Source organism: Budorcas taxicolor, chromosome 13 (genome assembly GCF_023091745.1).
Source record: "Budorcas taxicolor isolate Tak-1 chromosome 13, Takin1.1, whole genome shotgun sequence".
NCBI classification, from domain to species: Eukaryota; Metazoa; Chordata; class Mammalia; order Artiodactyla; family Bovidae; genus Budorcas; species Budorcas taxicolor.
The window spans coordinates 68,726,131-68,798,219 of record NC_068922.1 but is presented as its reverse complement, the minus strand read 5'-3'; positions in this window follow the sequence as shown (position 1 = coordinate 68,798,219).

Here is a 72,089-nt window from a genome sequence, read left to right as displayed (position 1 = left end):
GTAGAGTAGCCTTTGAAATGTGATTATGACTATTTCTGTGCCTCTCTCTCCTGCTAAAGTGCATGCTCTTACAGTACAGAGACCATATTTTTTTCATCTCTGTTTCCTCAGTGCCTGGGGTAGGGCCTGGTTCATATTAGATGCTCAGTTAGCATTTGCTAAAAGAACAAATGAATCTTTATTAGGAAATTCATAAGTATTTCACAACCAACTTATAAGGAATCCAAAACCATTAATCCCTCCCCCTGCAAAGTATGTGAAATGCCTAGAATACTGCCTCCCATATAACAGTTGGTAAAATAACAAATAAGCTACATTATAGTTTAAATTAATTCAGCCAAACACATTGATGAATCACTCTCTTGACCAGGTGGAAGGATTATAAATATGAATTTCTGTGGGAGTCAAGACACTTGACTAAACTTTTTAAGTCAGAGATGCCCTAAATAGCCATAAAAGGTCAAATGAACCACATGTATTTCAAGTTTTGTCTCCAGGAAACTAGACTATAGGCCACTCATATTTCTTAAATTTTGCTCTTGGCACCCAACGGCTGGCAGATAGGAGGAGCCTAAAGAGGCCATAGGTTCCACCTTAATCAAGAAAGCCCTATGGTTGATTTATGTGTGTGCTTTGAGATCTACAGTAAAATATAATTCCCACATTCCATAAAACACGGCTGCAATCATATGCTTTATGTTCCCTTGATCTTGCCTCATCAAAGGTTAGCCCCAAACTCTGCATTCCTAATCACAGGCTGGTGATACACCCAAGCACCTCTTCATTTCTCTGAGTGGTCTGCACATGGCATGCTATTATTTTCAGGGTCCTGCATATAGTAATTATGCTTTCTTATGCTACACTGCTGTAGGCATGCCTTCTCTTCCACAGATTGGATGGGCTTGGGACTTGACCTCTTCTTGATGCATTCTCCCAATGTTTTAGAAAGAAGCTCTTCAATGTTATGTTAAGAAACTAGAATAATGGGTTTTGTCAGAATCAAGGAAAGAAGAAAGATAGGCCCATTGGATCCCTGATATATACAAGGAAGACAAAACTACTAGTTTCTCCCAAAGGATGTAAAGTCCCTAGAAGAGTATCCAACAGGTAGAAGTGAGTGGAACGAGCCTGCCTTTGGATTGCGACACAGTATAAATGGAATCACAGTCTTGTTCACCTCAAGAGCTCCACAGAGGCTGCCTTTGTACCAGGTGTCAGCAGACAGCTGACTTAGAATTGTGTCCCGACTGCCCAGAATATATGTGGTTTTGGTTGAGAGTTTCAACCTCTACAAACTTCAATTTTCTAGATAGAGATACCAGCACTTAACGCTTTCTAGCCTTAAGTGGGAGACTGAACAAAATGTTTGTGTGGAGATAGCCTGGGCAGGGTACTCTTTTGTCCATTATTCAAAAAATAGCTTTTCACTCTTCTGTAGATCAAGCCTTCTCTTAGGCACCAGAGACAAAAATGGTGGGCGAAAGCAGTCACAGACATGGTTCTTTTTATTATATTCTTGTCTAGTGGTTGGCAAGCTTCTTCTGCAAAGGACAAGATAGCAAGTACTTTAGGCTTTGCAGGTCATGTAGTGTTTGTGACAACTCTGCTGTTGTAGCTTCAAATCGGCCACAGCCAACATGTAAATAAATGAAACTGGCTGTGTGCCAATAAAACTTTATTTACAAAACAGGTGGAGGGCTAGAATTGGTCTGTGGACCTTAGTTTGCAACGCTAGTCTAGCAGGACAGACAGAAGGCAACAAAGCAATTATACTAATAAAGGAAAGTGAATCCAAGAATAACTAAGGATGCACACACAGACTGAGAACTTAAAGACTTGAAGGGACAGAAAGAAAAAAGACAAAGGAAATATGATAGAACATGGAGGCAGAGACAGAATACGCAGGATTTTGTGGGCTCTATCCAGGGCCTTATTTTTATCTTCATTGACACAGAGAACCCCTGATAACTGTTCATGCCTTCCCTTTCCCCTCTCCCTCCATGTAGCTGGTCCTCTGCAGGAGGACTGCTCACCATGGGTGTAGACCTCCTCTCAGGGACTCACAGAAGGGAAACATTCAGAATCACTTTACCAAGGTCTTGTACTAGTGCTGAGAGCAGTTGAATGGGGAGGGCCCCTTCTCCCACCCCCTCATCATGAATACTGAGAGGAAAATCAAATCCTAGAGAAAATCAAGTTTGGTTTTGGTGTTTCGCTCCAGAGTCTTGGGTCTCAGGAACCTCACCGCCGTTCCCTAGGGTCCCTTCATGCCTTCTCTTGGCGATAATCTTAAGGCATCTAGAGGCACAGCAGATTTGAACTGCACCATACTCCTCCTTGCTGTATGCCCTGGCGAGATCGCACTTCTCTTTGAGCTTCAATTTACATGGCTATGGAATGATAGTTATCCTCCCTACCTCCAAGTGGTACATTGGGATGCAAATATGAACTTTTCTTTTATATCTATAAGATACAAAATATGAGATGCAAGGCTGATGATGACAATGGTGGTGCTCATGATGACAGATGGAATGGGATACCGTCTCTGAGGCATTTATGGAACATGCATTTGTTGGGCACCTGTGTGCCAGGTTCCCAGTGACAGGGACACGGGAGAGAGGAAAAGGCAGGTGTAGCCCTTGCCCTCAAAGATCTTACAGTAGAGGGAGGATGGTATTAAAAGAATAGTCACATAGGTCATGATATGCATGTATAATTATGAAATATTAGCTTCATAAGCATAATTAAACAAAGGGTGCTATCAGAGATGTGTGTGCACTCGTGAATGTCTGTGTGTGTGCATTCGTGAACGTCTGTGTGTGTGTATGTGTGCATGTGGTGACAGCAGCGACCTCGCTAGGGACATGGCATTTAAACAGAGACTTGAGGACTTCCTGGTGGTCCAGTGGTTAAGACTCCATACTTCCACTGCAGGGACTACGGGTTCAATCCCTAGTCGAGGAACTAAGATTCCACATGACACGTGGTATGGCCAAAACATAAAAATAAAATCAGAAAAATAAATGAATAGAGACTTGAAGTGTATGGAAAGTTGAGTTAGGCAGGTGAAGAGTGTAGATAAGCATGTTCCAGGTAGGGAAGGCAGCGTACAAGTAGGACTGGAGGTGGACATGACTGCAGTGGTCAGAACTGAGAAAAGGCAGGGAGCGTTGAGAAGAGTGAGCAAAGAGGAGCGCAATTCAGAGCGAAGGGGGAGGAGCTGGCGCCGTCCAGGTCCTTCAGGTTTATTAGTCATGTTTCAAATAGTGGTCTTTGTCCTGAAAAGCTTGGGGAGCTGGTGAAAGTTTTCAAGCAGTATTGTGTAATCAATTCTACTGTTGTTAAATAAAAATCAAGAGATGTGCTACGTGGGAAGTGGAGAACAGAAAGGGGAGGGTGAAAAGGCAGATGAGACGGGGGTGTGCCCATGAGAGATGATGCTGGCTGGGTCACAGGGGCATGGTGGAGGGAGACAAGCGGGCAGGGATCTATTTTAGAAGTAAGGCTGAGGGTACTGGTAAAGAATTAGATGTGTGGGTAATCAATGGGTGAGGGGAGTGGAGAATCGAGGAGGGCTCCTAAGTCATCTATTGTGAGAAACTGGCGGGGAGGAATCTTATTACCTGAAACGTGGGGAGAGACTAGAGGTGGACCTGTGTGTGTATACATTGGAGTGACTGATTTGTGTGCCTGTGTGTGTGTTGGGGGTGAGAAAGATAGGGAGACAGAGAGACTCATTAGGGTAGAAAGAAATGGGGAGGGGGCATCAGAGTCTAAAATAGCTTCCAGTCTAAATGACGTTGGTTGGTATGGCAAGGCTACCTCCATGGGACTGACAAGGAACACACTGGGAGAAGGAAGCAGGGTTAATATGTCTGCCCAGTGGTTACTTTTCACTTAGCTGTGTCTTGCACAACTGCATGGGTTTGTGTGGATGCTGTGTAAATGGTCACGTGTCCTAAGCAGTTGCTACTGTTTCCTAATTAAGAGCATGGATTCTGGAGCCAGATTTTTTCTGGGTTCAGTTCCTTACCTGTCCCCTTGTGTTAGGAAGAATAATGGCCTTGCAAAGATGCCCACATCTAAATTTCTGGAACCTATCTCTATCTTAGCTCTCAGGACAAAGGGGGATTAAGGTTGCAGATGGAATTAAGTTTGCTAAACAACTGATCTTAAGATGTGGAGACTGCCTTGGATTATCTGGGAGGATCCAGTGAGATCACAAAGATTCTTAAAATTGGAAGAAGGGAGCAGAAGAGAACAGAGTTGGAGAAAGAAATGTGATGATGGAAATGGGTCAGAGAGATGTTATATTTCTGGTTTTGAAGATGGAGAAAGGAAGCCAGGAGCCAAGGAATGTGGCCTCTAGAAGCTGAAAAGGCAAGCAAACGGATTCTCCCTGAGCCTCCAGAGAGGAACATATTTGTGCTGACACCTTGACTTCAGTCCTGTGAGACCTGCATTATACTTCTGTCCTACAGAATTGTAAAACCATAAATCTGTGCCATTTTTTAAGCCAAAAAGTTTGTAATCATTTGTTATAGCAGCAAGAAGAAACTAATCCACCCACTCACTAGTGTTCCTTGGAAAGCCATTTAAGTTCTCTGTATCTCAGTTTCCTTATGTGTTAATCGGGACAATTAAAATACTACCTGATAGAGATGAGATTTAAGTGGAGCAGTTGATGTAAAACCCTTAGCACAGAGCCTGTGGTCAATGGTAGAGCTGCCGCTTTGTCATGTGCCCTTGCCTCAATATGGAAAAAGACACTGCTTGACTTAAAGGGAGGCCACAGATGTGCAGCAGTGACTTGTCAAAGCCAGTTGGCTATGGTTTACCCAAGCCACCTGGAGAACTGTGTAAGTGTCAACCTTGTGGTCTTAGTGGCCCCATAGGACCTGGCAGAAATTACATCTGTCTCTTATTATTGAAAGTGAAAGTGTTAGTCCCTCAGTAATGTCTGACTCTTTGCAACCCCATGGACTGCAGCCCACCAGGCTTCTCTGTCCATTGAATTCTCCAGGCAAGAACACTGGAGTGGGTTGCCATGCCCTTTTCCAGGGGATCTTCCTGACCCACTGATTGAACCTGGGTCTCCCGCTTTGTAGGCAGATTCTTTACAGTCTGAGCCACTACATCTAATTATTGACCTAGACTAAACTAGACTCGCTCCTACTGTAGTGAAAAAATAGAAGCCCTAGCAGCCTGTTTTATCATCCTTTAATAGGCTATTCCTTTTCTGAGAAGTAAAATAAAACTCCAAGATGAATATGGCTACCCCTCAGAGTATCAGTATGCTTTCCCATGTACCGCAGTTCATAATATTCAAAGTTTTGGCAAATAGAGATTGTTATAAATTATTCACTGTTTGTGAGTGGAACAATTTGCATATTTTAAAACATTCTCTTCCTATTCAGTCTTTAGCACACCTTCTCTCCTTTGCGAATCATGAAGGATTACTGGGATGGCAGGCTTTCTCCTGGCTTCACGATGCTTCTTGGGAAGTTAGGGAGTGGTTGCTGCCTGAGCTTGTGTTGGGAGCCTGGCTTCCTGCCCTGGAGTCCTCTCTTCCATGCCCATGGGCCTGCATGCTCGGACCTGTGGTCTCAGACCTGCCCAGGCGCACATCCCTGCTCCGGCCCTGAGCTGGGAGTTTGGAAGAAGTTGACATTCACAACCTCAAGAGCCGTGGATCTCTCTGGTCGGCTATGGTGCACCTCTTTCCTGAGACCAGTTGGTTTTGTCCCAGTTATGGTCTCACTCTGCTCCCTCCAACTTCAGTTCTGTGCCACGCTCTCAAGTTCCACTGTGTCCCATCTTCTAAACTGAATTTCATTCTCTGTTTTTCGGTTAAATGCCCCGGAGATCATTTCTCATATCCTTAACCCAGTGTCTGGGCGACACAGTCCTTATATTCCCAACCCCTGACTCTTCACAGTCCCTGAAACCTGATCTCCCAAAGTCTTTTTCCTGCCTGAACTTTCCAATAAGGTCAAATGAGAGAAGAGTGGAATTGGTTTGCCACACAGTGACCTGCACACATAGTTATTTGGGTAGAGGGGAAGAAATCAACAGGCCAGGCAGTGGCCTGATTGCACAGCAACCTTTCTTTAAAACGATGGATGTTTGGGTTGATACTTGACCGACAACATAGAGAAAAAGGTCACAGCTCATATTTTTTACCCCTAAAAAAGGAATTGCTCTTCCAAAACCCCAGAGGAAAGTGGAGTCTGGCTTTTTGATTATACGTTTCATTGCAATGAAGTGATGTAATGTCATACATGATAAAACTAGGGAGCTGGACTTGAATTGAAGTCAATTGAAGCTTACAGGCTTAATCCAGGTTTGGGTATTTCGAATTTGTCCAGCCATGATTTCTGGGGCGAGTATTTGAGGTTAGAATAGCTTATGAGTGACATGGACCATTGGTTGGTTTCGTTTGCAATTCAATGGGCCGCTGCAAAGGAAACTTTGCTTGTATGGTTTGGAAAATGTCATTTTGAAGGGAAAACTGAGCTAAACTCTGCATCCTGAGAATCTTGGAAAGGAGGCTCTTTCACTGCCATTTTATCAGAGGCTAAATGAATGTGAACAGGTAGAGACTGTCTCAGGGATTATGAAGGGCCTGGCAGGTTTGGTTCTATGTGAGTTTATGGGTAATCCCGGGTTTGTTTAACTGGGTGATTCTGGGTCAGGGAGCAGTTGACACAAGTTCACAGAGACAAGCTTACAAAAGAAGGCCCTGAGCTTTGGCAGTGTTTTCACTACTGTCTGTCACATGTTGGCTCCTTCCTGAAGAGGTGGCTCCCAAAGGCATAGGCCCCTTTGCAGTGACGGTCCAACTGCTTATGTGAAGAATGAATGGTTCCCACTGTACTCTCCTGAGAGTGATGGAATTTACTGAAAACGAGAAGAGTATCCGGGGATAAGAAAACCTCTCTGGGTAAAGTAAGAATGGAGTTTTACTCTCTGACACAAACCAAAATCTTTGTTGGCTCTCACCCACGTATGTGAGAATCTTTTTCAGTGTATGTATTTTTTAATTTTATTTTTTAATTGAAGTATATTTAATTCACAATGTTGTGTTAGTTTCAGGTGTACAGCAAAAGTCATTCAGCTAAACTGAGATGTGTCTTTATATGTTGGTGAGTTTAGCATTCACCAAATGGGAAGGCAGCTTCCATTCATACAATCCATAAATAATAGCGCTGTACCAAGAATACTGGAGTGGGTAGCCTTTCCCTCCACCAGGGGATCTTCTCAACCCAGGGATTGAACTCGAGTCTCCTGGATTCCAGGAGGATTCTTTACCATCTGAGCCACCAGGGAAGGCAAAGGAGGTGGAGACAATGTTAAATAAAACCTAAGGATTCAGGTCCTGCCCTTATCATGCTTGTAGTCCATTCAGTCTGGTGGGGGAGCTAGCTCGTTATCAAGTCATCACAGACGTGAAAGCCAGGCTCATCTATATTTAGTGCCATGAAGGAAACTATAACCAGTGCAATGAAGACACTGGAAAAGGAGGAGTTGATCAGGCTTGGATTCAGGCTCAGCTTCCCTAGGAAAGTGGTACATGTCCAGTGGGAAGGCACAGAGGGCAAAATCATTTCTGCTGAAGAACAGTACACACAGAGTCCAGTGCTATAGGGAGCGAGGGATGGTCAGGACCTTTTGGGAAGCATGGCTATAGCAGAAAGCCAATAGGCAGTTGGAACAGGGCAGGGCTCAGATGGTAGAAAGAATTTAGCTTTGCTAAGGACTTTCCAAGACTTCTTCCTTTTCAATTCTCCTTCTATCCCTATCTTCCCATCTTTGATGAGTTAACACTATTTTTGTTTGTTTGTTTTAGATTTTTTGATGCGGACTATCTTTAAAGTGTTCACTGAATTGGTTACAATATTGTTTCTGTTTTATGTTTTATTTTGGAGGCCATGGGCATGCAGGATCTTAGCTCCTCAGCTAGGGACTGAACCTGTACCCTCTGCATTGGAAGGCAAAGTCCTAGCCACTGGACCACCAGCAAAGTCCCTGATGAGTTAATACTATTTAAGGTGAGCTGTTTTAGGAATTAGAGTCTGCTCATTTCTTGGCTCCATAATTCTTCCTGCTCTATATGGCTTCTTATCCTAGGGCTACTCCTAACTCCAAAAGTAATTCATCTTTCCTGAATCTTCTTAAACACTAGAAAACCTGGGTCTACCACTTCTTTGAATGCTATCCACAGAATAATTGTTGAGTATCTGGCCTTAGTCTATACCATGATATCCAAATCTGTTTCTCTTTCCCCTTCTAAGTCTCTGGCATTTCTGGACACTTAAGGACCCAGTCAATGGACTTACAAAAGATATCAGAGGATGGCGTGGAGACTGACCAGGGCCGAACCCTGAGAAGAGCCAGCTGTCTGTCCTTCTGGGGGAAGATCTGGAACATTCTCCCTTGCAGCTTGCTGCCCTGCCCTAATCCCCACCAGTCTCCCTCTGGCTTTTTCTTCCCCTAATTATAACCTGAGTTGAGTCATCTGGTATAGCTAGTGGTGGTTAGGGCTTAATGTCTGCTCTAATAGTTACTTAGTCTTCAGGATAAGTAAGGAAAGTGATGGGTTTGAAGCAGCCTAATTCTCCTCAGGACTGAGGTCATTCATAGAGCTTCATTAAGAAGACACAGAATATCTTTAAAAGCCACTAAAGAAACAGTGCTCAGAGTTTCCATTTAGCCATCCCCCAAATATCTGTCTAATTTTAATGCAGATAAGTAATCAAAGCATAATGCAACCACTGACTATGCTGCCTGCACTACTGGAAGGGGTTTATCTTTCATTCCTCCGTGTAATCTTCTATATCCTTCCAGGAAAAAAATAATTCTAAATCAGAGATTCTCAAATGTCTATGCATCCAAGATTTATTTGGGTTACTTATAAAAATGCAGATGCCTGGACCATACCCTTGGATGATTCTGGTTCATCTGGTTTGATGATTGAGCTTAAAAACTGTGTTTTAAAAAATCACCCTAAAATGATTCTTGTGCAAGTGGATCACGACCATACTGGGAGCAGGGTAGCAGCCCTCTTGCTCTTACTGTGGAATAGGAGCTGGAAAAGTGATGCAGGTGAGCACCAGTCTTGTGGGGAGCACGGAGGAGGTAAGGGCATTTGGAGTTTTCTTAGGGATTGAGGGTCTGGTGAACCTTACCATGACTACTCACGCCAGTATTATGTTGCTAATAAAGTCCCAAAGGGTCTTACTCTGAAGGTTCAGATTATCTTCCATGATACCAACCTTAAGAGATGGATATAGTCACAGGTTCTTGCAAACCTCTGAACCTAGTTGAGAAGCTAGGCCTATTTATAACCTACTGAAATAAACCAAATGTGATAAACGTGAAGGAGATGGAATGATCTGTAGAATTCCTAAAGACAGATAATAACATGGCTGAGGGTGTGGATTAAAAAATTACCAGGAACAACTAAGTAAAGTCCAGAATCTAAATAAAACCTGGTAGAAAGAAAGAAAGAAAAAAGAGAGGGAGAAGGTGAGAGAGAAAGGAGGGAGGAAGGAAGAAAACACTACTATTTGGAGAGTAAAAATCTATTTCTGTATGATTTCTTACAGAAAACATAAAAAAAGTGGCCTATAAAATATTTCACAAAATTCAAAGTTCCCCAAATTATTGTTCATGAGGAAACACAAGAGAAATGTCCACAGTTTTAAGGAGAAAGGCTTGTGATTGAGGAACCAGATCAGATGTTCCTTTGATTCTCGTTCATTTGCAGCAGTGGTTGAAAGACACGTGTCAGTATATAATCTCCAAAAAATAAACCATTCATATGCAAGTTCTTTAAAAGAGTATCTTAGTAATAGGTTCACACAGTTATAGATAAACAAAAAGATAAGTAAATAATGTAAACAAAAACGTAGCATAATTATCTGTTCCAAAATTCTATAATTTCCGGAACATCCTGGAAATTATTTGGGTGACAGTTCAGCGGCAATAAGGGAAGAGTAGTTGCTTCATCTTACTGGGAAAACTGAGAGTTACTTATTAGTTTATTATATCTAGAAAGTAGAAAACTAAAAATTAATTAAGTGTATAAATACTTGAATACATCTTCTGAATTACTAGATAATAAAAAGGCTTTGTGTTTAATTAATATTTTCCCTGGTGGCTCAGACGGTAGAGTCTGCCTGCAATGCAGGAGACCCAGGTTCGATCGCTGGGTCAGGAAGCTCTCCTAAAGAAGGAAATGGCAACTCATTCCAATATTCTGAAAAATCCCATAGACAGAAGAGCCTGGTGGGTTACACCTCACAAAGAGTCAGACACAACTGAGCAACTAACACACACATAGTGTTTAATTAGAAAATGATAGAGAACCCATGCACACACAAAGGAAATAAAGTGCAAAATTCTAGTTAGAACAATATATCATACAAAGCAAATCACTCCTTTTTAAAAAAATTTTTCATCTGGGGTCCAGATTAAACTGCTATTATTTGCTATGTAAAAGGAACATAGCTAAAATAAAGTTATTTCAACAGAGTAATTTATCAACATATTTCATATTCATTTACCCAGTAATTTTTGGTTTTAAATATTTCTTCCAAGAGAACAATCATGCATGTACACATGGATATCTAAAAATATTAATTGAGACATTATTTAAAATATAAAAAAATTAAAAACAATACCTAAGATATGTACGAAATTAAAGCGCAAACATTTCTAATGGGAAATGCTCTTGCATGTTTAGCAAGTTCCTGGGTCATACTGCTACTGCCAGTCAGGAAACACATTCGAAGGAGCAATGCATGGAATATTGGTTCTCAACCTTGGCTGCACAGTGACACCTGGGGAGCTTTCAAAAATATTGCTGAGTTCCAATACTAGAAATTATGATTTAATCACCTGAGGTATGATTAGGATATTAGGGGAGAGGATGGTTAAAATCTCCACGCACCCCACCCCCTGCGAACCAGGTAATTTTACTTTGCAGCCAAGGTTGAGATCCATTGCTCTAGGTGCATGCACGCTCAGTTGTGTCCAACTCTTTGCAACCTCATGGACTGTCAGGAGGAGCCTGTCAGGCTCCTCTATTCATGGGATTTCCCAAGCAAGAATACTGGAGTGGGTTGCCATTTCATCACCCAGGGGATCTTCTTGACCTAGGAATCGAACCCGTGTCTCCCACATTGCAGGTGGATTCTTTACTACTATGCCACCTGGGAATCCCTCCATTGCTGTATAAGACTGTCCAAACTGATGGTCCTGCATTATTTTCATTATAAACATTTACTGGTGATTAAGTGTGATGTTCCCATCTCTGACACAGTCCATCTTAAAAGATTTCATGGACATAATAATGATTACTCTTTATGAAGCAAGTAAACTATGCAAGGCATTTTACATATACTATCTTAAATCCTTGAAGAGAATCTTCAAGGTCAACTTGGTTTTCCTTACCTTTGGTTCAAAAACAGAGGAGTTTTGGGGGAGAATGGATACATGTGTATATACGGTTGAGTCCCTTTGCTGTTCGCCTGAAAGTATCACAATATTGTTAATGGGCTATACTCCAGCACACAATATGCAAAACCAATACAGTATTGTAAAGTAAAATAAAGTAAAAATAAAAATTAAAAAAAAAAAAACAAACAAACAGAGGAAGTATAGTGAGTATGACCAAGCCTGGTTTTCCCTGGACAAAAGGATATCCTAGGATGTGGAATGTTCAGTGCTAAAGCCAGTAAAGTCCTTGGAAAACATGAGAGGGTGGGATGATTTGAGAGAATAGCAAGGAAACATATATATTAACATATGTAAAATAGATAGCCAGTGGGAGTTTGATGAATGACACAGGGAACCCAAAGCTGGTGCTCTGGCAATCCAGAAGGATAAGGTGGGAAGGGAGGTGGGAGGGGGTTCAGGATGGAGGGGACCCATGTATGCCTATGGCCAATTCTTATTGATGTAGGCAGAGGCCATCACAATATTGTAAAGTAATTATCCTCCAATTAATATAAACAAATTTATTTTAAGAAAAGAAATACAAACTCACAGACCCTGAATCAGGTCTGTTGAATCAGCAATATTGCAAGTGGGACCAGCAATCTGTGTTTTAAGAAGTCCTCCAGGTGATTCTGACATATGCTACCTTTAAAGAATCACTGATTTAGATGGTTGTGGTGAAGACTGAGATGTTTTCAAAGTTCCCTGGATTCCAACATGCATGCAGGAATGAGAAGCACAACTATAGACCTCAAAGCAACAGTTCTCAGCCTTAGCTGTACATTAGAAACACCTGGAGAGCTTTGTAAAAGTCCAGATGCCCAGGCTCCTAGACCAATTACACAGGAATCTCCTCTCCAGGGTGGCATCAATATTTTCCAAGCCTCCCTAGATGACATCAATATTGATGTCATGCCAAGACTGAGAATCACTGCCCTTTAAGGCTGTAGAATTGCACAGTGACTGTAGCAGGTGTGTTTCCTCATTGTCAAACTGCAGAAATGTTTCCATGAATATGGACCCCTAGACTTGCAAATGGAAAAATGCTAACCTAACTCTGTGCCTGTCAGTTACCTGATCTGCATGGAGTATGTCTATCAAGAGTGAGTTATGGAACTTTCTGGAAAGTCAGGTGGGAATATAACCCTGGGGATCACCAGAGTCCTTTGGAAGATTTGAGCCTCTTTATGGAACAGGAAAAAGCCAATAGGTATGAGAGTGATTTTTCAATGGAAAGAGAAAGACTATTATGAGGTTATGACCGCATCTGCCCTTTGCTGAGAATATTTCAGGGCTTTGACTGTTGACTTGAATACAGACATGGGCCTCACCTGGAGTCAGTCCTTCTGGACAGTGGACATTGACTTTATGGCCCCAAACTTCTCATTTGGATTTCCAAAAATAATGTTTAGTATTTCCCAAAGACTAGTAAGCAGTGATAATAGGGAAAAATAACCTTCACAGATTGCCTTTTAGGTCAGAAAAACATTTGAAATAAAGAATGGTTTGAAATGAACCCTACATTCTGCAGTGTTGTGGTGGAGCATGGAAAGTACTGGAACTCAGACTCTTTCACTTCATTTACTATCCAGGCTGTGGATTTCAAACATAACAAGTCATTATAAAAGTGAAACATAAGATTCTTCACACCCACTGTCTTAATCATGTTAAAACCTTCCATAACTTGACTTATAACTAAAACATTTCTTTTTAGTAGTTAATGCTCACTGCATTTTCAGTGCTTTCTGCACATAAAAGAAGACCACACTGATATCATGTTCTAGGTGCCATGCAAAGCATTTTCCATTTATCCATTCAACACAGACTGTGCATTAGAAACTGGAGTGGTTGCTGAAGTTCTGGAGATTAATGACATATTATTCCTGCTTTCAAAGAGCTCACAGTCTAATGAGATAATTAAAGAGTGATGTAGTGTATACAGTGAGGAGAAAAGTACACCAGGAGAGCACCTTGCCCAGTTTGGCAGGGCCAGGGCGTGGACAGGAACTATGAGAAGCTTTTGGAAGAGGGGACAGATGATCTGAAGCATTAGGAATACGCAAGCAAAACTTAGATGAAATACACTGTGATTTGTAATCTTCACCACTCTAGGAAATAGGTATTATTAGTCATTTCTCCTGGAATTTTGTAAGCAAAGCAACCAGGCAACTGAGTTAGTGTCAAAGAAGGTTATGGGAGGGCATTACATTAGCTAACTTATATAAAGGTTAGTTATCATATGTATATAATAGATATACACATATAACAAGTTAAACTCTCTATATGCTAACTGCTAAGTGGTTCACATAACTAAGTAATAATACATATATGTATTTTATAATAAATATACATAATATGTCTGAGCAAACTCCAGGAGACAGTGAAGGATAAGGAAGCCTGGCATGTTGCAGTCCATGGGGTTGCAAAGAGTAGGACATGACTTAGCAAATGAACAACAATAAGGTGTAGGACAGTCTTCCCAGTGTCTGATTCTGGGATCTACATTTTCCTCTGCAGATGTACCCTCTCTGTTTTTATCAGCATGCATGAAGACAGACCCCAGCTCTGGACTGAAATAATCTTTCAGCTGATATTCTCACCATTCACTAAGTTGAGCATCATGTCACATGTACTCAATGAATTCGAACATTTTAGTCCGAATGCAGGAGATGGAGCATCTAAGAATAGTGGAGAAGCCATGGGTGTGTGTGCAAAGGCTACGTGAAATTTGAGGGTGAGAACAATTCAACTATCATCTGAACGCTGAGTCCTTGTAAATGTGACCTATGCTTCATCAAATATCAGGATCATTGTCCTCATGCCCAGCCTGGAAATGATTCTGATCTAAATGGACTATTTCAGTGCAGCAAATAAAAAAGCTTGATAAAAGCTCTGTGTACTTTCTTGCATTTTAACTGTACATCTCTTTTATTAGACTATGATAAACATATTCAGATTGGATACAGTGAAAGCACGTGGTGTGGCTTTGAAAAAGTCACTTAATCTTTCTGAACCTGTTTCTTTATTCGTTAAAAGGGTTACTATACTTGCCTTAAAGCATGATTATGAGGATGACATAAATGATACAGGCAATTAGAAGATACTTTTAAAAGTGTTAATTTCTCCCCCAACCTTTCCATGATAGGTTGAGATCATAATCCCCTCAGGCTTCATCTTTCAGATGCCCTCTTATGTTTATTCTAGACTATAGCAGTTTACACTCACACACACAAAAAATCCTCCTTTATTTCTGAGATTCGTATTTGACCCTTGGATCAGCTGAAGGTGCTGGTTAATACAGCAAATGGGCCAGGTGGTAATTAAGCTTTCAGCCTTATTATTGAAATCAGTGAATTATTGACTTATTTGTAACATCAGCAATAACTTTCAGAATCGAGATGCCTTTTTCACATGCTCAGACCTACATCTGGCATTGAAACAAAATGTAAAGCTTTTAAAGCAAAATAAGTCTTTATAAAATGTTGTCCATCTTGCCTCTTCCCAGAACCACATAGAAGACAGTATCGCATGACAGAAAAATGGGGGAGAAAGGCTGAAACTATTATTGGCCTCCCTCAGAATTCTAAATAAGTAATTTGAGCTACTCTAATAATTCAGAATTTCAAAGGTCCATTTTATTTGAAAGAAAACCTCTTAGGTTAATTTGGGATGGATAGAAAGGACCAGTCTCTGTGGCCAGCAGTCCCAAAGCATGATTTATTCTTGCAGCATTTCTATGAGATGTTTTTTCCTCTCCTCCCAATTCGGTGGAAATGCCAACTCTCTTTCTTCAAAAATTCAATACGATTTGGCTCAGAAATACAAGGCATGGGGAACAGGATACTAGGTATTTAATCCTACACTCCTTCTCTCACCCCTGACTAACCTTTTATTTAAAAGATTTGAAAATAATTTTTCCATATAGAAATGTTTTACCTCATGATTTTTTTGGATATTCCTTAAAACCTCCTCTAAAGCACTGAAATGTAATACAGTATTCACAGGTGAAAACTACTTACTCTTTGAAAACAGCATTTCTTTTGGCTCAGCCAAAAATACAGGAATGTTTTCACTTACTTCCCACTAAAGAGAAAAACGATTTCACGAAGTCAGTCTCACCTTTGAGGAATAACATCAAAAAAATGTCAGCCTTTAGCTTTGAGAGGTCACCAACTGTAAGTTAATACCAGTACACAGCCCCGACTTTGAATCATAAAACCTTGCTAAACACAACTGCCAATTGATGCCAATGGTACGGTGCTGTGGAGAGAGCTTGGATTTTTATCTCTTTGGGTTAACTGCGTGTTTTGGAAATATCTTGCAAACTCTCTGAGTCTCAGTCTTCATATCTTGAAAATGGGACACCTCCCCCTCTTTTCCCCTGGATTCTGTGATGCAAAGTAATAGGCCTGCCAAAAAGAAAGTGAGTGAAGTGAAGTTGCTCAGTTGTGTCTGACTCTTTGCGACCCCATGGACTGTAGCCTATTAGGCTCCTCCATCCATGGGATTTTCCAGGCAAGAGTGCTGGAGTGGACTGCCATTCCTTCTCCAGGGGATCTTCCCAACCCAGGAATCAAACCCTGGTCTCCCTCATTGCAGGCAGACACTTTAGCGTCTGACCCACCAGGCAAAAGGAGAGCTCCCCCTCAATGCTAAGGACCAACTGCTTCACTTTCATCCCCATTTCCTAGATTTACATCCAGATCATAACTTTGCCTTTGCATCTGTGGCAAAAAGAATAATTGCCCCTCTATGGTGTCTTTGCTACCAGGTGGCTCAGACAGTCAAGAATTCGCCTGCCATGCAGGAGACCCAGGTTCGATCCCAGGGTTGGGAAGATCCCCCGGAGAAGGAAATGGCAACCCACTCCAAAATTCTTGCCTGGAGAATTTTATGGACAGAGGAGCCTGATGGTCTCTAGTCCATGGGGTCACAAAGAGTCTGACACAACTGAATGACTAACACACTGATGATGTCTTAATCTCCGAAGCCTATGCATATATGACATGACATGGCAAGAGAGAATTTGAAAACATGATTAAATTAAGGATCTTTCAGTTCATTTCAGTTCAGTTCAGTCATGTTCAACTCTTTGCGATCCCATGAACTGCAGCACGTCAGGCCTCCCTGTCCATCACCAGCTCCTGGAGTCCACCCAAACCCATGTCCCTCGAGTCGGTGATGCCATCCAACCATCTCATCCTTTGTTGTCCCCTTCTCCTCCTGCCCGCAATCTTTCCCAGCATCACGGTCTTTTCAAACGACCAAAGTCTTGGTGGCCAAAGTATTGGAGTTTCAGCTTCAACATAGGTAGCAGATCTAAAGCTGCTTTAAGCCACTAAGCTTGCACTAATTTGTTGCAGAGTGAATAGAATATGAATACAGCTTCTTTGTGGGCTTCCCAGGAGGCACTAGTGGCAAAGAACCCACCTGCCAATACAGGAGACATAAGAGATGGGTTTGATCCCTGGGTCAGGAAGATCCCCTGGAGGAGGGCATAGCAACCCACTCCAGTATTCTTGCCTAGAGAATCTCTATGGACAGAGGGGCCTGGAGGGTTATAGTCCATGGTAAAGAGTCGAACATGACTGAAGTGACAGAGCACGTAAGCCTGCACACACGTATAGCCTCTTTGTAGAGTCCTGTCCTCGCTTCTGGGTGGGACATGCTCTCAGTAGCTGAGGTTAGTTCTAACAGTGGCTGCCTGTCTCCTGAAAGAGCTCAAAATTGACGGATGGAGCCATTGTAACAGATCATTTCTCTTTGGTAGGTGAGAAGGCTGAATCTTCCAAAGCAGAATAAATAGACTGATGTATATCAAACAATTAAGCACCTTGGTTTTCTTCACCAACTTCATAAAAACGTTTTTTTTGTGTTAGCTAAGTCAAGTAAGTATAACTTCTTTCTGGGAATATGAATTTACAGACTATAATGGTGTCCATTTTCCAGAAATCCTGAGACACTTTCTACCCCAAGTCTCTGAAAAACTTCAAACTCACACTTTTATGTCACCTTCTACAGCAAATCCTGATGGAACTTGCAGCAAAGCCACACACAAAATGATCTCTGAAATTTTGTACCTCTCAAGGGAGATGTACACTCCAAAACAAATGGAGGTAAAACCTTCTGGATTTGACCCTGACACCCTGAACCAGGGCTATTTAAAATGGTGACCTCAAGATTTGGAGATCTAGAAAAGCCTTCCTTGTTACCATCGAGAGAGAGACAGAGAGAGAGAATAACCAACCTGGGACTAGAGGAAAGAAAACCTTTTTGCTATTTTGTGGAGGTTTTCTCCCCAGAAGCATCCAGAGTGAACACCTATGATATGCTTGTTTGAACTCTCACTTGATCTTGAGACATTTTTATGCAACACTATAGGAAGTGTTAGTATATTCCAGTGAGTGACGATGTGGTGGAGTTGGGGAAATGCCATTTGTGTGGTCCCCAAACTTTTCTATCCTTTTAGTCAATCATATTTATTTTATAGTAGCTCTTATGATAATAGCTATTATATAGCTATTATATGACTATTAGATAGCATTTTTATGAGATCAAGGGGTCTCTCTTCTTTCCTCTTCAAGAACAAATCACGAGGAAGTTCCCTGTTTCCTACATCTCTGGAGTCCACCTGTGGTGACTGCAAAGGGGTACAGTTGACTCTTGAACAACACCAGAGGTTAGGGGCACTGATCTCTGTATAGCCAAAAATCCAAATACAGCTTTACAGTGTGTGTGCTCAGTCGCTTCAGTCGTGTTTGACTCTTTGCTCAAATGGCAAAGAAGAGGCAGGAGTCACATCTTTCATAATGCTGCAAATACACAGTATGGACCCCATGGACTGTAGCCCACCAGGCTCCTCTGTCCATGGAATTCTCAGGCAAGAATACTGGAGTGGGTTGCCATGCCCTCCCCAGGGGATCTTCCCGACCCAGGGACTGAACCTTCATCTCCTGCATTGGAAAGTGGATTCTTTACCTACTGAGCCACCTGGGAAGCCCAACTTTATAGTAGGCCCTCCATATAGGGGTTCCTTTATATCCCTGGCTTTGTATCCATGGATTAAACCAACTGCTGATTCTATAGTACTGTAATATTTACTACTGAAACAAAAAACCTGAGTGGTTCAAGGATCAACTGTATTTCCCACTGAGAGTGGGTTTGAAAAGCTGATGGCTGCTTGCAGATCTCTGAAGCCACTGCATACAGAAAAACAATTAGATTTTTAAAAATGTCTGGCTAATAGGACCACAAGCAATAAGGGAGAGAGAGAAGAGGAGAGAAGGGAAAGGAAAGGAAGGGAAGGGAAAAGAGAGAGATCAGTGATAGCTCAGTAGAAAGCAGACTTCTCTAAAGTTCAGAACTTGGTAGAGTATTCTGATTTGTTAGTAACCCAGCTGGAGGTAAGGATTCCAGGGACTATCTTGGTGCCCCGCTTGATTTATGTAACCTGCTATGGGATGAAGGCTAGAAAGTGGCTTCGCAAGGCATGTATCTGCTAAACCTACTATAGATACAATTATAGTTGGACTTCATCATTTATTCAGCAAATCAACAAACATTTATTAGGTCTACAACATTCAGCTCTTATGCTGAATACTGTGTTTGTTTTAAAGATCTATCTTAAATGTTTACAATTTAGTAGTTTATTAATTAGTCTATTAATTATATGTATTGTTCTACTAATTGTGATATGAATGGCTAAGAATAGAGGTAGGAGTCACATCCTTTGTAATGCTGCAAATACACAGAAAAAGTTCATAAAGTAATAGACAATTTTTAAAAACCCAACAACAACTGTAACAATTACTACCTGGGCTATTACTATCTGAGCTAAAATACTATTACATGTGTATGTACCATGTAGTTTAATCTTTCAACAAACATTAATAGTAAATATGATTACTCTTGTTCCTCATATATGGAAACTGAGGCTCAGAAGGGTCACAGAGCTAGTAATGTCTGGAGCAAGTACTCTACCCACTTCTACCCAGCATATATAATAGGTAGGTAACAAGTTAGCACACTGTCTTTTGCTACAGAATTACAGAATGATGGAAATGGAAATATAGCAATTACTCACCAAAATATTTATTTGAAGACAAATGGAGTTCTTTTCCTAAATAAGTTAGCTGAAAGTTATTCATTTTATGAATAGGGATTTGCAGACTCTCATCTAGGGTGAGCTCAGTGACAAGTCAGTTGGCACTGGGTGCTTGCAAGATATCACTTATGGCAAATTGGTTCATACACACACAAAGCTGGTTCTTAATGTTGACATTTTGTTGATGATTTAAGAAGCTCTCAAATAGATAGAGTTAGGGTTATTTCTGACATTCCAGTGCCTAAGTAATTCTTTGAAGATGCATCAGTGGGGAAAACATCTATCTAGCACTGGCCTAGACCTCAGAGGGTCAATGTTACTAACCTCATGTTTGTAGAAAAGAACATTGAAATTCAGTACTTTGTTTCAGATCATCCTAGTTATTAGACGATCATGGCTGGTTATTTGGTCATAGGATTGCATTTAATGCAGAGCTATGCAATTTGTATAATATGGTAATTCAAAATGCTTTTCTAGGTTTTATCATAGTTTCAACCATCCTTTTGTAATAGTGCTTTTATAGGGAGATAGGCTTTGAATTCCAAAAAGGAGACATTGAAAGATAAACACTTCTTGTGTACTAGCAAGAACTATTTTTTTTTTTTTGACCAATTAGATTTAGACTCTTGAGAGTCCCTTGGACTGCAAGGAGAACAAACTAGTCCATCCTAAAGGAAATCAACCCTGAATATTCATTGGAAGGACCAATGCTGAAGCTGAAGCTCCAACACTGGCTACCTGCTACAAACAGCTTACTCATTGGAAAAGACCTTGATGCTGGGAAAGATTGAGAGCAGGAGGAAAAGAGGGCCTCAGAGGATGAGATGGTTAGATAGCATCACTGACTCAATGACATGAATCTGAGCAAACTCCCAGAGATAGTGAAGAACAGGGAAGCCTAGTGTGCTGCTAAGAGTCGTACATGACTTAGCAAGTGAAGAATAACACCAACCAACCCTGTGGTGAAGGAGATCAGGCATTCATCACTCTGCACTGAACCATTTGTCAACAAATCTGGTAAGAGCTCTTGGGAATCAATGAGTAGTGATGGTAGGTGGATTATTCACGTTCCAGGACATGGGAGCCCATGCCCTCTAATCTGAGTTCCAGTCCGACAGTCTCTGTCTCAGACTTGGGTAGGAAAGGAATCTATAGGTAATAAAAGAACAAGAGTCCTAGGTTAGCTTTGGTTCTATGCCAGCTTCTTCCCCAGGGAAGAGGAGCAACTGCTGGGTCAAGGAGAGGAACTGACGGGCAGATGCGACTCCTCCTTCTGGTGGTGACTGCCTTCAGAAACCATCCCCGTGAGTGTGCTCTGTGCCCTGCACACTAGAGGAACAGGATTTGGGTCCTCAGTGAAGTGCCTACTGCACCAGCAAGCCTGAGAAGCCAGAGTTCTTTAATGAAGCCACGCATGGAAAAGCGATCAAAGCCAGTGGCTGCTCTAGGACAAGGCCACATCAGGACTCTGGCCTTGACCGTGATGCCTCCTTACTTGTGTCTTGGCCTCTGGAGTCCATAGTTAGTCCTCACTCTCCATCATCCCTTACCAGAAGCAACTGTTTAAAACGGCGAAACTGATGAACTCGGAAACCTCATGGAGAGTAGCAGAAACAAAAAAGGGGCTCAAAATCTAAGGAAGAAGGGACATTTGAGAAAAGCAAATTTTCAAGGTCAAAGCCAGCTTAAGCCCATGTAGTCACAGTTTATTAGGAAGCCAATGTGAAACCACAAAGCCAGGACTAGCCCTGTCCTATTTTAAACGGACTTTCCATTCCCTTTGTCCTGGTCAAAATGTGACTTGGTAAAGATGGAATTGTTTGTGAAACTTCTCTTGTCCTGATTTTTTTTTTTTAATGTTTTTATGAGCTTGTACTTTAGCACAGAAGTATAAAATTTCTTATTTTTTTAAAAAACTATTTTATACAGTTTTCTTTACATATTGAACTTTAAATACTGCTATTTTAGTTCTTTTGCTTCCATCCATTTATTTTTACTGCATTATTATTACATTGTTATTACTAAGTATTTTTGTTTTCTTAAATTTATTTGTTGCTATTACATTGATTGGGGTTTACCTGGTGGCATAGTGGTAAAGAATCCGCCTGCCAATGCAGAAGATGTGGGTTTGATCCCTGGGTCAGGAAGATCTGCTGAAGAAGGAAATGGCAACCTACTCCAGTTTTCTTGCCTAGAAAATCTCATGGACAGAGGAGCCTGGCAGGCCACAGTCTGAAGGGTCACAAAGAGCTGGGCACGACTTAGCTATGAAACAACAACATTACATTTGTTATTATTAGTAGTAATAGTATTAAGAAGTAATAGCAGTACCAGTAGGGGTGGGGTTGTGTGTTCTAGCTTTGGACCCAAATCCTCATTTGACGTCTTATTATAGTGAGCTGGACTGGAATATATTTGGGAGATGAGAAATCTCCTTAGTACAGCTGCATAGTATACATATAATATCTGTTGATTCTAAATCATCCATCCCAGCCCCATTATCCTTAAGTCCTACCCTATCCCATTTTAAAAAGATAAATAAAAAATTAATAGGCATTCATGGCAAACAAATAAAACAACACAAAAGTATGTATGAAAAGTAAAAGTTTCTGTCCTTCCCCCATTACTACCCCCCTAAGTAACTATTCTTATCAGTTCCTTACATATTCAGTGTTTATTTACTCAACATATATAGATAAAATTTTCTCATGATCAATTGAATAATTTACACACAGAGAGACATTATCGTGTCTTGCTTTTTTACTTCTCCGGAACATTACATTTTGGTGAATTTTTATCAAACCACAGGCATGCTTTATTTTTAAAATAGTTACCTAGTATTTAATTATAATGATGTGCACCTTTTTAAAAAATTATAAATTATGGGATCACAATGTACTTCTTGCTTGTGCAAATCTATCTATAGGTTAATTTCTGTTTTTCTTCTTACAGGGGGACTATGGCTGGCATTTGCTTCCCAGGTGAAAGACACTTTCAATATAGTGGCCAAAGGAGAGAAGCAAGAGAAATATCTACACGCCTAGAAGAGGAAAAAGCCAAGAGAGCAAAGGCTTCCAAAAGAGAAACCAAGAGCTGTGAACAGAAGAGACCAAGAGGCAAAAGGCTCAGGGAAGGTTTGCTCCAGTTCAGTTCAATTCATAATCCCTTTCAGTTATTCACCAGCAGCCCAGCCCTTGACACCTCATTGGGCAGCTGGCTCTCCTTGGAGACCTTCTCTATCTTTCCTTTGTGGATAGAGCAGGCCCGGTAGAAGAAGACCTGAGCGCCCCCTAGAGGTTGGAGAGCATAGGCTGAACAAGAGAAGGCACATTTCAAAGAGGGATGGGATGGGGAGGGAGGTGGGAGGGGGGTTCAGGATGGGGAACACATGTACACCCATGGCGGATTCATGTCAATGTATGGCAAAACCAATACAATATTGTAAAGTAATTAGCCTCCAATTAAAATAAATAAAAATTTTTAAAAAGAAAATAAAAAAAAGAAAACTACACCAGTTAAAACAGCTGGTCACATGCATGCCTCTTCCCTGGTGTCTTGATTCATGTGCTCACATTTTTATGTAATTGCAGTGATGGCCTAGATTCAATTTTGTATTCTGCTTTTTTTCTCCCACTTCATATTATATAGTAAATGTTTTTCCATGTGGCTACATAATCTTTCTAATTACCATTTTAATGACTTTATAATACTCCTTCCAGTTCACATATTGTAATTTATTTAAACACTCCTATTGGTGGACATTTAGATTGTTTCCAGACTTTTACTAATATAGAAAATGGTGCATACAGTATCTGTTGTTTTCTCATTTTTGAATGAGTTTCTTAGATAAAGGGGTGAGTCAAAGGGTAGAGTTGATTTCATAGCTCTTGATAAACTTGGTTCTGCTGATTCTATAAGCAGCAAAACATCTGGCATGGTACCAACATACTAATTTGAGTACTTTTTTTTTTTTTTAAACTTCTGCAAATGTAATAACTTAACCTGCCACTGCTTTTTACTTGCTACTAATTATTATTTACTTTCCATAGAGTCAACTCATGCAACCCTTTGGTTAACCGTGTATTCATTCCATACCTTTTGAGAACCTAATATCTACCAGGAATTTATTATAGAATCACGTTTCCTTGGCAACACTGCAATTCTTATAGAAAACAGCAGAAAATAGGAACAAAGGATGAAAGGCATCATGTTAATGAACTCCTTTTTAAAAACTTTAAAAAAAGAATCATACTTTGCAAAACCCCAGTTATCAAATTTAAGTTAACTATGAATGGGAAAAAATTTGCTAGCATAACTCAGCTCCATGAAATGCATAAATGCTGAATTAAAAGAGAACTGAGATGAACAAAGAGTGCAGAGCTGTATAAAGCCAAGCCTTGTTGGGTGAGTAGTACAGTTCAGTTCAGTCAGTCAAGTCATGTCCAAGTCTTTGCGACCCCATGGACTGCAGCACACCAGGCCTCCCCGTCCATCACCAACTCCCGGAGTTTACTCAAACTCATGTCCATCACGTCAGTGATGCCATCCAACCATCTCATCCTTTGCCATCCTCTTCTCGTCCTGCCTTCAACCTTTCCAGCAGCAAGGTCTTTTCCAAAGAGTCAGTTCTTCACATCAGGCAACCCAAGTATTGGCATTTCAGCTTCAGCATCAGTCTTTCCAATGAATATTCAGGACTGATTTCCTTTAGAATGGACTGGTTGGATCTGCTTGCAGCCCAAGGGACTCTCAAGAGTCTTCTCTAACACCACAGTTCAAAACAATCAATTTTTTGGCACTCAGCTTTCTGTATAGTCCAACTCTCACATCCATTCTACTGGAAAAACCAGAGCTTTGACTAGACCTTTGTTGGCAAAGTAAGGTCTCTGCTTTTTAATATGCTGTCATGGGAAATAGATGGGGAAACAGTGAAAACAGTGTCAGACTTTATATTTTGGGGCTCCAAAATCACTGCAGATGGTGACTGCAGCCATGAAATTAAAAGACGCTTATTCCTTGGAAGGAAAGTTATAACCAACCTAGATAGCATATTCAAAAGCAGAGACATTACTTTGCCAACAAAGGTCCATCTAGTCAAGGCTATGGTTTTTCCAGTAGTCATGTATGGATGTGAGAGTTGGACTGTGAAGAAAGCTGAGCGCCAAAGAATTGATGCTTTTGAACTGTGGTGTTGGAGAAGACTCTTGAGGGTCCCTTGGACTGCAAGGAAATCCAACCAGCCCATTCTAAAGGAGATCAGTCCTGGGTGTTCTTTGGAAGGAATGATGCTAAAGCTGAAACTCCAGTACTTTGGCCACCTCATGCGAAGAGTTGACTCATTGGAAAAGACTCTGATGCTGGGAGGGATTGGGGGAAGGAGGAAAAGGGGACGACAGAGGATGAGGTGGCTGGATGGCATCACGGACTCGATGGACGTGAGTCTGAGTAAACTCTGGGAGTTGGTGATGGACAGGGAGGCCTGGCGTGCTGAGATTCATGGGGTCGCAAAGAGTCGGACACGACTGAGCGACTGAACTGAACTGAACTGAAGGTTGGTCAGAGCTTTTCTTCCAAGCAGCAAGTGTCTTTTAATTTCATGGCTGCAGTCACCATCTGCGGTGATTTGGGAGCCCAAGAAAATAAAGTCCCTCACTATTTCCATTGTTTCCCCATCTTTTTGCCATGAAGTGATGGGACTGGATGCCATGATCTTAGTTTTCTGAATGTTGAGTTTTGAGCCAAAAAACAACAACCTGAAACAAAAAACCAAAAAACTTGACAGTGGGTCTTAGAATCATGGAATTCTAGGTCAGCTTCATACAAGCTATGAGGATTTAAATAATTTCTCTTTTTCCCTTTCTCTCTCTTCTTTAAACTTTTCTTTTAGGTTCCTATTTGACTTGTGCTGGAGAAGACCCTTGAGAGTCCCTTGGACTACAAGGATGTCAAACCTATCATTCCTAAAGGAAATCAATACTGAACATTCACTGGAGGGACTGATTCTGAAGTTGAAGCTCCAATACTTTGGTCACCTGGTGAGAAGAGCTGACTCACTGGAAAAGACCCTGATGCTGGGAAAGACTGAGCGCAGGAGGAGAAGGGGATGACAGAGGATGAGATGGCTGGATGGCATCATCGACTCAATGCACATGAGTTTGAGCAAGCTCTGGGAGATGGTGAAGGACTGGAAAGCCTGGTGTGCTGCAGTTCATGGGGTCTCAAAGAGTAGGACATGACTGAGCATCTGAACAATAAGCAGCAACAACTTGACTTTTAAAACTCAGACAAATTGTCACCCATGTAATTTACTTTCCTAACCCCCTTCAGGAAATAAGTCCTTTTTATCTGGTGTTCTTAGCCCATTGGTGACATTCCTCTCTTACAGCACCCATTACCTGGTGTTGTCTACACTAGAATGTGACATTTTTGGGGAAGGAAGCCATAACCTCCTCTTCTTGGTGTTTGCAGCATCCAGCACAGTACCTGATACATGCTAGTTACTTGGAAATGTTTGTTGAATTTAATGACTTAAATTGAATGTTTGCATAATTATGGCACATCAACAGGAGGAAATATTATGCAACAATTAAAAAGTTAATTAGGAAGACTGCCTAGCTTGGTGGAAATATGCTTAATATGTTTCATGTGAACATGCAAAGTGCTATCTGCCTCATGGGTTGGTCAAAAAATTCTCAGGCAAGATGCTAAAAGAGACAAAGAAGAATGAGAAAAAAAAAATGCTTATCTCTCAGCAGCTCCTGGCTCAGGTTACACTGAGGGAGATAGGGGTGCAAAAGAGTTGTCATGGTGTAAGGGCAATGATGATAGTACATGTGAAATGCTGAGAGGGCCAAATCTGTCTGGGGAGGTTGGATGAGAAAGGCATAACACTTCATGCGGGCTTGGAGATTAACTAGGAGTCAAATGACAATGTAGCAGAGGTGAAATTTTCTTAAACAGAACAACATGGGAGAATGAAAGGCATTGCCTTTTAGAGAAATTGTTAGAAATTTCTGTGGCAGGAGGCAGGTGAAACAAGAAGAGGGCATCCATTTAAAAAAATTTTTATTTATTTATTTTTGGCTGCTCTGGGTCTTTCTTGCTGTGTGCAAGCTTTCTCCCTCTAGTTGGGGTGAGCAGGGGCTCCTCTCTGGTTGAGGTGTGTGGGCTTCTCACTGCGGTGGCTTCTCTGTTGCAGTGCCTGGGCTCTAGGGCACAGGCTCAGTGGTTGTGATGCAGGGGTTTTGTTGCCCCACAGCACGTGGAATCTTTCTGGACCAGGGATCGAACCTATGTCCCCTGCATTAGCAGGCAAACTCTTAACCACTGGACCACCAGGGAAGTCTGAGAGCACAAGGTTGAGTTAAACTGTAGATGCCTTGCTAAGGTGTTTTCATCTTTAACATTGTAGACAGTGGGAGATGGCTCTTTTTTTATGAATGACAATAACCTTGTGCACCATAGAGGATGATCAGAGGGCAAACACCGAGCGCAAGTATACCAGGGCAGGGGCTGCAGCTACATGCTTCAGGTGAGAGATGATGCACTTAATGGTGAGCCTGGAGGAGGGGCAAATTTGACATCCATTCAAAAGGAAAGTGGATAAGAACTGTGGGATGTTGGGAGCTGAGTGAAGGGAGGATTTTAGGGTGACTCATGGTGGCAGACAATTTGTAGCAAATATAAAAGGAACAGGTCTATGGTAAGAATGGTTGGGAATGGCAGAGTAGGGAGATGCTGGGCTGAGATTTTGGATGTGTTGAGTTCTTGGTTCCAGAAGACCTTGCAGAAGGCTGACATGTGGTCAGATAAATGGTTTTAGATTCTTAGGAGATAATTTCTGGCAAAATGATGTCCATAAACTGGGTCTAACAAATAATCCCACACCCTCTGTCTCCACAAAAAGCAGGAAGCATGCTACAAATGGAAGTATTTGGACAGTGGCTTCAAATCCAGGTTCTCCCACAGCAGCTGTAAGCAAATTACTTAACCTTGTTAAGCTTCAAATTCCTCATCTGCAAATTAGGATAATAACTCTTGTCTCATAGGGTTGTGTGAGAAAGAGATGAGATAAAGCAAGAAAAACATCTGCAGGAAGGACTAGGTAAGTGTCCATTCCACCCCCACCCACACTCTACCCCTCTCTTCCACAGATTATCTCAGGACAAGGAACTGAAAGAGAAACATAGTTTCCTTTAAAACAACCATCAGAGAGATTTCTGTCCACTGACAGTTGATTTCTCTGGTGCTGGTCCAGTCTTTGGAGTCACGTGTTGGTGAGGTTCAAGGACCAGGTCTTCTCTTGAGTTTGAGCCAGGCTGTTTTCCAAATAAAGATTTCTCCAGAAGTGAATTATGGACTTTCTCAATATGAGCATTATTGAGGTCTAATCTGTATCAGCCTTCCAATATTGTGGCTTCGTTTCTCTTCTCTGACAAGAGAGCAAGACTTTCGATTTTCTGTTTCTGATTTTATATATATATATATTTTTTCTATATATACATGTATTTTCTGTTTCTGATTATATATATATACATACATATATAAGATCATAAACAGAAAAAATATATATACAGAAAAAATATATATCAAACTATATATCATATATTAGATATATATAGCACCTATATATCCATTCAATATAGTAATAATACTAATGAAATTATAATAATAGTTTTTTCACTTTGAGGACTTGCTTTATGTTACTACTTTAGGTGCCTCCCTCCTACTAATCCCTGCAACAAACTTATGTGATTCTATAAATTACAAATGACCAAGCTAACAGAGAGAAGTGAAATGACCTGTCCAAAAATGCACAGAATGTAGATGAAAGATCTAAGATTTGAAAGCAAACCATTTGAAGCCAGAGCCCTTATTTATAACCACTTCCTCTCAGCCAAGAGAGCATTCCCTCTGCTACTCATCACTCAAGGGTGGGAGAAGGAGAGATGGAGAGAGAAGTTAAGAGAGAGAGATACGAGAAGCAAGCAAGTGTTGAGTGTACATGTGTTTTAATTGCTGTTACACATGAATCATAAGTCACTCTTGTTTCTCCATCAAAGGAGGCACAAGGACAAGCAAACAGAATGGCATTTATCTATGATTAAAAAATTATGACCATTTATATGCAAATGAGGGCTGGTCCTCTGCTTCTGCAAGACAAAAGAGGATTATACAGAGTCGTAAATTTGCGGTGTTTCTTCTTTTCTATACTCTCCCAGGCCAAGTACAGCATTTCAGCAGCATCTGCCAGGGTGACCGGGAGCAGCTGAACACCCTGGGTTGTTTTAGATCACACAGTGACAGCGCATCATTTTCCTTATGCTCTCTCCTCGGGCTTTAGCTTACAAACTCTCAGTCTTCCTGATCAAATGCCCTCTGTTCTGAGAAGCCTAATGATTCAGTTTCCGTCGAGTTAGTCTCTGTAATGGCATAGATCATGTTCATTCATTTATTCATTTAACCCAGGCTCTCTGAGCACCTTCTTGGTACCAGGCCATTGTCCTAGGCACAGAAGATCAAGTTTCACCCAAGTCCAGAACAAATGAGTGAAATAAGGTTAGTATTCTCCTGCGGAGCTTCCACTCAATGAGAGGAGACAAGTGAATAAATCTGCAGGCAGACAAAGGTGGTATAATTTCAGGTGATGATAAGATAAAGCGAATAAACGATGTTAGAACTGGAACTATACAGAAGAGCAAGAGCTGGGTCTTCTTGACATTCAGGTTTCTTGGGGCTCTTTGTCCTCATTTGCAGGATATGAGAAGGGAAATTTCTGAGGAAGAGTGTCAGATTTCACTTTAACCGGAGTGGGAAAGGAGATATAGAAGCTCTCACCCCCGCTTTCTCCTCTGGGCTAGAATTGTATCTTATTTACTTCTCTTCTGCGGGATGGTGCATCCTCAGGCTCTGTGGCTTCTGATCTCACCGGGCCCTTCTTGTCTAGGATTCCCTAGGTCCGGTCATTTAGGGATGATCTGGCCAGTTGATCCAACTCTGACATCTGTGCAGCCTTCACCAGGTGGGGCTGATTGGGATCTCCATATTTAAGGAGGGCTTGGCCCTCCAAATTAATCTGGCATTCATCATGGACTTGATTTTTCTGAAGTCCCACTAGAAGCCATGCATTTCTTAAGGACCAGGCTACAGAAACCACCCCCTAAAGATGTTTCTTTGCTCATAATTGAAATTCAAGCCTCTGATATTAAGTCAGGAGTTATTTCAGGAAGATCAGAAGCTATGTTGAGGGATTTTTGAAATTATTTCTGGGATGTATCTGACAATGGAATAATAAGTATGAAAAGGGAAGAATATTAGAGAGAGGGAACCAATATTTCTGAAGTCATACAGTAAGTAGGAGGAAGCAGACAAACTGAGAGAGGAAGGAAGGGCCTGGGGCTGGCTGCTGACAGAAGGTGGGGGCTGTGGAAGCGGGGAGACTTTCTGGGTACTCAAGGAGTGAAGTGTCACAGAAGGGATCAATTTACCTGCATCTGTGACTCACCTTGGTATACCATGTCCTACTTTCTGGGAGCAGACATTGTGCTTTTTAATGATCTAAGTCATCTAATCTTCAAAATATTCTTTTGGGAAGAGGTGCAGCTAGAACTTGAACTTGAAACACTCTGAACTCTGCTAGAACTCTTGACTGCAGAACTCTGCAACTCTTTTGGTTGTAAGTACATTTAAATGCAAGTACTTAGGGTTTACGGCTTCCCAGGTGGCACGAATGGTGAAGAACCTGCCTGCCAATTCAGGAGATGTAAGAGACATGTGTTCGATCCCTGCGTCGGGAAGATCCCCTGGAGGAGGGCATGGCAATCCACTCTAGTACTCTTGCCTGGAGAATCCTACGGACGGGGAAGCCTGGCAGTCGACAGTCCGTGGGGTCTTAAAGAGTTGGACATGACTGAAGCGACTTAGTACATATGCCTGCACACATATTTAGGGTTTGACAAATTCAGTGGTTTCTCGTGTGTGTGTATGTGTGATAAATGCTACAAATATCAATTTTCATAATAGGGAGAAATCTGCTTTCACTCTATCAACAGCATCACTAACCATTTATTGATTTTTCAAAGGGAAATCAGAAAAAAAAAGATGCTGCAAATTATTTGCTATTAAGTCCCATTGGAGAGCTGATACACTCGCTCCTGTGTTGGTGAGAGTGAGTAGAAATATGAGACAAAGAGAATAGAGATCTTGGTGTTTGCAATAGAAAGCTCACAAGTGACAGGCCAGTTAAGGGCTGCTCTTTTACCTTTAAGCAGCCTCTCCTTTCCTGAAGACCTAGATGAACTCACATGATACAGTAGAAAGAGCAAAGATTGAAATCCCTCCTCTTCTGCTAACTAAATGAGTGGCTTGGGGCAAGTAGCTTAACCCCAGTGACCCTCCATTTACTCATTTGCACTATCTGGATACTAGTAACGACTTCATGGGGTTTTCCCTGAAGACAGAATAATGATACAGAGCATAGCACTGTGCCTGGGACACTCAGAGTGTTGTGATGACCTGTTTGATTCTTCTCATTCTCTTGGACTCTTCTCCATTTGGCAGGATCCCAAGGCCTGCCTTCTCAGTGATGGCAGAGAAATCATGGAACCCTGCTTTTAGTCTCTAATTCATGTTACATACGCTGGAAAATGAATCCTTCTGAAGCCTTGTGCTTCATTTGTATGAAAGATTGATCTTCACCCAGCTGATCCCCGAGTATCCTTTTGAAGTGACATTGGGGGACTCAAGACAGATGGATGGGTATTGGTTTAGATGCAGTTGTGAGAAGACTATGAAATACACAAAGAGTTAAAGGTTTTTCTCATTGAGAAATTAACAGAATAACAGGATTTTGAGAATACCTGAGGCCAGAAAAAGGAGAGGAGACAAATAATCTAGGGAAAATAGTAAGCGTCCAGCATGGTAAGTTTCTCTTGAAAAAGGGACCAAATTGTCTAATATTAAATTTTAAGTGATTTTCAGTGCTATTTAGATAAACTTAACACACAGAAAAAGCCTGTTGGATGTGAGTTAATATATAAAGTCCTTGGAATGGAACAGCTCCTGGCATATACTGTCATTATCATTATTAATATTATTTTATATGGTCATTATTATCCAGACTTGTGTCAGACTCATGGTATTTTGGGCTGTGAATGAATTGAAGGAATGGCAATGTCCAAGGTGGATTGCTACAGTGAGTAAATGGCTTAATCATCTAGAATATAGGATTATTGTTGCTGTTCAGTCACTAAGTCATGTCCAGCTCTTTTGTGACCCCATGGACTGTAGCCCGCCAGGCTCCTCTGTCCATGGAATTTCCCAGGCAAGAATACTGGAGTGGGTTGCCACTTCTTCTCCAGGGGATCTTCCCAACCCAGGGATCGAACCAGAGTCTCCTTCTTGGCAGGTGGATTCTTTACCACTGATCCACCAGGGAAGCCCAAGATGTAAGATTGTATGGAGACAAAACTACAGCTGACCCTTGAACAACATGGGGTTAGGGACACCCATGCTCGACCACAGTCAAAAATCTGCTTGTTAACTTATACTCAGTCCTTTTATCTGAGGTTGTTCAGAAGCCACGGTTCAGAATCTTCAGATTCAGCCAAATACAGATCACATAGGACTATAGTATTCACTCCTGAAAACATATACATATAAGTAGGCCTGCACCATTCAAACCTGTGTTGTTCAAGGCTCAACTATAGTTCAGTGGAAGCAGGAAATGACGATCCAAACTGCTTGAAAAGTCAAGGGACACTGGGCCTCCGGAGGTGATTTGAACCACTTTCTCCTGCTTCTCCATAAAAGGAGGGATGACTAAAACCAAAATAGGGTCACGTCTAATTCCCAAGTCATGAAAGTTTCCAGGACACTCTCAAGCCCAAAGTCAAATGCTTAATGCTACATCATTTGCCCCGATGACCTGACTCCACTATGTGTTTGTGGTCTTCTCCCATCATTTCCCAGAAACACCCTCTCTAAGTCTCTGCAGGTCTTCAGTCCTGAACAGAAAGTTGCTCCCTCTGTAGGTCTGGGCAGGCCACTACCCCCATCCTGAAGAATCGACTCTGTTTTTTCTGTCCACCCAACCCTGATCCTTTTCTCAGCTCAGACCCAGCTCCAGTTCCCCAAAAAGCCTTTGCTGTCCTTTCAGTCCAAAATAGATTTCCCCTTCCTGGCACTTCCTAAGGTCTCTGAGCCCATGTCCCTGTTTTCAGTGGGATTCAGTGATGCTCTGCCACCATCCCACTCACTGTACAGATGCAGAGGAATGTCAAGGGTTCCATCCTGCTGAAGTTGTTACTTAGTCTTTAACCTCTGGCAATAGGAAATTACTGGAGTTCTGATAAAGCATTCATGACATGGTTCTAATTGTTTTAGAACAGGCGTTGGCAAACTTTTCCTGCCAAGGAGTAGATATTCAATATTTTACACTTTGGGCACCATAGACAATCTCTGTTTTCACTTCTCTTCTCTGCCCTGGTAGTGTGGACAAAGCAATAAACAATAGGTAAACAAATGAGCATGGTTGTTTTCCAATGAAATTTGACTTGCCAACATATGCTCCTGTGATTATAGTTGCCAACCTCTGTTTTAGAAGATGACTCTATCCCAAGGGAGAGATGGCCCTCTGCTACCATCAGAAACCCTATCCACAACCTGACATGCTTTTGATTTTTCTTGTTTCAGCCCTAAAGAAAACAGACTTAAAAATAGCTGGATCACACCCATCAGCATGTGTATGCATGCTGCTTGCTCAGTCATGTCTGACTCTTTGTGACCCAAGGACCGTAGCCCACCAGGCTCCTCTGTCCATGGGATTTTACAGGCAAGAATACTGGAGTGGGTTGCCATTTCCTCCTCCAAGGGATCTTCCTGACCCAGGGATCAAACTTGGGTCTCTTGCGTCTCCTGCACTGGCAGGCGGGTTCTTAACCCTAATCCATCATCATGGCTACTATCAAAACAAACAAATGGAAACTAACAAGTGTTAGTGAGGATGTAGAGAAATTGGAACCCTTGTGTACTATTGGCAGAAATGGAAAATGGTTAAGTCACCATGGAAAATAGTATGGCACTTCCTCAAAAAGTGAAACAAACAAACAAACCAGAATTACCCTGTGACCCAGAAATTCTATGTCTGGGCATACATCCAAAAGACTTGAAAGCTGGGTGTCAAAGAGATGTTTGTAGACCCACGTTCATAGTAGCACTATTCACAATAGCCAAAAAGTGAAACAAACACACGTGTCCATGAAGGGTGACTAGCTGAACAAAACATGGTATGTACGTACAATGGAATAGTGTCATCCTCGAAATGGGAGGAAATCCTGACATATGCTACAAGATGGGTGAACCTTAAAGACACTGTCAGTCGCTCCGTCAGGCCCGTCTCTTTGCAACTCCATGGACCGTAGCCCACCAGGCTCCTCTGTCCATGGGATTCTCCAGGCAAGAACACTGGTTGTTGTTGTTGTTCAGTCGTGTCCGACTGGGGTGGGTTGCCATTCCCTTCTCCAGGGGATCTTCCCGATCCAGGGATCGAACCAGGGTTCCCTGCATTCCAGGCAAATTCTTTACCATCTGAGCCGCCAGGGAAGCTAAGTGAAATAAGTCAGCCACAAAAAGACAAATAGTGTATGATTCCATTTCCAAGGGGGTACTTAGAGTAGTAAAATTCACAGAGATAGAAAGTAGAATCGTGGTTGCCAGGGACTGGGGAGGGGATGGTTATTATTAAACAGGCTGGGTTTCAGTTTTACAAGGTGGAAAAGTTCTGGAGATTCTTTTCATAACAATGTGAATTGTATTTAGCAATACTGAGCTGTGTACTTAAAATGGTGAAGATGGTACATTTAATGGTACACATATTTTACCACGAGTTTTAAAAAAGTAAAGTTGACTGCATTAAACATTTTTTACACAATTTTATTTATTTACTTATGCTTGTGCTGGATTTTCCTTGCTGTTTAGGCTTTTCTCTAGAGGGGGCTTCCTTCTTATTGGGGTGCACAGGCTTTTCATCGCGGTATCTTCTCTTGTTGAAGAACACGGGCTGCAGACTTCAGTAGCTGCAGAGCATGGGCTCCAGAGCACATGAGCTTAACTGCTCCATGGCATATGGGATCTTTCTGGATCAGGGCTTTGAACGTATGTCTCCTGCCTGGGCAGGTGGTTTCTTTACCACTGAGCCACCCGGGAAGCCCTGCATTAAATATGTTACAGGAAAAAACAAATGAACAAACAAAAAGCCTTGACTCTCTAGCTCCTCTCCCTTCTCCATCCTTTGCTCTGGCTCCCTCTGCATGGAGGCTGGCAGCTCCAAGGGGCACCCAGTGGGCTGAGGCACTTATGTTGGTCTCCTGCATTGGAGAAACCAGTCAGGAAGGTCTTTTCCCATCAGCCTTTCTATAAGAACACAGACTATCCCTTCAGCCTGCTACAATATGGTAATTGCTCCTTCTCAGCTGGGGAGGGGGGTCCCCCAGGAGCTTGACTGAAGCATCACTGGGGGATCTGTCATGTCCTATAGCTCAGCGCTGGGGCCACACAAGTGTCCTCTTCTGCTTAAGTTATTTATATAGGTGGTTGAAAACACTTTGCTTGTACAAACTAGAAACTATTAGATTAGGCCAGCAGAGACAGCCAGAGGCAATCTTTTAACAAAGTGAGTGGGATTCAAAGTAGGCATGGAAAGCAAATATTATTTCACTGGGAGTCGATTAGAGGGAGCTCTGCCGATGAGCTGTAACTGCTTTGTTAACTTAGGCGGGCGGGGGGTGGGGGGAGGTGAGCGGGGCCAGGTAGGCACCAGCTGGGTTTGAAGGGGAGCAGCCTGGGATGCAATGGTAATCAGGGGTAGGTGGATGCATCAGGCTCCCCTCCACACACACTCCCCCCCTGTTTTTTATTTAAAGTGCATGATGGAGCTTAGCAGCTGAGAAGCCTCAGTTTGCTCTAAAATTTCTCATTTTAATTCAGGCAAACACTCTATAAATCCAATGTATCGGAAAGCAAATATTGAGGCTGAGTAAGAAGGTCCATTAGATGGAGTGCTTAAGTTCTAGGGCCTGAGCGTGTGGGAGGGGTGGGCAGAGAAGCCTAGAAAGGAAGGCTGAGCCACAGGAGCAGGAGCCTGGAATGTGGGTGCTGTAGGAAGGCGGTCTGGGTAAGGTGGACTCTGGGAAGGAGTTTCGGGAAGAAGCAGAGGGGAGGGGAGGGTGTGGGGGCCACAGAGGTAGTCAGTTTGGAAAAGGCTGGATTAGAAGGAAACTTCTGATGGAAAGAGAACTGGAAAGGAAGCTTCAGATGCAGACTGACAGTGGGGCATAGGGGAGGAGGGTCTCTGAAAGAACAGAAGGGGCCAGAAGGGGACACAGTCATTTCCACTTGCCCACTGACTGTCTTCTCATAAGCAAAATTCCAAGAAGAATGAAGACCAAGGGTAGGTTGAAGAGTTTGGATGCTTTAAAAAAATTTTTTTTTTCATTTCAGTAACAGTCACATAATATAAAACATACTGTTTTAACCATATTTAACTGTACGTTTCAGTGGCACAAAGCACATTCACACCATTGTGCAGCCCTCACCATCATCCATCTCCCAGATTTTTCACCTGCCTAAACTGAAACTCTGTTCCCGTTAAACACTCTCATTTGCCTTGTTTTGCAATGAGGCTGCTGAGGATTTTGTAAAAAGTCCCAAACTGACCCCAGGGGTGGCTGAATCTCCTCAAAGATCCTGAGCCTCAGGGTGGCCAGGAAACAGGTACTCAGGAGCTCCTAGATGTGGGCTTTATCAGGGGTGCCCATGGGAAGGAGGAAGGTCTTTTACACATGGAGATGGAGTGCCCCACGGTGAAGGGGATGTGTCCTGGAGTCAGGAAGACATGGATTTAAATCCTATCTTGATCATGTGCTAGCCGGGTGAACTTGGAGGTCACCTTGCCTCCCCAGCTCCCGGCTGGCATCTTCACATTCACTGGAATCAGCCATAGGAAACACAAATATGACCTGTCACTATGTTTCACTTCTCTAACAAGCCTGATCCATTAAGTAAACTCTAAAATCTCTTGGGCTCTGTTTACTCCTCTGTAGAATGGGCACGATTATATTTCCCTGGAGATAATTACACTTCCTTCACGTGGAAATGAAATGAGGTAATCCAGTTAGGCTTAGTACAATGACTGGCACAAAAAGGGAGATCAATTTACATAAGTTTTTTTTTTTTTTCCTTTTTAATGATGCTGTTGTGAGAATAATTTTCAAAAGCAATGCCTCCAAAACACTTCCAAGGACTCTCCAGATGTGTGAGCAAAAGTCTTAAAGGGGCATGACGAATGTCCCAGAGTGTCTGGGCTACAAGTGACCTTCATATTTTTCCTCCTTTTCCATAGGAGCTCTGAGAAGTTTTGACTCTGAAATCTCCATAGGCATTCATTGCTCAATGTTCTCTGCAAAGTTCTTCCAGAAAGGGAAGTAGCCAGGTTCAGTGATTCACCACCCAAATCTCTCTTGGATCGTAGTAATGTCAGCACTTCGATTTTTCAGTAAACGGTAAAGATTAGTAAAGGCAATCTTCTAAGGCTTTCCTTACAACTCTAAGGTTTTAAGAAGAGATATGAGAATTGCATGGTCTTAGATCATTAGCACGAGGGAATAAGAACCATAGCTGATATTGATATTAACCACCATTGACTCAGCTCTTGTCATGTACCAGGCTTAGAACTCACTCTCTTACAGGACTTTCCCCCTTTGGTGATTGTTGCAGCCCATAGGATAGCGACTCTTTTAATCAATATACTATACAAAAGGAATCTGAGCCCAGCAGAAGGTCTTTCTTTGCTCAGGTTATGTCTGCCAAATGACAGAACTGGTGCCTGAATGCCTTCAACCAGATCTGAAGCCAGAGTTGAAACTGAAGTCTGCCATCCCTAAACTAGACTCCATGATGTGCTGTGCTGTGTTTAGTCGCTCAGTCCTGTCTCACACTTTGTGACCCCAGGGACTGTAGCCCGCCAGGCTCCGCTGTCCATGGGGATTCTCCAGTCAAGAATACTGGAGTGGGTTGCCATGCCCTCCTCCAGGCGATCTTCCCAACCCAGGGATCGAACCCAGGTCTTCTACATTGCAGGCAGATTCTTTACCATCTGAGCCACCAGGGTAGCCCAAGAATACTGGAATGGGTAGCCTATCCCTTCTCCAGGGGATCTTCCTGATTCAGGAATTGAACTGAGGTCTTCTGCTTTGCAGGCTTATTGTTTACCAGCTGAGCTACCAGGGAAGCCCAACGAGACTCCATAATGGGAGTCAAAATGGGAACAAATCACAAAAGTCTTTATTCCCAGGTATAAGAACCTTGGTTTTTAGAAAAAATATGGTAATTAGTCTCCTGGGATAAGGGAAGAACACATGTAATTTTTGCCCAAAATGAAGTTGTCCTAATTGTTACTGATATATAGCACTTTGGACTCTTAATCAATGATGTTAGCAGTTTTCAGTGTTAATTTAATTAGTACAAGAGACCCTGCTGGTAGAAATATTGGATAATTAGTGTTTTATGTAATAGCTTATGAAGTACACTGTTAAAAAAAACTCCAATAATCACAGATTCTCAGCAGAACTTTTATCAAAGCACAATATTTAAGTGGATAAATCCTTGCTTGGAGGCTGGTCTGATTAACCATCAGTTGGGGCATCAAAATCCCCATTCCTGTTGCGTTGCTCTGGTTTTCAAAAGGTTAAGAATGACACATGGGCTTCCCAGGTGGCACTAGTGATAGAGAACGTGCCTGCCAGTGCAGGAGAGGTAAGAGAGGAGGGTTTGATCCCTGAGTGGGGAAGATCCTCTGGAGGAGGGCATGGCAGCCCACTCCAGTATTCTTTCCTGGAGAAACCCACAGACAGAGGAGCCTGGCGGGTTACAGCTCATAGGCTCGAAAAGAGTTGGATACAATTGAAGCGACTTAGCCACTTGCAGGAACATGCTTTTAGCATGTAGTGCGGGAGACCCGGGTTCAATCCCTGGGTTGGGAAGATCTCCTGGAGAAGGAAATGGCAACCCACTCCAGTATTCTTGCCTGGAGAATCCCACAGACAGAGGAGCATGGTAGGCTACAGTCCATGGGATCGCAAAGAGTCAGACACGACTGAGCGAGCTTCACAACCACTTTATAGACTGGGCTCCCTGTAGCCAGAAACCATGCTTTCTGTTTTTAATCATGAACACCTAGGACAGAGCCAAGCAATTAGCAGATATACACCACATGTTTATCCCACACATAAATTAATGAATGTTACTGAATAATTTATCCAAGGCCAAAAGAAGAACTTAAACCTAACCCCTGTCTTCTTATTTAAAATTGCATTATTTTTATTGTACCTTATTCTCTTGTTTAAATATCAAGCTCTGCCTTGATTTTTGCCTTTAGAATTTGATCATGTGTTTGCATTTCCTCGGACTACTGATGAATATGAAATAAAGGCACTTTCAAGAACACATACACACATATTCACAGACAACTGAGAAAGTTTACCACTGATAGACCAAGACTAAGGGCATTGATAAAGAAATGCTCTTTAAGAAAAAAAAAAAAAATTCTGGAGGACTCTTTGAAGTAAGATGCCATAGTGAGCAAATAAAGGGACAGATATAAATATAAACAATATAAGAATGATTACCTCCATGCACTAATAATAACGTTTAATGTGTGTATTTAAAAGGGCAAGGTTTAAACAGTGGACAAGAGCAGTATTTAAATTGAGAGAGCAGTGGCTGAACTATGAGTCCTAAGATTCTTCTATTAGTTACAAGGAAGGTTCATATTCCCTTCTGAGAGGAATTCTGGGCCTGGGGTTCGTTTCTAGGGGAAGGTCGGGGTTTGATTAGTGATGTCTGCATGAGTGTGGCAGTAAGAGTCACAATTCATGTGCAGTAGATTTATCACTCCTGGTCTAAGTGATTTATTCTCATGGAATGGAGCTTTGCCTTTATTGAGGGGATGAGAAGGGTTTGAGCCAATTTAAAGACACAGAGCTGCATTTTTGCCTTCCTTCATCCTCAGGGATCTTCCTATACATTGGCAAGAGTTTGATCTGACTGGTGAACAGGATTCACAAATGACCCACAGGTAAATATCTCCTTTGAGAAGTAGGAAATCATGACCTCATCTTCATTTGAGCCTCTGCTTATGAAAACCAGGGATTCATGGACTTCTGTAGCTTGACCTCAAATCCCTCAGTGTGCAAATTCCCCTCTAACTCCATCCAGGGAAATGGGATGGAAAGAAATCCTTGGAATAGAAGAGCAAAAAGGAAGGGTAAGAAATGGCAAGGGAGTCAGATAATGTAAATCAAGGCACGAGGAGGGGGGTGGACTTGAAATAAAAACTGACTTGGGAGAAGGGTAAAGGGAGGGAGAAAGTGCCCAGGAATTATTGATTAGATCCCTGGGGGTGACATACATCAGCTCTTGATTAGGTGTGAGAAGTTGACAGGCCTGAATTGCTTACAACTAATTAATGGCTGTGAGATGCTTTGAAATCCTGGGATGAAAGCTAAAGGCTCTGCCTACAAAAACGAGATGGCATCCATGATTTAAGCTGTTCACTGCTTCTGTGGATCCTCAGTGCTGGGAGGAGCCTGCTCCGTCGGCATCCTGACACTGTTTGTAGTTCACTCCTGAGGGTGGCAATTGCCTTCCTCTTCTGTTGTCCTGTCTCCCCCATCTCTCAGACTCCTTGGGGAGAGAGCTCAGTGTCTCCTGCTTCACTGAAAGAGCATGGGTCTGCAGGATGCTCTAATATCAGATCCCCAATCTATGGAGAATTTGTCCATTTATTCTGGTTTTAATTCATTGTTTTTACTTGTCTCCCCCCCCCCCCCCACCCCCGACTCAATCCTGGATTCTCCCCTGTTTCAGTTAGAAGACCATCTATTTCAGTCACTGGCAAGCCATGTAGCTCTTAAGGAAGTGCTGGTCTTCTGAGCCGGTGGGGTGGGGAGAGTGCTGCCAATCTGATGTCAGATTAATGGCCAGAAAGTTTCCCTGATCAATGTGGTTGAGTGGCAGGATGGATAGTCCTGTTTTCTCCACAAGCCAGTGAACAGAGGTGTCTCAGACCCAGCCTGGATGTTAACTTCTCACTGGCTGTGGGTTGCTACATTGCTTCAGCCGTGTCCAACTCTGTGCGACCCCATAGATGGCAGACCACCAGGCTCCCCCGTCCCTAGGATTCTCCAGGCAAACATTGGAGTGGGTTGCCATTTCCTTCTCCAGTGCATAAAAGTGAAAAGTGAAAGTGAAGTCACTCAGTCATGTCCGAATCCTAGCGACCCCATTGACTGCAGCCTCCCAGGCTCCTCCGACCATGGGATTTTCCAGGCAAGAGTACTGGAGTGGGTTGCCATTGCCTTCTCTGGCTGTGGGTTAAGGCCAGCCCAAATAGCCACAGAGCAGTGGGGATGGGAGAAGATTTCTCTATGTTTCAGTGTCCATTTCTGTTTTTGCACATACCAATCTGAGAAGAGCCTCCTCAGGGAAATTCTGCAGTAAATTTGTCTGCAATGAAGACAGGGCAAGGCGGCAGGGTTTGCTGTAACTTTCTGGAGGAAATTAGCATGAACTATAGCTGCTTTCAGGACAAGAGGACAGGCAACAGGCAGGGAGATGCCGGATAGGCAATAAAGGGAGGATAAAAGGGAAAGCTTGTGCATGGGTTTCTGAATTCCAGTGTGAGCGAATTCCAGTGAGAAAGTGCTAGTCTGTCTTCGGACCTGTTCAGATGATGGGGAACCTTATGCACATCTGGTGAAAACCACAAGCACCTGAAGGACTTTACATACAACCAGGGAAATATACGTCTCTGTATAATGTCCCATATACCTGCAGAAACTATAACACAGCTGGGGAAACCTCTGTAAATCTAGAGTGCACATGCATGCTAAGTTGCTTCAGTCATGTCCAACTCTTTGCAACACTATGGACTGTAGCCCACTAGGCTCCTCTGTCCATGGGATTTTCCCATATGGCAAGAATACTGGAGTGGGTTGCCATTTCTTCCTCCAGTAGATCTTCCCAACCCAGGGATTGAACCCACATCTCTTATGTCTCCTACATAGGCAGGTGGGTTCTTTACTACTAGCGCTGCCTTAGAAGCCCCTAAATCTGGAGAACCATGAACGAAATTGGGGAATCTTTACAACTCTTTGTAGCCAAGAGCAGAACACAAGTCTCACAAAAGCAACCCTAGTTACCTGCTTGACACAGCCTAACAATGCTTCTTCACAGCTGCTTATTTCAATGCTGGAGAAGGCAATGGCAACCCACTCCAGTACTCTCGCCTGGAAAATCCCATGGACAGAGGAGCCTGGTAGGCTGCAGTCCATGGGGTCGCTAAGTTGGACATGACTGAGCGACTTCACTTTCACTTTTCACTTTCATACATTGGAGAAGGAAATGGCAACCCACTCCAGTGTTCTTGCCTGGAGAATCCCAGGGACAGGGGAGCCTGGTGGGCTGCCGTCTATGGGGTCGCACAGAATCGGACACGACTGAAGCAACTTAGCAGCAGTAGCAGCAGCAGCACACACTGTGAAGAATGCTAAGACATCTGAATTACCTAAGATGGGGGAGAGGCTCTAAAAACTTTCTTATCCATCAGTACTACCTGGGAAGGCTGTTAGAAATACACGTACCAAGGTATCAGCTTCAACTATTGAACCAGATCTTTAGCCCTGGGATTGAGGGAAGAATATTTGTAACATATGAGCTTCCTGCATGACAACATGGGTTCAATCCCTGGGTCAGGAAGATCTTTTGGAGAAGGAAATGGCACCTCACTCCAGTATTCTTGCCTGGGAAATCCCATGGACAGAGGAGCCTGGTGGGCTACAGTCCATGGGGCTCACAAAAGAGCCAGACATGGCTGAGCTATCAAACAGCAACTGCACAAAAACACAACAAAGTTCGAGAAGCTCTTCGCACTTGTGTCTATTCTGAGGAGGATAACTGCCTCATTTTTTCTTCAGCAAACTCTACAGTCAGAGAGAAATTGATGGAGAGACAGAACCTGGATGACTTCCCAGTTTGTCGTAGTAGAGTCAGATTGCCTGGTCTCCCTGCCGATCCCCCTGTCCTCTCTCCTTAAGACACCATCTCCTATGGTATATAACACATAAAGCCCCAAATCAAGTCATGAAAGGAATAAAAGAGAGGAGCAATGCTTGGAAACTCCACAAAAAATTAACTAAAGCATATTGAACCTGTCATCCATGTGTGACACTCCCAGGGTGCAACCCTTGAAATCTGGCATCAGTCTCCACCAAATCTACCAGCGACAGTCTTGTGCTAAAGCCAAATTTTCTTTTTTTAATCTTTCAAAATTGTTCGTTGATGTTGACTCTCTTGACAGCAGTCTGACTTTGGGCTTTTGTAATGCTCACTGATTGATTTGGGGGTTCCTCAGTATCTGAACCCTATGTGTGTTTCTCAGTTTAAATTTCAAGATTTCCCAGTAATTCCCTGAGTTAGCCAGGGTTTTTTCAATAAATCCACTGTTTTCTCACATCAACCAGAGTAGGATTCTCTCACATCAACCAGAGTAGGATTCTGTTGCTTACGAATAGAATTCTTGACTAACATATCTTCCACACCCTCACATTCTTGGTTTTATTGCTATTCTTCTGTCCCTTCTTTCTCAGACTCATCTGGGTGTTCCCCTAATCATCCGTGCTGTTTAGTCGCTGAGTCGTGTGAGACTCTCTTGGGACTCCGTGGACTATAGACCTCCAGGTTCCTCTGTCTATGGGATTCTCCAGGCAAGAATACTGGAGGGGGTTGCCATTTCCTCTTTCAGGGGATCTTTGCAACCCAGAGACTGAACCCAGGTCTCCTGCATTGCAGGCAGATTCTTGACCTTCTGAGTCACTAGGGAAGCCCACTAGACAGTGCAAATAGAGACAAAAATAATACCTATATAGAACACTCTTGTGCAGGTACCATACTACCTTCTTTTGCAGAGATTACTTCATTTTATTCTCAAAAAATCTTTTGAAAATCTATGCTTATCATTTTTACTTTATATATATTTTTTAATTTTAATTTTTACTTTATTTTACTTTACAATACTGTATTGGTTTTGCCATACATTGACATGAATCCACCATGGGTGTACATGTGATCCTAAAGAAGCTTTTTCGGAGAAGGCAATGGCAACCCACTCCAGTACTCTTGCCTGGAAAATCCCATGGATGCAGGAGCCTGGTAGGCTGCAGTCCATGGGGTCGCTATGAGTCAGACATGACTGAAGCAACTTAGCACCAGTAGCAGTAGCAAAGAAGCTTTAACTTAGTAGTTAGTCAATGTTGCCATTATCTTTCAAGATGAGGGTCTGGGGCTTGAGCTCAGGTCTGCCTGATGTCAAAACTGCCCAGCATAAACTCTTCCACAGTGAATGAAGAGTCAAAAAAAAAAAAAAAAAAAAAAGAAAGAAAGAAAGAAAAGAAAAACTAAAGCTCACCATTATCTCCTTTTTGTCTAAGAAGACACAGATGGAAGCAAGTCTAGTTCAATTTGTCCTAGGAGTGAACATCAGATAATGTAGGCAAAGAAACTGATCAACCAAAATAAAAATTTTGATTTTTTTCCCCCAATAGATCATTTTATACAACACTGTACTAACAGGATGCTTCTATTCTGGGAATAAAGATTTACAAAGATGAATATGTAATTAGAAAATTGAATTTACAGTAACATCTAGCATTTGTTACCTTCCTAAAGAGCTTTTGCATATAGCCACTCATTTAGAGGATCCACTAAAAGGGTTCAGATAATTCAGTTTGCAAATGCAGGGACCAGGAGGTGATTTTACAAGTATTCAAATACACTCAAGTTTCTGACAAAAGAAAAGAGTGACACACTTACTTCTTGGGTTGGAATTCCATCACAGGAGGCCTCCAGTGTGCGGGTCCTGTCATTTACATGAATTACCCCACTTCATTTGGCAATAACTTGGTGACACAGGCATTATTATCTAACCCTCAGGTCACCCCCACTGTGAGGTGTCAAACTTTAATTAGATCCGTTTTGGAGCTTCTAGGAAAATATGCTTTACTAAAAAAGCAGCAACCTCCATTGCTCACCATTAGCATCTATGCAAGCCTTGCAAACACAGTTGGGAGGGAGTTACAAAGCAGGATATAAATAAGATAAAATAGATTTTAAATCCTTATGAAAATGTCCATTTTTTTCTGGGAGGATGGGTATTGTCATAGAGCTCACAACTGAAGGAATGGAAAGGGAGGCCCTGTGGGTCTGCTGCTCTGGGAGAGAAAAAAAAGCTCAGAAAGGTTGCTGAAATTGCCAAAGGTCACATGGGTAGAAAACGGAAAATTTGAGACTGAAACTTTGATCTTCTCATGGACTTCAATAGCTGCCTCACAGTAATGGATTTTAATATATTGGAGTGCTTAATCTAATCAAATTGGAATTTGAGCAAATCCATGTCTGATGAGGACTCCTATGAATCAGAAAAGGGGGTGATGTGAGGGAGGAAACCCCATTCCTACCATGCACAACTCAAAGAGAATAGAGATAATTATTAGGAGGCAAGAGAGCAAAATGAGAGACACCACAGGTCAATAAACAAGGGACAAGGCAGAGTAAAGAGAAACTGTTTTCTTTGCATTTTTATCACTGGTATCATGAGTGAGTTGAGTGATAGTTGCTCAGCCCCATCCAACTCTGCAACCCCATGGACTGTAGCCCACCAGGCTCCTCTGATCATGGGATTCTCCAGGCAAGAATACTGGAGTGTGTTGCCATTTCCTCCTCCAGGGCACAGATACCATAGAGTAATACAAACCAGGCTAGTTCAAAAAAACATGACTTTGCTATTTGATAGTTCTGGAGGTCAGAGGTTTAAAGTCAAGGTGTTAGCTGGACTGTGTTCCTTCTGGAGGCTTCAGAAGAATTCATCTTCTTGCCTTTCCAGTTTCTAGTGCCTGGCCTATATCCCTTAGCTCCTGGCCACTTCCTTCATCCCGAGAGACAAAAACAGTGCATCTCTCTTTGATCTTAGCTGGGAAAGATTTGCTTTTAGGGACTCATGTGATTTGCTTGGATTAATTTAAATACTCCAGGATCATCTTCCATCTCTAGGTCCATAACCCTGAGCACATCTACAAGCCATTTGCTCTCTCAGTTCACATGTTTGTAGGTTCCAGGTATTAGACTATGGGAATCCCTGAGAGGCCCTTACTCTGTCTACCACGTACATAAGTAGGGCCTGAGAAAATTGGAAAATGGAAAGGGCAGGTACTGTTTGACCCTGTAGAAGTGAAGGGAAGGAAAACAGGAGGAGATGGAGGAAAATATGAGGCAGGACAAGATGGATGGAGACATTTGTTAGAGCTAAAATGGGCCAAAGCAGGGGTGGATCCATGTTCTGTAGGACTGGAGGTTAAGTACAGTTTTGAAGCCCTCTAAGAAAGAGGATAAATGAATGTTAATGAAACTTGCTAAGGTCCGTTCCAGGGCCTTGGAAGAGGCTGCTGCATATGAAGTTTCTGGGAGCTTAAGTTTCACGAGCATTACAGCAAAGTCACCTCTGAGCCAGGGATGGTGGCAGGCACTCTGCAGATAAGATCTTAACTTACCCTCCGCACCACTGGAAAACCTGACAAGTGATGCAGCAGGAACCAGAACAGGCTATGGGTGTTGGCAGCACACCCATCATGTCCTGCTACTCCCCCTAAGAATGGAGCTGAGATCAACCCACCACCGAGCTCCCCTGCTCATGTATGTTCACACCAAGTCATCGTTTTTTTCCCTAGATTTTGCAATTATTTTGAAACACATACTCAAGCAACATTCCCTGTTGCAGAGGTGGGGAATGAAATAGAGGCCCAGAGCTCAGCTATGACGTGGGAAGATGAAACTCCAACAACAAATTCAAGGCCAAAGCCCCTGGGAGCCCACAGGAAGCCTGGATGTCAGTAGAACCTCGGCCGTCCAGACTTTTCCCATTGGCCTTTTCTTATTACCATGCAATCTTTTCTTGAATATTCCTCCTTTTGTCTCCATCTCTTCCTATTCATCAGACTACCCCTGATTACTTGGTATTTATATATTCCCAGTTTGAAGCAGGAATATTTTGTTAGACCTGATACATTATTAAGAGTTAAAAACAAACATCCCTAACTCCAAAGCTGAACTTTACCTATTGCCACATTTTACCTCAATTCTGACTTTTACTTCTTACTTTGAACCTCAACCTGGCTTCTAAAAACAAGATTATGCTCTAGAATGAGATGGCAGGAAAACATGGGATGAAGTTTACAGATAGTTTTCAAAAATTTTAATCATTTATTTATTATTTACTTATTTAGCCCAATGTATCCAAAATGGTATCATTTCAACAATCTATATATAGATTTATATAATGATTGAGATATTTTACTTTTTTGGGTGCTGACTCTTACAAATCTGGTGTGTATTTTATGCTTCTAACACACCTTGATTAGAGCCAGGCATATTTCAAGTGTCCAGTCTTGATCTGTGCCTAGTGACTGCTAGATGGAACAGCACTGATTTAAAGATTTGACAGATTCAGGCCTGGGGTGTGTGTGTGTTTGTCAGGATATAAGGAATGCCTGGTTGCCCCTTTTGGGCGATGTCAACAGCCATTTATGATCATTGTTTAGATGTATTAATTCACTAGGGCTTGCAAAGTGGTGATATTTCATCCTTCGACCTTCATTTATTACCTACAATACTGCTCTAAAGACATACGCCCCAACCTCGACCTGAAATAACAGTTCATATAGGAAAAGAGCAGGATAAATAGTATTTGATCTCTGTCCTTTATTTACCACTTAGAAAAAGCAGATGCGGTTTTTGTAGCTCTCCTTAGAGTGTGGGGCGCAGGTGAGGGCTGGGCTGGAGGTGAGGGAGAGAAACCAGGGGGGAGTGGGGTGACGGGAGGCTCAGGAATGATGGGGGTGGGGGCAGAATGGAAGGGAGGGAGGGTCTGTTCAGTGTGGGGTGAGGGGTGTGCAATAGCTCCAAGAAGACTATCCCATAATTGTCAGCATTAAAGATGAGAAAAATGCTGTATATTCACTGCGGCTGAGTAGACCAGGTATTTTCTTTATCCCAACCCGGGAAGGAAGGATCTCATTATCTTCCACTCGCAAGTCCACGACTAGAAGGAAGGAAGCAAAGGGCATCGCGTTTCAGGCTCCCTTGGGGAGACAGTTCTGGATTTTCACCGAGGGAGAGGGCTAGAGACTGGGGCTTTGAGTCAAGGATGGCATAGCTGTAGCTTCAGATCAAAAGGTCGGTTGGTGAGTTAGGGAAAAATTGGTAACCGGGGATATCCACAAGAGCCGGAGACCCAGGCCCTAGTGCACACAGTGCCCTTATCAGAGACCTCAGTGGGGTACGGAGAAAACTGGACACCAAGACACACAGTCTTTAACCAAGACTCTGTGACTGGGCCTGCGGTCGGTGGGAGGGCCTCATGAGAAGATGGAGGTTCAAGATGGCAGAGAATTCAGGGGCAGCAGCCACCCCATGGAATAGGAGGTGAAGGCTAATGGTAGTGGTACAAACCTTGGATTAACAATTTAAGGCCCTGATCCCTTTTTCCAGATAACTTCTAAGTGTTAGGATTTCTGTTTTCCACAGTTGTTAACAGTACAGATTCTAGAACAAAAACTCCTGGGTTCAATATCAGCTTCTCTGTTTACCCTGTAGGCTTAGCCTGAAAACCTCTTGTGCCCCCATATCTAGCGAAACAGACAAAAATAATAGTACTTCACAAGGTGATTCTGATGATAAGTGAGTTTATAGAGATAATACAGTGTAGTGTCTGAAACTTAGCAAGTGCTATGAGTTTATCATATTTCATTAATTATGATACAATAATAATATTAATATTATCACTTCATGACCTTGAGGAGATGAAAGTGTCACTAAACATAACAGACATTGATGTATCTTTTTGACATATTGAAGCTAGGTTTAATTTAATTTGGAAAACAATGTAATTAGCTTTTGTCTCTGGCAATTGTGGATTAAATTCAAGGCACTACAGCTTATTATCTGGCTACAAAGCACCATTTATATAGTTTGCTCCTGCATCAGAACTGCAGAGTTAAAACTGTTCCTTCAGAATGCTCTAATCTGTGCACCAAAATATCTCAGGGGCCATCACTGGAGTCTGGGGAAGGGGAACATCCTGATGATCCAAAAATGTCTTTAGAAAAAGAATATTGTGTGTGTGTTGGAGTGGGGGTGTGGTAAGATTGAAGGTGGAGTGAAAGTGGGAAGACCTCATGTACTAAAAGATAGAAGGAGTGAGTCTGAAATGTACAGAAGCTTGGGAAAAAAATTGTGGGATTCTAAGAATGGTTTCATGCCCAGGAGATTGCAGTGTGAGGGGGTGGATGAAGAGCTCTAGGATTTCCATCGTGGGGTTGACAAGTAGAAGTGTTCACTGCAAAATCACGACTTAGGAAGTGGCTCTTGCAGAGCCCGGCCTCACAGCTGACTTTTACAAGGTCTTTGGAGAATTCCATTTTTGACACTAGTTTTTAATAATATCTGGATGAAAGGGTAAAGGACCAAGACAATGCCACTGGGGGTACTAACAGTGGTATTTAAAAAGGACAGAAAGAAGGTCTTAACAAATGGAGGCAGAGGGCTCTGATTCACAGAGATGAATCCCCCATCCACCCTGCCCTGGGTTCTGCAGGAAGACAGGAGAGTGATGGGACCTTGGCATGCACACAGTATGAACCCCGTTTCCCCTGCCCTTCCTTCTGCAGCCTCACCTTCCCTCAGCTGGAGCTGTCGTGGCTTAGAGCTGAGTGTCTAATACACAGCCTCAGTTTTGCTTGTATCTATTACCTGGAATCAATAAACGATGATAGATCCAGTTTGGGGTTGAGCCTTAGACATGGTTGGTTGTTGCTGTTTAGTCACTAAGTTGTGTCTGATTCCTTGTGACACTATGTACTGTAGCCCACCAAGCTTCTCTGTCTGTGGGATTTCCCAAGCAAGAATACTGGAGTGGGTTGCCATTTCCTTGCCCCAGGAGATCTTCCCAACCCAGGGATCAAACCCACATCTCCTTCATTGGCAGGCAGACTCTTTACCGCTGAGCCATCAGGGAAGCCAGCCTTAGGCATTACCGGTACACAGGTGCCTGGTGGTTAAGTCCATAGGGTTGGGAATCTGCCCAGTGTCCCTGTTTGGTACTCTAGTCTTTTATCATAGTTAGTCATTTGTAGGGATGTTAACTCCTTACCAGCCCCTGCCAGCATTCTCTCTCAGTAATTGTCCCAATATTCTTGGGACAACATTGGTAAGCCAATCTTCTTGGTTATTGTCTTGAATTCTGCTGGGAATACAATATCCATCTGGAGCCAAAGGACACTGCCTAGTGATCTAATGCATTTGTTTACAGAAACCTGCCAAATCCTTAAAGGGATGCTTGTCTAACCACTGACTTGGCTGACATATTTGTAGGAGGCTCTGTCCAACTGAGTGGTCCTACCCTAGGACTCTTGGCTTTGCCACTTCTGTACCTGCCCCACTCTCTCCTTCATGTGGGACTCTTACTGGTTATCAGTGCCCTGGACTTGAAAAACTTGGCCTTCATTTGCTTTCTGGTGTCTCTGAAATCTAGGATGGAAATGTAGTTTATTTTCCCCCATGCTCCTCGGGCAAAGGTTTCTAAGACCACTATCTCCCCCTTCCTCCTAGGAAAGGATGCAACATCCAGTGAGTGTTTGCTGAGTGCATGAATGAATGAACATTGAATGAATGAATGAATATTGATTGATTAGATTAGGGGAGTTGATGGAAAATCAGTTTGATCAATAGGCCAAAGAAGAAAGTGAAGTAAGATACACTAAAAACATTAAAACACAAAAACTAAACAAAATTGCATGATTTTAATTCCTTCCAGACTTTGCAGCTTCATTGTTATATCACACCCCTAGAATTATGGGGGAAAATATACAGCAATGATTTTTAAACCTCTGTAGCACTTCCCAGGGAACAGAAAGTACTCACAACCAAAACAACAGCCTACAAAGGATGGCATCCAGTGACCCAAGTCCTTTCACTCTTTCCCCAAATTTACAGTCTGAAATTCGCTGTACCCTTTCTGAGAACTTTCTATTTCTCCCATATCCCAGACTTCTGTGGGTAGGTAAGAACTTGCAAAAAAGGCAGTGAACTGTGAGAGGATACTCAGAGAATTTTTGCCTACCCTATGGAACATATTCAGCTATAAGATGAAAGGGGAGAAGTGTCCTTGAGTATTTCAAGTAGATGAAGATAGAAAGAGTAAGGGTCCTGGGGCAGGAGGGAACATGATGGTGGGTCTTAGTACAGAGAATGAGGAAAGGGTTAGAAAAGTACCCATAGGGTAGTTTTTATAGGACCTATTACCCTCTGTCCATGGACGAATTTTAAGCAAGGAGGGGGGTTGGCAGATATTTCCATGGTTAGCTGGGCAAGTAAAAACTCACTCTCTGCTGTTTAGCAATGGACCGGTCAAGGTACTGTGCAATTACAGAGAAGGATGATCATCTGGGCCAGAAATAAATGACTTAGTGAGTGTGGAGAGGCAGAGAAATACACTAGGGTGTAGTCAGAAGGTAGAACGGACAGGATGGTGGGGGGAGGAAAAGCGTGTTCAGAGATTGTGGACATGAGGTTTTCAGAGAAGACGGAGAGATGAAGCCAGAGGGGGAGGAAAGGGTGAGATCTCAGAGTACCTTGCTTGCCATGCTAAGATGTTTGAACTTTATCCTGTAGGCCACAGGGAGCCATTTAAAGGTTTAGACCAGAAAGTGATTTGCATATTGGAAAGGTCACTCTGACAGGGTACAGAGGATAGAGAGCAAGAATGCAGAGCCAGGGAGGCCTGCTGGCAGAGTCTTATAATTGTCTGAGTGTGGAATGGCAAGTGTCTACGTTATGGCAGGAGCGAGGAGACGGAGACGAGAGACGGAGAGCAGCGGTGTTAAGAAGATGGAGCTGTGTTGACTGGGAGAAGATTAACACGATGGTGACACCGTAAAACTCAACGGGGAGCCTGGAGAAGAGGGCTAAAGAGAAGACATTTCATCTATTCAAAAAGTGATGGACAAGACACTGTGCTAGGTGCTAGGAATATGTGTTGAATAAGGAAAGTACTTCTTTCCCTCTGGACCTCACAGTCAAGTGGAAGAGACAGAGATTGGATAAGCAAACACATGTATTAACCATGAGTTGCAAGAAATTCCATGAAAGAAAGCAACTACACAGTCCTTGGAATTCTCCAGGCCAGAATAATGGAGTGGGTAGCCTTTTCCTTCTCCAGGGGATCTTCCCAACCCAGGGATTAAACCCAGGTTTCCTGCATTGCAGGCAGATTCTTTACCAGCTGAGCCACAAGGGAAGCCCCAAAATACTGGAATGGGTAGCCTACCCCTTCTCCAGTGGATCTTCCTGACCTAGGAATTGAACCTGGGATCTCCTGCATTTCAGGTGGATTCTTCTCCAACTGAGCTATCAGAGAAGCCCAAAGAAAGCAACAGGTGCTATAATAAAGGACAGCAGGGAGTGAGAGTAAATGGCCCGTTTTGGACAAGGTGGCTGGAGAAAGCTCTCTGAGAAGGTAATATTTAAGTTAATATCTGAAGAGTGTGAAATATTCAGGGAAAGGACTTTCCTGGTAAAGAGAACAGTGACTATGAAGGCATCTAAGCTGGAAAGTGCTTGGCTGGTTTGAGAAACAAGAAGGAGGCCCTGTGCCTGCCGAGGATTGAATGAAGGGTGGGGAAGGAGTGATGGGATGGGTGGGTGGGCAAGAGTTAGATCACTCAAGAGGGTGCAGACCACGGATTTTGTAGATTGTGTGTTTTGCTTTCAGCACTGCTAGATGCTGGGTTTCCCCAGTGGCTTCAGGGTAAAGAATCCGCCTGCAATACAGAGATGATGGCTCAGTTCCTGGGTCGGGAAGATCCCCTGGAGAAGGAAATGGCAACCCACTCCAGTATGCTTGCCTGGGAAATCCCACAGACAGAGGAGGACAGAGGAGCCTGGAAGGCTACAGTCCACAGGGCTGCGAAGAGTTGGACTGAGCATGTATGAATGCGCCACTGGATGTCATTAAACTGGACTAAACCAAAGTCGCATGAATTGATCTAGATTTTAAATCGATCAGTCTGCTTACTCGGTGGAGAAGGGATTTAAGCAGGACAAGAGAAGAACAGATTTTATTGCAATAGTGAGAGATTTTGGAGCTTGGCTTAGGGTGGTGACTACAGAGCCAGAGAAAAGAACATGACTTAACAGAGATCTAAGTGTTATAACTGAAGGATCTTGGGATGAATGAATGGATGGACAGACCTGGAGGAGAGGGGGAAATCAAGGATGAGAACATGAGAGTCTGGGCTGAGCAACTAAGCGACTGCAATCCTTCTAACTGAAAGGAAAAAGACCAGGGAAAGAACACTTGAAAGCTAAAAATGTGTATATCTAGTGTGATATTTTCATGGGAAGGGGTAGCATGGGAATCAAACATAGATAGCTTAGATAAGAGAACTTGATTAGAAAACATAAGTTAATTGTGAACTATTTGTTAAGTAGGTGAAGTAATAAAGCAATGAATCATTGGGTAATAGTTATTGAAATTCCTGAAAACAGAGATTGTTGCTCAGGGAATGGTTCTCAGCTTTTTTTTCTATCTGTGAAAAAAAAAATTGAGCTATAGAGAGTGGTACTAGACTCAATATGGGATGTGTTTATTGCTGAAGGATTAAAATGCTGCTGAGAATAAAGGGGGATCTGAGTTTGGGTTCTCAGCAAATATGCAGTAAATGTGAATATTATATTGAGAGTTGTAATCTGAACCAATTTTCACCAGTTTTCATCTTTTGGGCTATTCCTTCTTTATCACTAGAAAACTTTCCCTTACAGACTTGATGCCTTCCTGTTACAGGGCAAGAGAGCAGGGCCTGGGCTGGGTATTCCATGAGTAGGCACCTAAGGCATATTCAAAGAACTTCTGCCATCAGAAGTCCAGTTCATCTAGCAGGCTTTAGGAAAGGTTTGAATATCCTCTCAGTATTCAGGCTGTCTGTTAGTAGCCATTTGGCAAACGTCAAAACAGGAAGCAACCCAATGGTTCAGGGAATATGCTTTCGCTCATACTGTGTTTTGTCAGGCAACATAAATAGGAAAATGTGACGAATAATTGCAAGACAAGCCTTTTAGTATCATTGTCACGTATGTGACCGGCTTCAATTAATAGTTTTATGGCAAAATGCTCAATAGGTATTTGAGTTTAAGACTCCTGATAAAACTTAACTGGCATCATAAACTCAGATTAGATATTGGGGAGTGAGATCTGAGGAAACCTGAGTTTAGAAGTTGGGAATTCAGTAGAGCAGAGTGACTGGAAACTGGGTATTTGCTTTCTGGGTTTGAAGCCTGTACCAGGGGATCTGGGACACCACAGTTTGAGGAGGACCACCTGCAGCTGAATGTGATCTTGATCTACCTATGTACTCTTTGTATGTCCCTTGTCAAAGTCAAGGTGAGTTACAGTGTCTAGGCTGGATACAGGTAAAGACGGAGAGGTTAACAGTTGTGTAGGGGTCAGCAACCGGGTTATCCAGAAGCAGACATCAAGACAGAGGTTGGGATGCAAGGGGTTTATTCAAGAGCACACACCTGTGAAAGCAAAGAAGGCCACAGGTTGGAGCAGAGCGAAAATTCAAACTACCATGTAGACTTGACTAAGTCTTGGCCAACCCAGCAGAGAGCTCTGGAATGAGTGTTGTCCATCAGCGTGTAACACATTGGACCCGGATGGTCAAATCTTTATTTTCTGACCTTGCCCTGTCACTGGATTCAGGCTGCCCTGGGAAGAGGGGCTGGAACTAGGGCAAGGCAGCATGCTGCAGTGGAAGCAGGCCCTGAAGAAGACTACAACTGAAAGCTCTCGGCTGACTGTGCTCCCTGCAGCTGGACAGCAAGTCTTTCCTTAGAGAGGGATCTGGGGCACCTTCACGTTCATACAAAACATCAAAGAGGGATATGATTCAGTTATTGAAGCTTTAGTATGCTCTTAGAGGTGGGCTTCCCTTGTGGCTCGTGGTAAAGAATATGCCTGCAATGCAACAGCTGCAGGAGATCTGGGTTTGATCCCTGGGTCAGGAAGATCCCCTGGAGGAGTGCACGGCAACCCACTCCAGTATTTTTACCTGGAGAATCCCAAGGACAGAGGAACTTAATGGACTCTTAGAGTCCACAGGGTCAAACAGGACTGAAGCGACTCTCTTCATTCATAAAATGGGGTGTTGTGAAAATTGCTTTTATAGTTGTATTTGAAAAACTGCTGCTTTGTACTTGGTCCTATTAGAGAAACAATAAGTTCAGATTTTGAAATCACTTTGCAGCCCATGTCATCAAATATCAAAACTGGTTCCAATGCAAAGTCTAGTATTAACCTTCTCAAATTCATACTCAGATACCACAAAGCACTTCTCCCATTGTGGAGAAAGTGTACATTTAAACAAGAATTAGGGTTTTGAGCTTCTTGGTGCTCTTAAAGTTCCTAATTACATGGAGGAGATAAAGAGAGAGAGGAGGGATGAGGGCTTTGCTTTGGTAGGTGAGCAAAATGCTTACCAAGAGAATGACTTGGTAGTCAGAGAAGACAGTCTTCACAGCTCTGAGTGCTGTAGGGAATGATAGGGTCTCCAAGTTAACACACATTTTGAGCTTATTCTTCTAGATGGCTCGATGTCTACTTTCTCCACCTGAGGCAAAGACCCATGATTAGAGTCCATAAAATCCATCTGTCTCTTTCCTGTTTTCTTTTTACTCTTTGTTAATTTCTTCTCGGGGGGGGGGGGGGGGGGGGGGGGGGGGGGGGGACCTTATAGTTTGTATGGGGAAAGTCTGTGTGGGGAGAAGTTACCAGACACAAAGTTTCAAGTTTCTTGTGGTTGTGGTAAGTTAGCCCCACATCACCCATTGGCGTTGTTGTTCAGATCTGGGACTGGATTAGCTTTGCCACTGCTTCAACCCCTGTTGATTCAGCCTGATCCTTCTGCCAGGATGGGTATCTGGCATGAGCATGGAGTTGGTAAAATGAGCTTTGAGTGGGATCGCGTGAGTATGCTAATAGGGACGATGGGAGGGGATGATTACAAGGGATGTGGGTGTTGTGTAATTGGAAACATAGTTGGAGGAATAGTCATTGGGATTTTTGTACAGATGGATGGGTAGAAGGTGGTTTTTGAAAATTGTAGACACTTGCAGACTCTTGTTAATGTGATCTTTTTTTTTTCCCATCCTTCAAGTACAGGGGACATGATGACAATTATTTCTACTCTGCAGCTGTTGCAGAGAAATGATTGATCTGAGTGACACCTGAACAATGATTTTTATTTAAAATTGTTCCTAGTAAACATATTCTGAGCACTTATGGGCAAACTTTTAAAGTTGAAAAAAAGCTTTTTTTTTTTTTGAGTTTAAAAATATTGGTAGGTTAGAAAGGACACAAACTTAAATGTAAGAAGACTACAGGAGCCAAGACTACAGTAAGCCAAATGATTTCTTTGGATATTGTTGTTACTCCTTTGTTTTGTATAAATTCAATATTTATCCAATATTTTATAAAGACAAAAGTAAAAAAAATAGGAAATTATATTTTTCTACAAATAAGTGTGGTGTTAAAGAAAACAGCAAAAAGAAATGGCTCAGTGTTTGGATGTAATGTTTCTAAAGTCAATAGTCTCTTCTGTGCATACCATAGTAAGAGGATGACAGGAAAAGCTCAGGCTGGAGTTACAAGTCTCCCTCAATTATGGTCTTAACCCTTCCCTTGAGAGCCAATAGGAAGACTCATGAGTGGAAGTAGAGACAGTGGACTTGGTTTCTTGCCCAGTTTATGCTCTTACTGAGTGTGCAGTGCATACTTCTTCCTTGGCCTCCCATCTGTAAAACAAAAGGGTTGGGCTGTGGAAGTGCTAGTCGCTCAGTCGTATCTGACTCTTTGCAACCCCATGCAGCCTTCCAGGCTTCTCTGTCCATGGGATTTCCCAGGCAAGAATACTGGAGTGGGTTGCCATTTCCTTCTCCAGGGGATTTTCCCGGCCAAGGGATCGAACCCAGGATCTCCTGCACTGCAGGCAGATTCTTTACTGTCTGAGCCACCAGGGAAGCAGCCAGGAATCATACATTTCTTTCAGAGCTGCCAGTTTTGAATCTATAAGGCAGGGTGCATCTTTGGAGCTGTTTTGTGGAGACACCAACCTAGAGGAAGAGAGAGGGTTTTGGAGCAGTGAAGAAAGAACTCAGAACTTCACTCTGTGTTTCACTTGCTGAACAGTTAGTCTCTGGCTCTCAGACCCTCAGGTCCTTCCTCCTGAAAGTGGAGAAAAGCACAACTCCTTGAGAGTTGTTCATGAAATGCTACATATAAAGCAGCTGGCACAGTGTCTGGTACATGAGAGCTATGCCAAAAAAGAGGCTGTTCTATGATTTAATATTCCCACAAATCCTCCACGGAGCCCAAATCACATAGCCATCTTTCTCTCTCCCTCTCTCTCCTTCTTCTCATTCTAGATTTTCATGCTTTCAAACTCTCTCCTCTTCTGCTTTAAAAATGTGCTTGTCCAATTTTTCTCATCAGTTCAGTTCAGTCGCTCAGTCGTGTCCGACTCTTTGCGACCCCATGAATCGCAGCGTGCCAGGCCTCCCTGTCTATCACCAGCTCCCAGAGTTCACTCAGATTCACGTTCATCGAGTCGGTGATGCCATCCAGCCATCTCATCCTCTGTCGTGCCCTTCTTCTCCTGCCCCCAATCCCTCCCAGCATCAGTCTTTTCCAATGAGTCAACTCTTCACATGAGGTGGCCAAAGTACTGGAGTTTCAGCTTTAGCATCATTCCTTCCAAAGAAATCCCAGGGCTGATCTCCTTCAGAATGGACTGGTTGGATCTCCTTGCAGTCCAAGGGACTCTCAAGAGTCTTCTCCAACACCAAGGTGCATTATTTCTGTGGAAGCTGAAAATCATATATGTTGGCTAAGGGAGTCATCCTTCTCAGACATTATGGCAAGTTGAGATAGACAAGAAGAAAGGCAGGGAGAATAATAGCTTGGTAAAAGACAGTTAAGAAGATCTTTGGAAAGTAACAATAACCCAAGGAGATAATGAAATTCCAGATACTAGCATACTAGCGGTGGGAATTTGAAGGCAAAAGGGATCTCCAGTCCCTCCTTCAAAACACACGGCATATGCCATCCCCCATCCTGCTTTTGCATTGCATGGTCTTCCTCCAACCCACCAGAGATCAGCCAAGAACAGAAAAACAGAGGGTTGGAATTCTAGAAGGTACATAAAGGTAAGGTTCTGTGTCCGGGGCAATTTAATTGAGAATAGTCCAACAACAAGGATCTCATTTGGAGCAACTCAGACTCCCACTACTAAGACCTCAGATCAACAGGGTGCTTATCTTTGCAAGGGCCCCTAGAGGTTTGGGGTGAGCCCTTCTGCCACTGGCTTGGAAGCCAATATACGGGTTTATCTGAGCTCTTTTCCCACAATACTCCATCACCCCCACCGCCTACAACCCTGTCATTGGGTTTCCGAATGTATTCCCTGGCCAGCATTCTATTTCCCTCCTTAATTTCTTGAGGCAGTCCTCCCCCGACCTCTCTACCTGGTTCTTTATAACCTCCTTCCTAGACAATCTTCACAGGTTTGTTTTTACCTGAAGCCTCAGAATGACATCCTGGTGCCATGCATCTATCTCTGAGCTGTTTCCCAGCTAATTTCAGTTATGTGCACTTACTTAGATTCTTGTCGTGTTTACTGTTCCATAGATTTGACCTTCTCTCTTGGTTCATACCAGTCTAAACCAAGCCTAAGTTTGATAAACTCTCCTTAGTTGATACACAGTAAGCTATCAGTTATGTCCAGGTACAAAAGAAAGGTTTTAATTTTTTTTCAGATTTTATTTTTGTTTATTTTTATTTTTATTTTTTTACTTTACAATATTGTAAAGTTTTTCAATGTCTCAGAAGGGCCTTCTGTTGTAATGGAGAGGACATGGACTTGGAAGTCTAAGTTTCAACCTTAATATTAATATTAACATATATAAAGAATATGATTGGTTTTCTTTCCCATAAAACAGGTGCATGTAAGCTTCAGCATTTCCTTATCTGTATTGTGTATTCTACTTTTGTTAGTTTAATGTTTCCTCACTGAAGGCTATCAATGCTGAATATTTTTAATATTTATTCCTAAGTACTATCAGCTATCGAATGATAATCTTAGTTCAAACTTCTCTTGCCTATGGTGTCTCAGACTGTGAGATGAACTTCTCATGAGGTGGTAGTTGTACCTGGTACTTGAAATGTCAGTCATTCTATACAAAGCCCATTTCAAGTTCAGAAAACTTAGGATCAGAATGCTTTCTCATTGAAGTTAAGTGAACACTATGGAAGTATTTCTCTCCCCGTGAATCTTGAGCTTATGTTGGAGGGTGGGGGAAGTACAACATATAGAGAGAAGTGTTCTTTCTCTTAAATAGAAAAATTTGTCAGCAACCTGAAAAGCATGACCTCCCACCCCTCACTCACACAGGTTAAACAATTTCAGGACTTTCCATAACAAGTTTGGCTCATGTATCGCACAATGTCAAGATCCCGAGGTCCACTGATCACTTTCTTTTACATCATCATCAATCATTTTATGTTTTAATGCATTCTCTGATGAAATAAGTGATTACTTGGCTCAATATTTCTTTTGACTTATATAAACATTTCATTACTTGCTCTTAGTCTGTGGGTTTAGCAATTTAGTTTGTGTGTTTGTATGTGGGATGATTCTTGGCGTAGATTGATTAAGGGATAATTCAATACTTTGTATTAAGAATATATAATAAAGAACCTAGTGTTTGGAGTTCAAACCCTATATTTGTACTTTACCAGTTGTGTAACTTGGAGCAAGTGGAAAACTCTTCTGGTCAATCTTTGTCATCTGTAATTTACAGATATGGATATCTGACTCAGAGATTTCCTGTTGGGATTGAATGAGCTAATGCATACAAAATTCCTGGTGCAGGGTCTACCACATTTTCAATAAACCTGATACTTTTCTTATTTCTTAATAATGTGTGCATTTTGAGTGCATTTTTTTGTTAGTCTATTCACATTGTGTTGTCCCCAAATTCATTTCAGAGGAGGTTGCTGCTCTCAAATCAGGCAAAAGACTCATTAGACCATGGAACCATCATGTGCCCCACTAAGGTGTAGGGGTCCTTCCAGGAAGACCAAGGCGTATTGGCTAATCTGGTGTCTTCTGGATAATTAACCACATGTAATGTACACATTATTTTTTCATGCCATTCACTTGCATAACCCTTAAATCTGAGAACAGACTATATTCCCTAGGTGAATAATAAAACAGACTTTATTCTAAAACAGGTTTACTTGTTTTTAAACTAGGTTATTCTTATTTTAAAGGGCTCCCCAGGTGGTGCAGTGGTAAAGAATCTACCTGCTAATGCCGGAGATGCAAGAGATGTGGGTTCGATTCCTGGGTTGGGAAAATCCCCTGGAGTAGGAAATGGCAACCTGCTCCAGCTTTCTTGTCTGGAGAATCCCATGGACAGAGGAGCCTGGCAGGCTAGAGTCCATGGGGTTGCAAAGAGTCAGACATGACTGAGCATGCATGCAATGAATTCTTATTTTAAAACCATAATCATAATTTATTGTAAGTACCCTTTTAGACTTATTTAGATATAGATATGTCCCATATATCATGCCTGCACATATATTAAAAGAGAAAAGATTACACAATAAATTGGTTAAGGTGTTCTTAAAACATTTTATACTTGAATCTGAGTCTTGTAAATCACTCTCTGTCTCAAATCTCTGTCATCTGTTTTTTTCTCCACAATATTGGCTTCTGGGCTTTCAAGTATATTGGTGAATAAATATTTCTTGAAGGAAGCTCAACTCTCGCCCTTGGAATTTTCCTTCAAGCCACTGACACTCACTGAAAATTTTGGTGGTCATTCACAGGCAATAATAAGTATGTCCATTGGCTACTTGGTTTCCCCGAACATCTGACTTCAGAGATGTTTAAATGTGAGAAAAGCACAACAATTGTGTCTTAGAGTCAATAAAATGCTGTGAGGATCAACAAAGATATGTTGAGTTAATGAAAGGTTGATGATGCTTCTGATTTGAAGTCCACACTGAAGATTAACCTATCCAATACTAGAATCAGGGTGCTGATTGATTACATTTATAGCTTCTTATGTGTCAACATTCAGAAAACGAAGATCATGGCACCTGGTCCCATCACTTCATGGCAAACAGATGGGGAACCAGTGGAAACAGTGGCTGACTTTATTTTTCGGGGCTCCAAAATCACTGCAGATGGTGATTGCAGCCATGAAATTAAAAGACACTTACTCCTTGGAAGGAAAGTTATGACCAACCTAGACAGCATATTTAAAAGCAGAGACATTACTTTGCCAACAAAGGTCCATCTAGTCAAGGCTATGGTTTTTCCAGTGATCATGTATGGATGTGAGAGTTGGATGGTGAAGAAAGCTGAGCACCGAAGAATTGATGTTTTTGAACTGTGGTGTTGGAGAAGACTCTTTTTTTTTTTTTTTTTTTTTGGAGAAGACTCTTGAGAGTCCCTTGGACTGCAAGGAGATCCAACCAGTCCATTCTAAAGGAGATCAGTGTTAAGTGTTCATTGGAAGACTGAAGTTGAAGCTGAAACTCCAATACTTTGGGCACCTGATGTGAAGAGCTGACTCATTTGAAAAGACTCTGATGTTGGGAAAGATTGCGGGTAGGAGGAGAAGGGGACGATGGAGGATGAGGTGGTTGGATGGCATCACTGACACAATGCACATGGGTTTGGGTGAACTCGGGAGTTGGTGATGGACAGGGAGGCCTGGCGTGCTGTGGTTCATGGGGTTGCAAAGAGTCAGACACAATTGAGCGACTGAACTGAACTGAACTGAAGTGTCAGATACCTTAATGATGGGAAGGCTTGTGAATAGCTTGGGATTTTGCTTCTTTGAAGAAATATAAACAGACTCCAGCCTCTTCTGAAGCAGCCTCCAGCAGCAGGAGACTCTTCTAATATGAGACTATGTGCTCTGATTCCTGGTTTCTAGTAATCTTTAGTGAAACACATTAAATAGATGGTTTTCAGAGTAAAAGGCCCTAGAGTGTGTGGAAGATATTTATCAATGAATCTGAATCTTCTACTGAGGATTTTTTGACATATGAAAATACTATATAAAAGATATCAGTTGAGAGCTGCCAATGTTCACTTGCTTTGGAGACTGGACGACTTGGACTGACCCCTCTAGGAGAGCTGGCATCACGGAGGTTAGCAAACAGAAACCTCCTTCCCATTTTTTTAACAAATGTAGTGGTGCCAAGGTGGGCACCTCATGAAATGCGTATTCTTGCACATTTCTCTTTTTACGTCATTCACAAAGACATTTAGTTTGTTATACTTGCTTTTTAAAAAATTAATTAATTTATTTTAATTGGAGGCCACTTTGTACTAACTGCATCTTGCCACACATGCAGCCCACCAAGAGGGATTGGGTTTGTCAAAATTCATTCAGGTAGACTAATGCAAGCCAGGATGGTGATTTTAGCAATGAAAAGAGGAAATATCCAGTGCTGAAGCTGACCGCCTCTAGGGAAACCAAGATAAGGTCAGCTTGGCTCCAGCTGAAATGAGTACTACTAATAATGATGAAGATGACAGGCATGATGCTAATTGTTGTCCATTGTTAACTCACTTATTCTTCATAACAATTTTTGGGAGATTGTTGTGGCTGATGATCACACCCAGCTCTCTCACAAATTCAATCTACTAATGAAAACTCAATTCTATAAAAGAGATGGCTTTTTGGCCCACTCTTTAAAAAAATGTAAAATCAATAAAACAGCAACACTTAATGACACTGGACAAATATTTTCTTGTGATGTCTTAAAACTCTTCAACTTGAATGAACTATGTTTGTGTTTGCAAATTCCATCCTTGTCTTGTCTACCTGCATCTGTATTTGAAATTAGGAGGTTCACATTCTGATTTTTTTCCCCACTTAATTTCATATTGTAAGCATGATTTCATGTGTCTTGGTTTCAATGAACATTTTAAACCAAAAGTCCCCTAATGCTTTCTTACGGTAAACAGTGAGTTGGTCTCTAATTCTTGCCGTTGCAGATGTTGGTTGCATTTGTTTCCAGACTCTGGAATCCCAGGGGGCATATTTTTCAAAGGTCCATCCTGACAGGAATTCCTGAGAAGTGAGATCTGACCCTCTGTGTCCCACCCTGGCCTGGGAGCCTCTTGCCATAAATAGTACCTAGTGAAACAGGGATTCCTGAAGGGAAAACCTGAAAGTTACGTTTAATTTTAGTCTTCAAAGTGGTGACTTATCAAAGACTTGTACTGGTTGTGCTTAAGAAGAGGGTGCCTGATACATGTTCAAATATTTCTTGCCCAAACTTTTGATTGTTTTCTGAATTATTATTGAGGATTTTCACCAAGAACACTGAGTGGTGAAATTTCAAGTTACACAGCCTCCTGCATCTCTAATTACAAATAAATGGTTTCAATTTCTGCTCCTCCGAGAGCACTGGTTTTATGAATTAATCAGCACAACCATCCATCCCTGACTCCTCTGTGTCCTGTTCCTGGAGAAACTACTGGACTTAACTCTCCTGGGAAGGGCACTGGTCTCCATGGAGACAAACCCACCCTTTCTTCATCCTTTGAGACCCCGTCTTATGACCTTGGCTTCCCTGATAGCTCAGTTGCTACAGAATCTGCCTGCAATGCAGGAGACTCAGGTTTGATTCCTGGGTTAGGAAGATCCACTGGAGAAGGGGTAGACTACCCACTCCAGTATTCTTGGGCTTCCCTTGTGGCTCAGCTGGTAAAGAATCCGCCTGCAGTGTGGGAGACTCAGGTTCGATCCCTGGGTCGGGAAGATCCCCTGGAGAAGGGAACGGCTACCCATTCCAGTATTTGGTCCTGAAGAATTCCACGGACTGCATAGTCCGTGGGGGTTGCAAAGAGTCGGACATGACTGAGCTGAGCAACTTTCACTTCACTTATGACCTAGCAAATAGCCTGAGCAGAAAGGGAGCTTTTCTGCAGCTTAATTGACACCTCCCCTGGAACACACCATCAAATAACAAATGCTAAGCCACCTCAGCCATTACCAGCTCCTGGAAAAATTCCATCTTTTGTTGGTGCAATGTTGAGCATGCTTCACTCTGTTAATAGAGTTCTTTACCCCATACTGACTCTCAAAGATAGTGTAAGATCAGAGGTAACATTATTTTGCTTCGATGAATCTCTTTTCTTTCTTGCTTCCTTTCCTTTCTTTCTTTCTTAAATAAAACACTGGAGTCATATTACATATTTTAGTAGTTAAAATTGGAGGGAAGGAGTCACTTTGGGGCATTGACTTAAGGACAAACAACTGAGGAAACAAAGGGAAAACCCATTTTTCTTAGAAATGCATGTGAGAAAGATTTTCCATGACAGTTTACTAAGGTCCCGTGGTCTGTTTCTAGATGACTGGAATGATGAAGGGAAAAGATCATATCGATTGAAAAGATGCTATTTGTCTGTTGCTAAACTTCTTTCTGCTCTCTCTATCCCAATACATCTGGATGGCATCATCAGCTCAATAGATATACATCTGAGCAAACTCTGGGAGTTAGTGAAAGACAGGGAAGCCTAGTGTGCTGCAGGCCATGGGATCACAGTGTCAGACATGACTCAACAACAACAATCCCAATGCATCTTCTTTTGGCTGAAATAGTCTTCCTAAAACTGAGGTCATTGAATTACTTCTTTACCAGACAGTTACTAGGATTCCTTATTGCCTTTGATTCAAGCTTGAATTCTTCATTCCAACATTCACAAACTTACACAGATGGCTCCTGGCTTACCCTCTGAGTCTTACACTTATTTCTTCCTTGGAGTAGCACACTCAGCCCCACCACTTACTGCTTATAAAACCCCAAGAGCTATCAGGCATTTATCCCAACTACAAAGGCCACTTTAACCTTAGCAAATAGTCCTCTTCCATTGTACAACCACTAGCAGGACGAAGTTACCAACTGGATCTCGGTTCTTATGTGCACCTTCTGGTCATTTAGTGATGGCATGTACTTACAAATATGGGCAAAACCCCAAGTGATTAACATCATCATCAGCTGCCTTGTTCAACCAGGACATCACAATGTCTGTGTGGGAAATTCTAGTTAGTAATGATTTCAGTCCTTTGGCTAATTGTGAAACTCTCCAGTTCACAGTAAATTGAACCTCAATCCCATGGTATGTTTTTGACTTAACATTGATCCCCAAAATCCCCATGTCTTAACCATACCTCTGCTTCTACAAACAGTTGCACACCTGTGATTTGGATGGAAGCACCTGAGAACTGAAGACAGAGAGATGATGAAAACAGAGGAAATGATGGCAAGGTTAACACGTGAGTGAACTACAGCTTGCTCACTCTGTAAGACCTATTTCCAAAGCCTGGGCACTTATTTTAGAAACTGTGAAAGATTTTCTAGAGATTTACTGCAAGAAATCGGTCCTGAGGCAGAGAGGGTTCTGAAACGCTTTCTATCATGCCTTATGTAACTCAGGGAAAAAAATATTATTCCCTTGAATTGGGGGTGAGACAAGAGATGGATTTGTACAGTGACTAACTGCCTAAATACTTCAAGCATTGCTGCCTTCCCCTGTCTTTGAAGAACAGGAAATAATAAATCAGAAGATTAGGGATTTACTTCTACTTCAAGGTGCCAATAGCCAAGCAAGTTAGCTGGCTCCATGCCTGAGGTTTTTCATGTGGGAGGTGGAGTCAGAGGGAGGGAGGCCCCAGAAACTCATGCACTATTGAGGGCTCTGAAGTCTGGTGATACAAAATAAAAGGGATACTCTTCACTGAAGTCACTTATTTTCTGAAGGTCAGTGGAATGGTGAGAAAAGTAGAAAATTAGAGCCTCATGTCTCCAGGTCTGTTAGGTGAGTCCCCATTGAAATCAGAATAACATGTTTTCTAGATTACCTGGGTGTCTGGGGAGGCATCTCCTGCATTAACCTGGATATTATCACAACAGGCAGTAATGTGAGGACACTCGGGAAGGACTCCTTGGGGTGTTCTCTGGTATGGAATTCCAACAGCGCTTGCATTCCATTACGTATGTAAGTGAAATTCCATATTTCCTTCATTGGAAATCCATCTCCTATTCTCATTCCCCACCTGCAGCCCCTTGCTGGGGCTGTTGTTGGATTCTGAGCTATAATATTTGCCCCTCTGAAGACAAACCAATCTTCTGAGCACCGACAAATGACTAAGGCTGTTAGGAACAAGTGGACAAGAAGAAGCCCCACTAAGTGAAGTGCTCTTACCAGGCTCTCAGAGGTTCAGCAGAAAGGAATCTTTCTGAATCTATAAGCCAGGGTCCACCCTGTCCCCCAGGAGCCATTAACCCACCCTGTCCTATTCCAGCAGTCAAATATTTGTGGGGGCAGGGGTGTGGGCAGGATTATGTAAGTGAATAAGGCAATCACCCTTCCTCTGGAGACAGGAAAGCCTGGTGTGGTCGTTAAGTTGCAAGTCCTGACTTTGTTGATCGCCAATCTTGAGTCAAGGTTCTGTGGTCCAAGATGCCCATCTACTCCATCCTTGGGCGCTTTCATGGAGCTGCTGGCACCTCATTTTTCTTGGAATTCATGAGCCCTTTCCTAACTCAGGGATGGATCCAGTCCTGACTCCCATTTGCCTACTCAGCTGCTGTTCTCTTGTTCCCCGCAAGAGCCTTTCAATCTCTGTATTTCACAATCAGTCTCCCTAAGCCCAGCTGGATTTTCCTCTTCCGTGGATGGGACTTGGCCCATTGCCATTTCTCTTCTGACTTTGCACATCTGCACTGTCTTAACCCACTTGTAGATCTGGGCAAGAGAGGCTGCCTCTGACAGTTCCGGCCTAGGACCCACATGAGCAAAGGCTAGACACTTGACCTTCCCATTTGGAGAGCAGTGGTTGGAAGTTCAAGCTGGAAAATCCAGTCTTTTGGGCCAAATGCACCACTTGCTGCCTTATGAGCTTTGGAAAGTCTTCTAACAAGTGCTGTGAACCAGCACTGCCCAACGCCAGACTGGAGCCTGAAGGCAAAGGGGAAAATCATCAATACTGACCCTGTCTTTATTTAGAATTTTGAGATTTTGCTCATTGTTATTTTTTTTACATTACTTCTGGCTTTTAAAAATCTTGATTACTGATTTTTCTTTGGCTAGGGGGGAAGTTCTCCCTTAATTTTACACTCAAGGCAAGTGCCTCGCTCACCTCACCTGGTTCTAGCAATGTCTTGAATCTCAGTTTATTGATAAATCTTCATAGTGTTGACCTATTTTAAAAATATTTTTTCAAGTAATTGCATTTTTTTAAAAAAGCAATGAATGGAAATTGTGTGCACAAAGTGTGAGCAAAATACTTGACTAATGGTAAGTGCTCAAAAAAGAAAAAAGTGATTACAATGATCGTATATTACCTTGTTTTATTATTATTTGTTAATATGTTCTAGTTCCTTACAAATGTTACTCAAGACCTGTAAATTCCTTGAGGCAAGAATTTGGGTTGCTGTCTTTGCATTTTTCTGTAGCAGTGTAGTGTTTTGCATATAATGTAAAAATTTCTCCATCAAAGCTGTTGCCTTATTAATTAGGGAATTGGAAAAGATTAGACCAAAGATCCGTTCCTTCCACCAGTCCCTGGAAATCCGTCTGTGATTTCTTCAACATCACCAAGCTGAAAACAACTTACTTATAATCTGTGTAATACCCTTGCTACCTGTTTTATAACTTTTCTTCACATAAAACCTACTTTCAATAGTTACTATTTTTTCTCCCTGATGCTCTGGTTCATCATCACCACACATATAGGAGATGACCTATACATCTGGGAAAGAGTTCCAGCTCCAAAATTCTTCACCCACTGTGCTGGCAGCATTCCACAAGCTCGTCTTGGGAAACCATAATTGATTACTCTGGAGGGAAAACTCCATCTCAACACCAGCTGGCAGCCAGACCCTGCCCTAGAGCCCTTGAATTAGTCTCCAGAAACATCCTCAGCAGGGATAGTATAAGAGTGAATGGGGTTGACATTATCTTAACATCTAAAACGCCACTACGTGCCTGTTCTTTCTTAAATACAATCAAGACTGCGTTAATAAAGCCCCAGAGTGGTGAATTTTCCACTGGCTACCCTTGAGCCTCCCTAGTGGCTCAGCGGTAAAGAATTTGCCTGCCAGTGTAGCAGATGCAGGTTGTCCCTGGGCTGGGAAGATCCCCTGGAGAAGGAGATGGCAACCCACTCCAGTATTTGCCTGGAAGATCCCATGGGCAGAGGAGCCTGGTGGGCTACAGTCCAAGGGGTCACAAAAGAGTTGGACATGACTTAGTGACTAAACAACAACCCTTGGGAATCCCAGCAGTACTTTTTTTCCCCTCTTTTTTTGTATACTTGAACAGGCAGTGTATTTTTTCATCCATCAGCTCTTGAACAAATAAGCCAGGTAATAAAGAAACAATCCCGGGAGGCAGCAGCATTGGGCTAGTAGCAAAAAGGAAAGAGGAGACCAGCTTTGAGAGATGGTGAGGTGGAGGTGAACATCGGTATCCTGGGATATATGGATGCTCTTATTCTGAGAGCTGAGTTGAATGTTAGCTGTTGGGTCCATTAAGGCTGCCATTCTAACTTTCAGGAATTGAAAAGGAAAACAAAAATGTTGATTATCTGTCCAAACTCTTCAAATGAAAATGAGTAAGAATTTTTAAACATGAATGTGATTTCCATTCCAAGAAGTGCTTCCCGGATGCCGAAAACATATGTTGGTGCTTTGCTTGAATAAAATTCTTGAGAGTTTTTTTACTATCTATCTGTGTACTGCATTCATCCATATGAACCCATGCCTAGCTATCCCAACATACATCAGATCACGAGATGCTAAGATCTCACCCAGCATGTGACAATAACAGCAGGAAATGAAGGGCAAGACAGAAAACAAAATATGTGATTTAAAAAAAAGACTCTTTGAAATCTCAAAGTAATATAATTTTTCCATATCTAATATTTTAGTAATTGATATATATTTGTGATTGCACCAGGTTTTAATAAAATTGCACAGTCAATAAGGTTGCTCTTCCCAGCTTTGTTGACCTTATCCTCAAAGCAGTAGCACAAAAGAAGAACTCACCTTCAAGTGCCTTATAAATAGATGTGCGTTCTCTCTCCTTGGTCATGATTACTGTCAAGGTTGTGTGTGGTTTCTATTTTGGGCCCAAATGGCAGAAAAGCCGCTTCTGCAGCCAAGAAGCAGCATTGTAGGATGCCAATAAATTCTGGGGGAAATTACATTTTAAAAAGGAAAACTTTGACATACATCTGGCAATCGAACGGTTCTGAACATATGGCAGCCTGGTAGGTAGGAAGCTGTTGGAACATGGTAAGTTCGGGCTGAGTGCTGCCCCCATCCTGTTCCAGGGTGCATTTGGGAAAGGTCCTGTGGTGAGGACCACATCTCTTCCAACCTGGCGTGGCACTTTCACTGGGGAGGGGAGCTGGATGTACCTCATGTTTGTGTGAATGACCTTCTCCTGGCAACCTCTGATCAACTCCTTAGAACTATTTTTAGTAATGCAATTGGGTGAAAACTGGACTCGCTGTGGGAACTGGCCATGCCATCACATCTCTGCCAATAAATGAGACAAACACTGGACGACTAGAGAAATCCAGGGTGTCAGAATCATGGAATCCTGGTGCTGGGGGATGGCAGATGCCCAAGGTCAAAGCGCTGCTGGCAGGTGGGGCATGAGTCTCCATGGTCCAGTTTCTGCTAAAAGAGATCATGGCATCTGTTAAGGAAGTCCATGACTTGATGGATCACTCCTGTTGCAAGGGAAAGGAAAAAGCCAGGCTTTCATGAGAGGAAGGAGAGATGTATCCTTTCACTGTGAACTCAGGAAGGAGAGAAGATGGAAAGAGAGAAGATGTTCACTGTGGACCCAGGAATTCGTGCTCAAGACCCTCAGAGACATATTTGTTGCTGTTGTTCAGTTGCCCAATCATGAACAACTCTTTGCAACCCCATGGACTATATAGCCTGCCAGGCCTCCCAGTCCCTTACCATCTCCTGAAGTTTGCCCAAGTTCATGTTTATTGCATTGGTGAAGCCATCCAGAGACATATTTATTAGAGTGTAGTCCTCCGTTATCCTGGATCTCCCTCCTCAATTCCTGCATTTTGCATTCCTTCAAGTCTTATTCACCTGGTCATCAGGGCTGCATGACGCCTTGCAGTGTCACTGAGATATCCTGAAGGACGTTGCTGCTACTCCCATTCTTCAGACAGAGACAGGAAGGCTCTGAGAGCATGTTTCTCGACCAAGATCACACAGGTGATGAGCATGGCAGTCTGAACACAAGTCTAGATCCATACGCCTCTGAATACTGCTGTTGCTACAACACACTGACAGCCTCAAAATCTTCACTCATTTTCTATTCCATGAATTGCAGACTAAACTGCAAAGACAAAGTGCTTCTTCATACCTCTGATCCTTAAGCTTGCTCTGGATGGAGCGTGAGCTGTTTTCAGTTTCAGAAACTCAAGTTACGGTCCTTTGCTCTCCCCTGACTAGGTAACTGAGCACAAAGGATAACTGTGCCTACTGCCAGGCATCACCACAAACATTTACAAGTGCTGGCGAATATATTTTCATAGCATGTCCTCATGGCTTTAACATGTATACATACACATAGCTTCACTCACTGCCTCATACACACATTCACTATCTTATTTACAGCCAGATTCTTAGATGCCTCCTTCAGAGCAGTGGTTATTAAGCTTTCTGTTCATACCTATGAGCAAATGACTTGTTCAAATATAGATTTAACAAATCTAGAGTGGGTTCCAGAAATCTGCATTTTAAGCCTGGGCCTTCAGACGGTTCATTTTCAGGTAATTTATGCATCATTTTTTGGGAAACACTGTCTTGGCTGTGAGACCCTTAAAGATGAGAGATGTCTCAAGCATCTTTATCTGCCCAGCACAGGGCACAAAAAGAAGTCCAGGGCAGATAGTACTTGGTGAGAATAGATTGAATGAATGGCTACATCACTCAATCAGAGATCATTATTTCAAGAGAGGCAAGAGGTTGAATTTTTAGGGGGTACTGAAATCCCACTTGGCTCTCTGGGGTCCAGCTGTCTGGACCATTTGTGAAGGAGTTTTAAAAATCCAACAGGATCTTCTTTTTTAATTTGTTCCCTTCCGTTGAGCAGATTCTATTCTTAAAGAGCTCTATGGTGCTATGTTTACAGTGTCTGGAGGTTTTCCTTTCTTCTCCATGAAACTCAACCCAAACTAACAACCTAGGGGATCAAAGACCCTGAGAGAAACATCTCTGCCCCACCACCTGCCTGGCATGGAAGGGTTCGCTCCTTTTCCTGCCTTTCCTCCCACTTTTTCCACCCTCCTCATGGTTTCCTGTCATTGATAATGACCCTTGCTTATTTTTGCTTGAAGAATTAAAGAGTCTTTTGATGAAAGTGAAAGAGAAAAGCGAAAAAAAAATGGTTTAAAACTCAACATTCAGAAAATTAAGATCATGGCATCTGGTCCCATTACTTCATGGCAAATAGATGGAGAAAAAGTGGAAAGAGTGCCTGACTTTATATTTTTGGGCTCCAAAATCACTGCAGATGGTGACTGCAGCCATGAAATTAAAAGATGCTTGCTCCTTGGAAGGAAAGTTATGACCAACCTAGACAGCATATTAAAAAGCAGAGACATTACTTTGCCAACAAAAGTCCATTTAGTTAAGACTATGGTTTTTCCAGTAGTCATGTATGGATGTGAGAGTTGGACTATAAAGAAAGCTGAGTGCTGAAGAACGGATGCTTTTTAACTGTGGTGTTGGAGAAGACTCTTGAGAGTCCCTTGGACTTCAAGGATATCCAACCAGTCCATCCAAAAGGAAATCAGTCCTGAATATTCATTGGAAGAACTGATGCTGAAGCTGAAGCTCCAATACTTTGGCCACCTGATGTGAAGAACTGACTCATTGGAAAAGACTGATGCTGGGAAAGACTGAGGGCAGGAGGAGAAGGGGACGATAGAGGATGAGATGGTTGGATGGCATCACCAAGTCAATGGACATGAGTTTGAGCAAGCTCTGGGAGTTGGTGATGGACAGGGAGGCCTGGCGTGCTGCAGTCCATGGGGTCACAAAGAGTCGGACATGTATGTGTGACTGAACTGATCAGCTCCAAAACACATGTCTTGTATTAATAACAGGTGTCCCACTATTTCAGTCTACCTAGGG